This window comes from Ipomoea nil, unplaced genomic scaffold (genome assembly GCF_001879475.1).
Source record: "Ipomoea nil cultivar Tokyo-kokei standard unplaced genomic scaffold, Asagao_1.1 scaffold3069, whole genome shotgun sequence".
In the NCBI taxonomy this organism is placed as follows: Eukaryota; Viridiplantae; Streptophyta; class Magnoliopsida; order Solanales; family Convolvulaceae; genus Ipomoea; species Ipomoea nil.
The window spans coordinates 3,388,785-3,460,873 of NW_017619497.1; the positions used below are offsets into that span (position 1 = coordinate 3,388,785).

The 72,089-nt window shown below is 33.1% G+C and overlaps 4 protein-coding genes across 6 annotated transcripts; 3 read left to right on the plus strand and 1 right to left on the minus strand.

Moving 5' to 3' along the window:
* Window positions 1–13,246: 13,246 nt before the first annotated feature.
* LOC109164939 (probable WRKY transcription factor 43) lies at window positions 13,247–15,444 on the plus strand. The gene is made up of 2 exons (XM_019313499.1): window positions 13,247–13,713; window positions 15,120–15,444. The coding sequence occupies exons 1-2, from the start codon at window positions 13,307–13,309 to the stop codon at window positions 15,295–15,297; spliced, it is 585 nt and encodes a 194-aa protein (XP_019169044.1). The 5' UTR covers window positions 13,247–13,306; the 3' UTR covers window positions 15,298–15,444.
* A 7,072-nt stretch (window positions 15,445–22,516) lies between these two features.
* Window positions 22,517–28,174, plus strand: LOC109165432 (SART-1 family protein DOT2). 2 transcript variants are annotated; one of them, XM_019314184.1, is made up of 12 exons: window positions 22,517–23,445; window positions 23,942–24,083; window positions 24,238–24,292; window positions 24,801–24,914; window positions 25,032–25,128; window positions 25,224–25,284; window positions 25,393–25,452; window positions 25,545–26,160; window positions 26,604–26,959; window positions 27,058–27,278; window positions 27,424–27,508; window positions 27,646–28,174. In XM_019314184.1, exons 1-12 carry the CDS (start codon window positions 22,547–22,549, stop codon window positions 27,718–27,720), a joined length of 2,781 nt encoding a protein of 926 aa, XP_019169729.1. In that variant the 5' UTR covers window positions 22,517–22,546; the 3' UTR covers window positions 27,721–28,174. The 2 variants fall into 2 exon arrangements, with proteins under 2 accessions (XP_019169729.1, XP_019169730.1); XM_019314185.1 differs by having other exon boundaries at window positions 26,619–26,959.
* A 459-nt stretch (window positions 28,175–28,633) lies between these two features.
* Window positions 28,634–38,988, minus strand: LOC109165433 (E4 SUMO-protein ligase PIAL2-like). 2 transcript variants are annotated; one of them, XM_019314186.1, is made up of 17 exons: window positions 38,538–38,988; window positions 36,639–36,711; window positions 35,638–35,703; window positions 34,122–34,187; window positions 33,941–34,023; window positions 33,420–33,471; window positions 33,257–33,328; window positions 32,228–32,295; window positions 32,091–32,139; window positions 31,906–31,984; window positions 31,715–31,825; window positions 31,159–31,210; window positions 30,793–30,844; window positions 30,546–30,662; window positions 29,665–30,465; window positions 28,828–29,477; window positions 28,634–28,775 (listed from the first exon to the last, which is right to left on the minus strand). In XM_019314186.1, the coding sequence occupies exons 1-17, from the start codon at window positions 38,708–38,710 to the stop codon at window positions 28,772–28,774; spliced, it is 2,568 nt and encodes an 855-aa protein (XP_019169731.1). In that variant the 5' UTR covers window positions 38,711–38,988; the 3' UTR covers window positions 28,634–28,771. The 2 variants fall into 2 exon arrangements, with proteins under 2 accessions (XP_019169731.1, XP_019169732.1); XM_019314187.1 differs by having other exon boundaries at window positions 28,634–29,474; window positions 38,538–38,987.
* A 14,557-nt stretch (window positions 38,989–53,545) lies between these two features.
* On the plus strand, window positions 53,546–54,422 carry LOC109165434. Its single transcript, XM_019314188.1, has one exon. The coding sequence runs from the start codon at window positions 53,640–53,642 to the stop codon at window positions 54,336–54,338; it is 699 nt and encodes a 232-aa protein (XP_019169733.1). The 5' UTR covers window positions 53,546–53,639; the 3' UTR covers window positions 54,339–54,422.
* The last annotated feature ends 17,667 nt before the right edge of the window (window positions 54,423–72,089 follow it).

Genomic DNA, 72,089 nt, shown 5'->3' on the forward strand with positions numbered 1-72,089 from the left:
ACTGACTTTGAGACTTGCGTTGACTGCATTAAGGGTAAGCAGACAAACAAGTCAAAGAAAGGTGCCAATAGAAGTACAACGTTGTTGGAAATTATTCATACTGACATATGTTGTCCTGATATGACAATACCTGGTCAGAAATATTTCATCACCTTTATTGATGACTTCTCAAGATTTTCCTATGTGTATTTACTTCATCATAAACACGAAGCATTGGATGCCTTTAAATCATTTAAAGCTGAAGTTGAAAACCAATGTAACATGAAAATACACATAGTTAGGTCTGATAGGGGTGGTGAATACTATGGTAGATACAATGAGAATGGGCAAGCATCGGGTCTATTTGCTAAGTTTCTTCAAGAGCATGGGATTGTTGCCCAATACACCATGTCTGGTTCTCCGGACCAAAATGGTGTAGCTAAAAGAAGAAATCGGACCCTTCTGGATATGGTGCGGAGTATGCTTAGCAACTCTAAGCTTCCTAAGTCGTTGTGGGATGAAGCGCTTAAGACGGCAACGTATATATTAAACCGTGTTCTAACCAAGGTTGTCCCTAAGACACCGTTTGAGTTATTCAAAGGTTGGAAACCGAGTTTGCAACATATGCGTGTTTAGGGATGTCCGTCTGAGGTGAGGATATATAACCCACACGAGAAGAAACTTGACCCAAGGACGATTTGTGCTTTCTTTATTGGATATGCACAATCTTCTAAGGGTTATAGGTTCTATTGTCCATCTCATACTACTAGGATAGTGGAATCAAGGAATGCTGAATTTCTTGAAGGTGACTTGATTAGTGGGAGTGATCGGTTTAAGGACTTAGTTCCTTCTTTTGATCATATTGACTCTCACCCTTCTACGTCATCTGGTGGTACTTATCCGCAGTGCTCCTTTAGTTCTGCCTGTAGATATAGCGCCTACCGTTGAGGTTCCACAAACTGTTGAGGATCAACCTTTGGAAGAACCAGTTCAGGACTTACAGCAACCGTCTGAACTAGATTTCGAACCAATGGTTGAACCAACTCAGGATATACAGCAAGATTCTGAGCCGATGCAGACTGAACCGATTCAAGAACTGCCACCAGTTCCTGAAGAGGTAGTTGCCCCGCAGCCTATACAAGGTGATGAGGGTCAACTTTAAGACGGTCTACTCGGATAAGGCGATCAGCAGTTCCTAGTTATTATGTTTCGTATCTACAAGAATCTGACATAGGGGCCGAAAATGATCCTGAAACATTCTCTCGAGCCACAAATTGTGTACAGTCTGACTTATGGTTAGAAGCCATGAAGGATGAAATAAATTCCATGAAGGACAATGGAGTTTGGGATCTTGTTGAGTTGCCTAATGGGGCCAAGGCCGTTGGCTGTAAGTGGGTTTTTAAGACTAAAGAAACTCATTAGGCAACATTGAGAGATACAAGGCCCGGCTTGTTGCCAAGGGATTTACTCAAAAAGAAGGAATCGATTACAAGGAGACCTTTTCTCCTGTATCAAAGAAAGATTCACTTCGGATCATTCTGGCATTAGTTGCACATTTTAATCTTGAGTTGCAACAAATGGATGTGAAAACCGCTTTCCTAAATGGTGATCTAGAAGAGGAGGTTTTTATGAAACAACCTGAAGGTTTCTCTTCTAGGGGTGGTGAGCATTTAGTATGTAAGCTTAAGAAATCCATATGCGGTTTAAAACAAGCCTCCCGTCAATGGTACATCAAGTTCGATGGGGTAATTTCTTCATTTGGTTTTGTTGAAAATCCCTCAGATAACTGTATATACCAGAAGGTGAGTAGGAGTGAAATTTGCTTCCTTGTTTTATATGTGGATGACATCTTACTTGCCACCAATGATAAGGGGATGCTTCGTGATGTGAAACAATTTCTTTCTAAGAACTTTGATATGAAGGATATGGGTGATGCCTCTTATGTTATTGGCATTAAAATTCAGAGAGATAGGTCCCGGGGTATACTGAGCTTATCTCAAGAAACCTATATGAACAAAGTTTTAGAGAGATTTCATGTGCAAAATTGTTCATCTAATGTTGCTCCCATAGCTAAGGGTTAGACTTTTGGAGAGCTGTAAAGAGGGTTCTAAGGTATCTAAGATGAACCAAAGGTTACAAGCTTGGGTTTAGGCAGACGGACAATTTAGATGTTGTCGGTCATTCAGACGCGGACTTTGCTGGCTGTGTTGATTCTCGGAAATCAACATCAGGGTGCGTCTTTATTATGGCCAGTGGGGCTATCTCATGGAGAAGTGTTAAACAGTCCTTAATAGCTACTTCTACCATGGAAGCCGAGTTCGTTTCCAGTTTCGAGGCAACTTCATAGGGTGTTTGGCTAAAGAATTTTATCTCTGGGCTTAGAATTATGGATTCTATATCTAAGCCATTGAAAGTTTACTGTGACAACTCAGCTGCAGTCTTCCTAGCTAAGACCACAAAAGTGGGAGTCGAATTAAGTACATCGACATCAAGTTCTTAGCAATTAGGAATCGTGTCAAAAATAAAGTTGTATTCTTTGAACACATTCATACTGAGTTGGTGTCAGCAGATCCCTTGACTAAATGCATGCCTTCAGTTAAATTCAAGGATCTGGTTCAGAAAATGGGACTTTTTCCCACTATGGAATTTGTATATACATTCAGTTTAAAATTCTTTGACATTCAGACATTTTCTCAATTAAGTGTGTACACCTTCATTTGCTTCATATTGATGAGAAAATGTACTTCAGGGACTTGGAATAAACATAAGGTTTATTTCGTTGGGTTTTGTTTCCTAATTAAGTGCTCAATGGCAGTTTGCATTTGATCATAATGGATACTACTCGTGCTAATGAGAACATATCATTATGGTTGGTGTTTTTCTGTTATTGAGTGGTAGTGCTTGCACCAAGTGGGAGAATGTAACGTTTATCTGTTACTATTATTATAACATTAGGATAAGTTATGATAATATTCAGTATTTGATATGTGGTGCAACACTAATAACCTAATAGCTAGACTACCATTATGATTAGGAGTCTGGTTAGGGTTTAGGAGACCTAAAGACAATCAACCACAATGATGGCCAGTGGTTATATAAGGTCACTAGTCCTCTCACTGCTCACAATACATACCTCATACACCATCTAGAGAGAGCTGAGTAAAGTGAGAGACAAAATACTCGTTATCTCTGCAGCAGTCTGGATCGCTCATCCGTATCAAGAACTATGGCTGGAGGTTAGTCGATCCTATTATCACATATTATATGATGCATGTGATACTTTAGTCTAACATATTACGCCAATTGTTTGACCAATTTAGTTAGGAGTTGCCCGGATCCAAAAGCCTTTAATCTTATTCATGTAGTAGGGTGAATAATGTCATATTTTATTTCAATTTTGTTTGGGTGGAAAAATGTTTTTTTTTTAGTCGCTTAATTATATATGTAATTTTAGTTGTTTTAGTTATTGTCTTTTTATTATTACTCGTATAAAATACACCTCTTTTTTTTTTTTTTTTTTGAATGCGTATAAAATACACCTCTAATTTTACCAAAAAGAAAAAAAAAGTTGCGTTTTTCATCCTTTGAAGAACATGACTATATTATTCCGTACAATTTAGCTTATATTACATTTTTGATTAGTTGGTGTTTTTATTTTAGTACCTAACCGAACCAAATGGTTTTAATGGGCTAAACAAGAAAATTAGACGAAGCAAGCACAGAAGGAGCGTGCAACCGTGTGCACCTTGCAGGAATTGGATTCATAATTTCTATATTATAGATTCATTATAATGTCTATACTATAGATTCATAATTTCTATACTATATATTCATAATTTCTAAACTGTATAGTTATCAAATTATGAACATATTTTTTTGAAACTAAAGACGAATATATTACTTAAATAGAGTCAAACTCCAAAGCGAGAACAAGCGAAGGAAAAGGGATCGACATGCAATCCACACGATCAGACTTGAACAAGGCCTCCCTAGCAAGGAAGTGGGCGACCTTATTCGCAGATCGTTTAACAAAAGCAAAGCTAAGATTAGTAAAGTCCTTAGCTATTTTCCTAACATCATCAACAATAACATCAAAAGAAGTAAACAAACTGCAATTATGTAGCCCCGAGACCACCTTTAAAGCATCAGTCTCCACAACGACACAATCTTCATTGAGCTCCTTCAACCACTTCAATGCCTCCTTTACCCCCATTGCTTCTGCCTCATCAGATCTGAAAAGACCAGGCCAAGGAATTTGTCTAGCAGCAATAAAAGATCTTTCTGCATCACGTAACACTAGACCGAAACCCATTTTTCTTTGAGTGGAATCCAGAGCCGCATCCACATTTAACTTCTTCCATCCCAATGGAGGCTTCTTCCACTGGACAGTCTGGGCAGGAGACGAAAGATGTGAAGATAAAGCATGATTCGCTTCCTGCCATTCATAAAGAAAGATCTGAGCATCCCTAACAATAACATATGCAGAGATAACCACTTGATTCCAAACTTTATCATTTCTAGCCTCCCACAATTTCCAGCAGACAGAGATAAGAAGGCATAGCTGCTCCTTAGGCAATGTGTTAAATTGTACCTCCAACCATTCAAGAAAGCCTTGGAAGCCCCAGTAGTTAATTCCACCAACAATATCCCAGCACTGTCTAGCCATAGGACATGAGACAAATAAATGAAACGCAGATTCATCCGCAGCAGCACACAATTGGCATAAACTAGAGACATTAACATGCCTAGATCTCAACAAATCAGTAGTAGGAAGGGAGTTCGAACAACATTGCCAGAGAAAGGATTTGATTTTTGGAGGCAGCTTCATTTTCCAAACACCAGTCCAGAAGGGGATCTGTTGATTCATGAGGGAAATCTGCAACTTCCTGTAACAACTTTTAACAGAGTAATCCCCCCTATCATCCTCCATCCAGATCAATCTATCTTTATGATAAACTGCAGATATAGGGATGCTTCGAATTAGGTCCACATCCTCCTGTATAAACAAATCCTCCAGCACTTCTACATCCCAGTCAGTTTTATCCATATTGAGCAAATTCTCCACCTTAGCATCTCTAAGATAATCTGGCAAAGGAGTTTGAATATAAGGATGATTATTATTAGGCAACCAAGGATCACCCCAAACTCTAATAGAAGCACCATCCCCCACTCTCCATCTCACTCCATCTCGTAACACATTCTGGGCCTCAAGAATACTTCGCCATATAAAGGAAGGATTACACCCAATTCTAGCCTCAAAAAACGAGTTTGAAGGGTAATAACGGGCTTTATAAACTTTAGCAAACAAGGACTCGGGATATTGGAGAAGTCTCCAGGCTTGTTTACCCAAGAGAGCAATATTAAAATCACGAATCTTTCGGAACCCCATGCCCCCCCCCCCCCCCCCCCCCCCCCCCCCCCCCACTGCTTAGGAAGACATAAAGACTCCCACCGTTTCCACCTTATACCCCCACTCCTTTCTCCCTCACAACCCCACCAATAAGCATTCATAATTCTCTCTATCTCTCTACCCAGATCAACCGGCAAAAGGAACACACTCATTGCATACGAGGGGATGGCTTGAATCACATTTTTTAACAAAACCTCCTGACCGGCTCTAGAGAGAAATTTAGAAGTCCAACTTTTGATCCTGCCCACAACTTTCGTTTTTATAAAACCCAGAATCTCCTTCTTATTACGGCCAATGAGAGATGGGAGACCCAAATAATTACCATTCAGATTACCCTCCCGCATTCCCAAAACACCACAAACCACATCCCTGACATTTTCCGGAACATTTCTGCTAAACGAGATGGTGGATTTAGCCAGATTAACAGACTGACCCGAGGCTACAGAAAAAGACTCAATGATATCTTTAAGGACAACACTTTCCGCTTGAGAGGCTCTACAGAAGATATAACAATCATCCGCAAAAAAGAGATTAGAAATGACAGGAGCTCCCCTAGCCACAGAAACCCCATGTAACTGACCAACCCTCACTCGATTTTGAATAGCTTTATGAAACACCTCCAGGACCAAAATGAATAAATAAGGAGAAATTGGGTCCCCTTGACGAAGCCCTCTCCCCGGGATGACAGCCCCAATTTCTTTCCCTTCAACAAGAATACAATACTGAACAGAAGAAATAAATTCCCAAATGATCTGCACCACCTTCCCCGAGAACCCTAACTGAAGAAGAATAGCCCTTAAGAACTCCCACCTCACCTTATCGTAAGCTTTACTCATGTCCAATTTAATTCCAGCAAAACCTATGTTCCCCTGCCTCTTCCTTTTTAAGAAATGATTTAATTCGTAAGCAACCATTATATTATCCGTAATCAATCTTCCCGGCACAAAAGCGGTTTGAGACTCAGAGATAAGAGAACCGAGCAAAGGTTTAAGACGATTAGCAAGAATTTTCGACACAATTTTGTAGAGAATGTTACACAACGCTATCGGACACAGGTCCCCAACAGACTCAGGATTGGATTTTTTAGGAATAAGGACCATATGAGTGGTGTTCAGAAAGCGAGGCAGTTTCCCAGAAGTGAAACAATCATTGCAAAAGCGCAACAGATCAGTACAAATAATATCCCAAAAACTTTGAAAGAATCCCGGACTTAACCCATCCGGACCCGGAGACTTATCCGGTTTCATATCAAAAAGGGCCTCCTTAACTTCTAAAAGCTCAACCCGTTTACCCAAGGAAACATTCTGGACATCAGTTATCACTGGCTCTATCCCTTCCAAGACCTGATCCATCTCACCCCCCACAGGACTTAACAAAGAATTAAAATGATTAACAATCAGAGAGTCAAGATTAGTACCTCTCTCGATCCAGTTTCCTCCTGCATCCCTTAACCTCGAGATTCGATTATTCTGCCTCCTCCTTCGAACATAGTTATGAAAGTATGCTGAGTTCATATCCCCTTCGCGTAACCAGAACTGCTTCGCCCTTTGCCTCCAGTAGGCATTCTGATGCTGCAAAGCCCGAAGATATTGCACCTGGGCTTCCCTAAAAAGAGTGATACCAAGTGCATCCCGTCTGGCTTTAGTATTCTCCATTCGAGACCTCCAGTAAGCTAATCTCTTATCAAAATCTTTTGCAAAAGATTTCCCCCAATTCCAAATAGCCTTACTACACCTCTCCATTCTATCAATTAAGTGAGAACCAGAGGAACGGGACCAACTCTCAATCATGATTTCTCTGCTCGCGGAGTCTCTCAACCAAAGATTTTCGAACCGGAAACGTCTAGAATAATAGTGAGTTGTGCTCGGATGAATATCCAGAAACAGTGGCATATGGTCGCTTTTCGATGCAATCACAGACTCCGCTCTAGCCGAGGAGAAAAGGTCACTCCAAGAATCAGACACCAGAATTCTATCAAGCTTGGCCTCCACCCAATTCGGGGTACCCTTTCCACGTTCCCAGGTGAATTGGTACCCTTCAAAAACAAAATCTTTCAATCCGCTTAATTCCACCGCCTCCCGAAAGCCCTCGATTAGTCTTCTAGGCTGGGGATTACCCCCCCTCTTCTCATCAGCATGCAGGATATCATTGAAATCACCTAACACCACCCATGGCAACGAATTCCGTGTAGCTAAGTGTCGCAAAAGTCTCCAGTTCTCCGGCCTTCTACTTCTATCTGAATTACCATAAAAACCAGTTAGTCTCCACTTTGCTTCTCCGGAACTCAGACTAATCTCCGCATCAATATGATTAATAGAATAAGACTTTATATCCACCTCCATCCCTTCTTTCCATAAGATAGCAAGGCCTCCACTATGACCATCGTTATCTACAGAGAAAAGGCCCCAATAACCAAGTCTTCTCTTAATGGGCTGAAGTTTTGTAAGCCCAATGAACGTTTCAATTAAAATAACAACACTGGGTTTCTTAACATGGACTAGGTCCACAAGCACCTGAACTCTCTCTGGGTTCCCAAGCCCACGACAGTTCCAAGATAAACAACTCATTGTTGTGGGCGGGCCTGATCCACAGGTCCCGCCCCTAGCACATTTTTTGAACCGGATCCAGCAACATTTAAATCAAACTCCATTGGACTGGGCTGCTCAAATGGGCCTTCCTCCTCAATCCTTCTCCTTTTCTGATCCAAAATAGTTAGACCCTCACTATCGCTCTCCCCACCTGCCAGAGAATTTTCCACCTCAGCCACGACTCCACTCCTCTCCCCCACAGGCCGCCTCTCATACAACACGTGTTCCTCTCTGCCCCTCTCCGTACTCTGAGAATTTGTCCGATAGTGTGCTACAGCAGGTACAACGACAGACGCCCCAGGCCCCGTACACACCTCTCCACTCCGCCCCAGCGATGCGCCCGTACTCTGACCATGCTCCAGAACCAGCCAACGTCGACCGGCCACCGGAGAAGATCTCCGACCAGTTGCCCTCAACCAGGCACCAAAAGGCTTATCGCCTGAGATGCAAACACCCTCGAACAGCTTGGGACAGAATTTCTCTGTGTGACCTAGAATTCCACAGATGAAGCAGAAATTCGGAAGCCTTTCATACCGGAAAGAAATCCAATGCCACTCACCCCCAGGCCTACGAATCCTCATCTTACACGGCAGAGGCTTTGTTATGTCAATAGAAACACGAACCCGGATGAAAGTTCTCCACCATCCTTCAGTATTCTCTTCATCCAGACGAACAAAAATACCAATATGATTTCCAATAACTTTTGCCGATTTCTCAGAATAAAAACCATAAGGGAGGTCATGTAGTTGAACCCAAAACTCAGCTCTATCGAACACCATCGCCATTGGAGAGACATTGGGTTGCATTTTCTGTAGCACCAGAAGACTCTGGTCATACGCCCATGGGCCATCCTCAAGGATCCTCTGCATATCCAACACATGATAAAACTGAAACAAGAACATGTTATTACCCAGATCCTCCATCGCCATACCTTTAACCGGGCGCCACACCGCCGCCATAGTATCTCGAAAGAAGTTGAATTTAGCCAGCTTATCAGTGATTAGCTTTCCCACAACCATCAGAGAAATATCCACATTCCGACGAAGATCCGCTTCATCAGATTCCTCATCTGCAATTTCGAGCGCCGCATAAGCATCTAGAATCTCTTCAGTGGGATCCACAGTAGGATCCACAGGCAACTCAGTAGTATGAGCCATAGGGGGCCCTGCATCAGACATCTTGACCCCAGAAGATTCCCCTTGATGCTGATCCATAGCGAAAAGACAAGCAGAGAAACGAGACTCAAGAAAGAGGCACGAAAGCAAGAACAAACACAAACTCAGAGAAAAAGACGCTTGTCACGGAAACAAGAGAGAAAGACTAGCCAAGGAAGCTAGAGAGAGAAAAAAATGTAGAGATGTTATATACTATATGTTCATTACGTTCTTTTAATTATGAACATTTAATTCAATGATTATTGAATACATAGTTCAACAATTGAGAATTGAAAATTATGAACATAGAGTTTTGTAATTGTGAATATAGAGCTCAATAATTATGAATCTATAGTATAAATATTATGAATTTATAGTATAGAAATTATGAATCCAATTCTATGTGCACCATGCATGGTGCACGATTTCCCAGCATAATTTGCCAACATAGAAAGGAGATTGTAATAGGCCAATATGTGTACAGAACTACAGATATTTAGATGGCGATTTATATTGTGGGCCATAATTTATATTGTAATATGAATCACTAGTAAATAATCTGTATTTATTTTTTTTAACGTATCAAAAATTTATATTTTAATTAATATATTGAAAATGAATTTATATATTACACTAACAACAAACTTGTATGTTACCCTACGTACTAGTTTAATTAATGAGTGTATTTAGAGGTGAGAATGTAATGGACACAACAAATTCTACAAAAGATTGCGCCTTGGGCATTTTCCCAATAAATTTTATATTATATTATTTCGTCATTTTACGCCAAAATTCTCTACGCAATTAAATCCTGTCACCATTTCCGTCACAAAATCGCAACAGAGCATGTTCCATTGCAAAAGCCATAGCGAATTGATAACGGATTACGTTCCGTCGCGATTCGAAATTTTTCTTGTAGTGTTTGCTAGTATAAGTATTACATTTGTATATTGACCCGACATGTCTCACGGATAAGGATATGTGAGACAGTCTCACACAAGTGTGATCCCTTATTTAATAATATGATATGGTTTACCTTAAAACATGAGAGATAGTAGAAAAATTAAGGAGACAAAGAAAATACTGAAGAGAAAAATAATTTTATTATAGTTTTGATATCCAATAGAAGGTAAAAGATTATATACACTAAAGTACTGCCAGCTAGCTACTATGTACTATAATGACACTTTTGATATGTTACTAATCTAAATAGGTAGTCACAAGGTTGAATTTCAGTGATGGAGGCATTTATTGAAAAAGTATAGAACAAATACTACATACCTTGAAAAAAATACTAATGCAACTAAGGTATCGTCTATCATAAGTGTATCAAATTCTCTCGACCATCAAAATAATACTATAAGCTTAACATATCATAACTTCACCTTTATTTGATTGTCTATAATGAGGTATTATCATAAGCGTATCAAATTCTCTCGAGTCTCGACCATCAAAATAATACATAAGATAAACATATCATAATTTTTCCTTGATTTGATTGTCTATAATGAGGTATTATCATACTCAAGTAAGGATCACAAATTTCTAGAAGCTATTCCATGCAAGTTCAAAGCCGAGGTGGACAGTTCAACAACATGCAATAACTGATAATACTCAAATTCGTAGTCACAACAGTACAAAATTCAAAATGAATATGTCATATATTCATACTCACCAAACAATTAATTCATATACTTCTTGTTGGTGCTGTTGCATATTTTGGTTTGTTGCATGCAATAAAAAATAAAAAATAAAAAATAAAAATTACCCTATAAATAAAATTTACTCAGTATACATTATCAGGGAGTGAGTGCAAGCTAGTTGTTCTTGTCACTCTAAAATATTTTTTTCTTTAATTGTAAGTTGTAATTAGATTTCTAAAACATATATTCGATCCGAAAACAAGCTAAGACTTGACTGCGGAAGAATTCAGAAACTGGAGTAGTTATTATTACATATATACTTATTATTATTGTTTAACAACATATATCCCCTATATTCCTTTTATATTATTACACAAGAAATTCATAATCTTGCATGAAAAATATGGACCGGCTACCCTCTCAACCCCCTCCACCAATACATACTCCCTAATTTTTGAATTATAATATAAATTTAAGTGTTTGGATAAAAATAATGTAAGAAGGGAATTGAAGAAGATGTAAATTGTGTAATTTGATTGTAAAAGTAATATGAATGAGCACGTTTGGCCATTTCAAATAAGGCAGTTGAACAGATTTTATTAGGTAAAATGTAGTTGACCTTTATCATGGCTTATAAGTTATAACCTAGCTACCCTCTGCCCTCTTCTTTCTCCTTCTCTACACACATATTACATATACATTTAATTTTTTTTTCCTCAAAATAATTATTAATACATACACAATAAATTTTAATTATGATATCAATCAATTGATAAATATATATAATACTAATAATAATTATTATCTCTTCAAAGTAAATACAAACATGATTCTATCTATTATATAGACTAAAATATTTAAATACCTCACATTGAAAGAAAAAAGTATCATATTTTTAATATGGAAAATAAAAACATTTTAAGTCTCTCAAATATTATATTCGTGATTGGTTATTTTTGTTCCACATTGCCAAAAATTGCAACGAATACCTTTAACTTTGTAGGATTGTGATAGTTTTAGTCTTCTAGATAATAAAAATAGGAAAATGATATTTTTTTCTAATATTTATCCCGATGGTGTGGCTTAAGTTCATTGATGCTCATGACTTGAGTGACCACATCATTAATTAAAAATAAAGTTAATTGTCCAATTAAAAAATGTTATCTAATTAAGGAGGGGAAGATTGGATGGAAAATTTTAGAGGGGTGGATAGCATTATTCATAAAGATTACGATTAATCATTTAACCCAAGATCAAACAACAAAGTATTAAAATGTCTACACAAAAATATGTAAGTTTTAATGCCATCTTATATTACTTTTCATAGGAGATTCAAAACCACCCATCATGTAAAATTGGTAGTATATTTAATAATTTTCTTCTCCCATATTTAATAATTTAATTTTAATTTTATCGGTAATGACTAGTTACCACACGCGCTTGCGCAAATAGTCTAATGCCAAATGTGTATTTTTAAATTACTGTTTTAGAATTTATCAAAACATCATCCAGTATCTAGGCGTATATCCATGCAAGATTATCAATTTTTCATAAAAATAAATATTTCAAGAATCCATAAATATGACATGTGGCAGAAATGTTGGATTAACTGGCAGAAATGTTGGATTAAATGGTGCAATAACAGTTTAGAGGATAGTATCAAAAACTGATATCCATAAATATGACATGCGGCAAAAATATGAAGCACCCTCACTGGATAGTACCCAAGCATAATTTTTGCAACACAAAACCTTATTAATTTTACCAGTTTAGCGTGATCCATGCTTCCTCTTGCTACCACTTCAACTAGAAATTAAATGAATTCTTGATTATTTGACCAAAGTTCATGTTAAATTTTATATTGTATTTTTTAATACACTATAACCTATTCATAGTATAAGTTCAACAATTATGATTGGGATGTGGTTCTAACCTAAGATATTTCTTATGAAAATCGATGAATAAGTTAAGAATAATAATATAGTTAACGGAATATTCCATTACTAAAATTTACACGGATGAAATACATGAGTATTTAGAAAAAGTAAATGATATAATAAAAGATAAAATAGAAAAAATAATAAAAATACTAAAATCAAAATAATATAAAATATTCATTTCAACTAATAATTACACCAACATTTTTTAGTTCACCTTAGAGGCTTAATTTTATTGGTTCTTATTAAGTTTGTAGATGTAAAAATAAAACCAACTAATAATCAAGAATAGTTAAGGTCTTAAGGAGTCTTGTTTTTTACAAAAAACTTTCAACACTTATAGGTTGTGGGTCATCGGAATAAAATTACTACTTCGAAACAACAAATTAAAGCATATAATAATTTAATAATACATTTCTTTCTCGTCATGAGCATGCAAAAACCGTCCAACGCCCCTCACCTACCAACGTCGAGTTTCTCCTTTTAAGTACCCAAACACCAATTCGCAATCCAACATTTTCGCCGAACAGTACAACATCATCTCATCTATCTATCCTACGTTGTTGCTTCCGATCCATACGTCATTTATTAATTCATGGAAGGAGACGAGCCGCCGCCGCCGCCGCCGCAGTTGATATCCAACGCCAACGACCTGCCGCCGCAACTCTTCTCCTTTCCGTCCACTTCTTCCTTGCAAGCTCCGCCGCCTTATTCGTTGTTGAGCCCTTTACTGCCGCCGACGATGCAAAGCTCGGCTCAGCTCGGCCCGGAAATCGATTGGGTCGGGCTTCTTTCGGGCTGTATGGATCAAACTACGCAGGCGCAGGTGGTATTGAGTGAAAATGGGAATAAGAGTAAAGGGAAGTTAGTTCAGAATGGTAAGAAGAAAAACTTTCCGCCCAGAATTGAGTTTCATACGAGGAGCAGTGAGGATATTCTTGACGATGGATTTAAATGGAGAAAATATGGCCAAAAATCTGTCAAAAATAGCGCCCATCCAAGGTATTTTTATTTTTATTTTTTGCCTTCTTAAACTTTTTTTTTTAAACATTTTCTTATACAAAGTAATTTTTTAAATAATTGACTTTGTTTATGATTTTCAAATATATAATTTTTAGCTGTTAATACTAATTTAATCAATGTAATATTTTAAACTACTATATACTGGTGCTTTCATGCTAGTTTTGCATATATTTCCTTAATTTTTCTTATGTTTCGATCCAATTCATTACTCTTTGTCAATGTGTTTAAGTTGTTCTTATGAAGGAAAAAAATAATAACAAAAGGTACCCATAAGTAATAAAATTGGAAAACACTTCATAATAATAATAATAATAATAATAATAATAATAATAATAATAATAATAATAATAATAATAATAACAACAACAACAACAACAACAACAACAACAACAACAACAACAACAACAACAACAACAACAACAACAACAACAACAACAACAACAACAACAACAACAACAACAACAACAACAACAACAACAACAACAACAACAACAACAATAATCATGAGTGGTTACATGATCGAACCTCAAATAGTGGAGTATTGATTCTTTGTGCTAAAAATAATTGAGAAAGTTTAGAACATATACTGCATTGTAGGGAATCGTGAGTGTTTCAAGAAAAAAATAGCAATCTTGTTGGCCTAAATATTATGCATTGAAAATATAAAATTTATATAGAGTTTACATTGTCAAATAAAGTTGTACTTTAATTAATTTGAGTTCAACTTGTATGTAAACCATATTGTGTATACATCGAAAGTGAATTAAATGCTCCTAATGGGATGACCAAGTGAGTGAAGTATAATCATATCTAAAGGTCACGATTTTAATTTTTGTCAGCATCTACTTGGTTGACAACCCATCACATGAAGTCTTCATTGTGCAGTTTATTTCTCTTGTGTAATTTGCAAGCTATTATATAATATGGATGTTTATTCGATAATGCACAAGTAAGTTAATAAGGAAATACCAGGACTATGTGGTCTAATGGTATCCGGGTTGGACTTCCATTTGGAAGATTATATAAGTTCGAGTCTCAGTGGAGGCGCTATTGGTTCTTTGTGTTTCAGTAGGTTGAGAAAGTATACGAACAGATACTACAATGTAATAGAGCCAGTAACTTTCAAAAAAAAAGTTAATAAGGAAATAACACATCAAAAAATGGCAATTGTATAAATCTCTAGCATGGTCCTTTATATCGATACATTTAAAATAAAATCGATTATCATAAATTTTTAACCAAACCATGTAAACGCACACCCCTAGAGAAGGAGCCGAGATATATAACAACAATTTAAATATAGAGTTTCGCATTTTGTAATGCAATAATATAATATTGTATGAGATTATAAACAAAATTTTATATTGTTATTATTATTTGTTCAGGAGTTATTATCGGTGCACACACCACACATGCAATGTGAAGAAACAAATTCAGAGACTGTCAAAGGATAGAAGCATTGTGGTGACAACTTATGAAGGCATTCACAATCATCCTTGCGAGAAACTTATGGAGACTTTAAGTCCACTTCTCAAACAACTTCACTTCCTTCCCAGATTCTAATTTCTAATACAAAGTACTATACTACATACACACCTCCTCAATTATATTGCCTACTGCTAATTCGGTCTACTTTAATTATACATTATATTATTAATCAATCAATTCCTCAAGGGGAGAATTGAAGTGATTGATCTCTGCTAATATATACACATGCTATATATATATATATATATATATATATATATATATGACTTTTAAAATATTTCCTTAATTGTATCAGTTGTATGTATATTATGAAAGAAATACAAATGACATGTTAGATATATTATACTTTCCAAATATTTTGATTTTTTTTTTTAAAGGAGAAAATAATAAATATCAAAATAACCATTAAACTACTCATAAAAATGCAATGAGTAATATTAAAAAAAATGATATATACTCCCATTTCTTGATTGATGTGGCAGTTAACTTTTTAAATTTATTTTAATAATTTTAAATAAGATAAAAAAAATTAAAAATTTAAAAATAAACCCCCGGTCTCCTGCGCCTAAAGATGAAGAAACCTCTTTGTCGCTTCTTGGTCTACCCTTCATTGCTTTGTCTCCCGTCCAAAGACGAATGAGGTTTTTTTTTCCTTTAATTTTATTTTATTTAAAATTATTAAAATAAATTGTAAAAATAATTTTTAAAAGTTAACCACCCCGCACGAAACTATATGTCACTTTTGATTTAGTTGCAAGAATTTGACTTGTTTAGAGAGTCAATTGCATTTTTTTTAGTTAATTGGTTCAATTGCATTTTCGTATGTAATTCAATAGTTATTTTGACCCTTATTCCAAAAAGAAAATTATAAGTTATTAGCATGCATTTTATTAAGGTTTTTTCTTTTTATTTATTTATTATACATATAAGAGATTAATTTTATTTAAAAAACATAACAAAACAAAAAAAAAAACAAAACAAAACAACAACAACAACTATATAGTCTCAAAACCCTTGGGTTGACTTAGTTTTTTTTTTATAATAGTGAAAAAATCAAGATTTTTTCTTTTATGGTCTTCACTTGCAAATCTTGCATTCTTATCACTTTATTTACACTATGCGCTTAGTATCTCAGGAGTTTAATCTTAGCCTCCCTAAATCTAAAACCAAATAGTAAGTATAAGGTAGACAATGTATGTTTGAATTATTATTTTTAATTATCTATAAACTTTCATCATTATAAATAAAAGAAAAAATAATTAAATAAGTCATTGAGCTACATTATATTGAAAAATGTAATTGGACCCTAAAAAAAAAAAAGAGTAACTGACCCATAAAGAAAACTAAAATTATGCAATTGGATCATGCCTCCCGATAATTCATTGAGTTGTTAGTTTTCGGATGGTGTGTTGCCATAAGTGCCAATTTTAGAGTTAATTTAACAAAGGTCTTCCGAGTAGAGTGATTTTTCACAATTGGTCATCGTCTTTTAATTTGGACAATTTTGACACTTGACTATCAAAATCTTTCCAATGTTGGTCCTTCCGTCACAAGCTCGTTAAGTGGACGTCAAATGAAGGGGTAAAACTGTCCTTTCACTTGCTGAGTGTATACTTCATCGTCATTCCCCTCTGTATATGTTACATGTATCAAAATCCCCAAATCCTCTCTCTATACGCGATATGTATCAAAATCCTCAAATCTCATCCTTAAACCTAAAACCACAATCTTTGAATTAAACGAACTTAGATTCTGATCCAAGAACGAAGCGCGTTGATGGATTTGAGAGGAAAGCAAGCTAACATTGGTCGCAATACTGGTTCACCAGGTAACGCCAATGTGTTGCTTATGTATTGTGTAATATATGTAGTGTGCGTTGTTTTCAAGCCGTAGGAGAATGAAATGCTAGAAGTGGGGGCCAAATTTAGACTTTGTGTTGTGTTCTTTAGTATATGATGTGTGCGTTGTATATTGTGTTTCGTATACATACATGTGGGGACCATTTTCTATTTGAAAATGGTGTGTGGACCATTGTTTGTCTGGTTATGCATATGCTAGGGACCATTATTGTTTGTTTTTTAATGCATTTAGTGTAAAGTAGTCTAAAGTGACATTGGTATGCATATGTATTGTTGTTGTCTATACTATAAAGTAGTTCTTTGTAGTATAAAGTAGTCTAAAGTGTACTACAAATTCTCAATCATTGATTTGTAGAATTTTTACTCTTAATTTAAGACATGGAGGAAGGATAAGTCAAACTTTACATGCTAAATATATTGGTAGCACTGTTAGTTCATTTAATGATATGGTAGAAGATGAGTGGAGAATGATTTGTTTAAAGGAGAGCGTAGGGAAAATTGGGTATACCATGGATGACAGTTTGAGGTACTTCATAGTGATTGAAGTAAGGTTGCAAGAATTGGTGAGAGACTTTGATGTTTGGAACCTAGTTAACCAATCTTGTAGTCCTAAGGTAATAAAAAAATTGGATTGTAAAAAGAGGGGTTGGTAATGATGCAAATAAGTGTGATGGTAGTGGAACATGTCCTCTATTTTGTGGTCTAATGATATCATTCCCTAAGTGTACAAGCGTTCATACCGTTCTCTTCACACATTTATGAACAGTTGCAGTTGAATGTTGAAACCTTTCAGCTACTATACACTGTGTGCATGCTTGGCACTAAACATTAAGACACATAGCCAATTGTTCTCCTGTACTAACATTTCTTGTATCATGTAACACTTTCATGTGCTTCAACCTCTTACAAAGAAGAAAGAATACATGTGGCTTCACCCTTAATTGTTCATATCATCTTGTAGGGTGTCCAACTAATAATTCTACCATGTATTGGTTGCCTGTGAGTGCAGAGTTTCTATATGGCATCATGTCTACATTTTCCATTAATAAACATGCAGTAGTGAGGACAAATACGTGCCCAAATTTTTTCCTCATCTCCTCATTGAGTCATATGAACTACTTGAGTCATTCTCATAAGTAGTTGAGCTATAATAGACATTGTCATGAGTAGTTGAGCTATAAGAAATATCATAATTGTTGTTTGACATTACATGCCCAACACATTGTAAAAAGTTCAAACACGTATTAATATAAACACATGCTTAACATATTACGATTTAAAACACAATTAAAGTAGTCATAATACAATATGTCAACATACTAAAGTACAATTACTACAACACCTTGTAACTACTACTAGGAGTTGATCACACAAGTAGTCATAATCTAAAGAACATGTTCATCATACAAGTAACAATTAATACAATACTCATTAGAGGGAAATCAACCAAGCCAATCGCCTCTCTTCGGGCATTGCAATAAAACCATTTCGGTGAGCTTCAGACATGGCAAGTTTTTCAAAAGCATGATTATAAGCTTCCGGACTAAGAGTTGAGAATGTATTTAGAATTTGCACACTTCTCGTCATATTATCAACATGGGTCATTCCCGTACTCATTTCACTTGCAGATTCTTCTCGTTGCTACCTAAGTTTCTTTTCATTTCGCTCATCTCTCATGTCATGCAAATCTTCAGACATTATATATATTGTTGTATGACTACCAAACGCACCAGCAATTTGATCTCTCCAATTCTTGTTAACACTCATTTTACCACTACCTGTAATCTCATATGCACTCCGTTTGCCCTTAGAACTATTCCCACAACTTCTAGTAGGTTGTTCGTAGCAATGGTCATAAAGTTATCTTCATTTTGCCTTTCCTCATTGGAGTTCACTGGTTGTTGCGTTGAAGGGTTCACAATGCCTCCAGTAGCATAGTTGTTGCAAAAAAATAAGATAATGCATCTCATAATGTTTGCAACCTTGGTTGTATAGAGTTCTGTAGATCTTGTGTTTCTACGGAATAAAATAAACGTTCATTAGTGTCATCTTTATTATATTAGTGTAGTATATAATATTATATAAAACTAAAATTCATACCTTGAAGAAAATTTTCTCAAACTTCATCATCTACCATAGCCTTATTTGTTTCATCATTGAATGTTACCACAGTGTGGTTTAACACCTCTAATAAGCGCTTATATAAATCCTTGCATCTGTTATGCTTTATAGTTTCCACACAATTGACCAACAGTATAAACACATCTTGTTTTCTCTTTAAGTTCTTGATTCATTTCATTCCAGATAGAGTATTTAAAAACAGGTTGTCCAGTAGGGTGTCGTTTGATCTTATCATAAAAATATGAAGAAAATCGGCCAGGGTACTGTCCAACCACTTTGAATCTTCGTTATGCGTATTCCGTAAGTTACTCATCTACAATTTTCATTAATTTTTCAATTAATATTCACAAAAATCAAGCATGCAAATCATTGTAGAACCTCAAAAGGAGGTTCTGCAATTGGAACCTCAAACTGAGGTTCTAATAGAATCTCAAAATAAGATTATAATTTCACTGCATTTGATATTTTATGGATTTAATCTACAGATCAAGTACCGTAAAAATGAGATCGATGAGCAAGAAACAACCATCAATTATCATAGCAAAAGAGAAACGAGATAACATTATATTCATCAAATGTTATGTATTTAGTCAGACTAATTATTTGACCAAATTTATATTAAATTTTATATTATATATTTTTAATATATTTTAACATATTCGTAGTATATGTTTAACAATTATGCCAAATCTAATTAGGATGAGGTTTGAACTTAAGACATTTCTTATAAAAATTAATAAGTAAGTTAAGAATAATTAATAGTTAAAGGAATATTTCGTTAATAAAGTTTATACTAACGGAATTTAGGTTATTTAAGGGAAATAAATAATATAATTGAGGGTAAATAAAGAAAATCATTAAAAAATAATAAAATCAAAATAATACGAATCATTAATATTATTGGTTCTTATTAAAATTGTACATAGATGTAGATGTAGATTGTAAATGGTAGAGGTAGATTGTAGATACAAAAGGCCTAAACTAGTAATCGCATAAACCAAAGTTACCAAACCAGTAAACCCTCTGTCTCTCAATCGCTCAAAGAGTCGCGAACCCTAAATCGCAGCGCAACCACAGCCCTCCCTGTCTCTCAATCTCTCGCAAATCACGTGCTTGCTGCCCTCTCTCGAAGACTCGAACCGATGGCTCGTCCTTAATCGCAAACACTAAATCGCAGGTCGCCGCTCACCGCCTCACAGCCTCGCCGGAGTCACCATTCGCCACTCACCGCCTCACCCATCTCAGACTCTTTCCGATTCTCAGTTCTTCACTTCTTCCAAGTTCCAACTCTCAAGGGTAGGTCACTAACTTGCATACTAATTTTATAATTTCTATTTGAGTATTTGTTCACTTTGATAGTATGATTTATATATAAAAAAAAAAAAATCACACAGAATTTTATTTTTAAAAATTTGCAGACTTGCTCGGTCTTTCTCCAAACTCCAGAGTCCATAATTCAGGTCTCCAGGCTCCAAAATTTCAATAATCAAATGTTAAAGGTAATTTCTAATTTTTATAATTCTATTTGTTCACTTTAAATTTTATATTAAAGAAATGATATGAATTACTGCTTTTAAGTGTGTTAGTTTATTGTGTTGTATTGTGATTCTGTGTTAGTGTTACTGACTTACTGTGTTAATTCATAACTTCATACGAATATGTTAGTCATAACTCTGTGTTATTAACTCTGGTTAATTCATATAAATATGTTAGTTTATTGTAGAATATGTTTAAGTAATTTAGTTTATTGAATTAAGTACACACTAATTCACAATGTTAGTTTATTCACTGTTTCATTATTTGGCCTTTTAATTTTAGTATTAAATTATTTTTTTAATTATAGATTGGCAGTATGTGGAAGCATGGTTATTTCTTTTCCTAATGAACTATGGCAGATAAGCAGATTAGCAGTAAGCAGTATGGTTGTATGGGCCTACTGAGTATGGCTATGACTTGTGAATTTTGAAGACTATGAAGTTCACTCTAATAAGTTAGATAACCATTTATTAGTTTAAACCATTTATTGTGAAGACTATGGACTATAAAAATATGAAGTTCACTCTCGGTTTTTCGGTTACCGAAATAACCAACCAAAACCGAAATATGTGTATGTTCGGTCGGTTTCAGTCGGTTACGTAGGTTAAAAAAAACACCATTGGTTATTCGGTTATCGGTCGGTTATTAACCGTAACCGACCGATGCTCACCCCTATGCACGGATGCTTACTTCAATACTACAATTCTAAAATTCATACAAGTGCAACTATGCATATATTGTCATCTCGTACGCCTTTTTAGCCCTAGGTCATGTCTGTATTTTCTATTTGGGAATTGGGAGCTTTGAATTTTCCAGAGAGAAATTTGTTCCACTGTGATGTCATGTCATTCCCAATTTTAACACCGTATGTAGCCACTTTGTCATCCCGTCAAGATTTGGACTTCATTGCACTAAATTTAAGGGTTGAAATGAATAATTATAATATACTTTTCCCCCCTCAAGAATTGATTTCATCTTCTGATGTTCAAAAGTTCAAGTCTTTAACTAGTGTTTGTTGAAATTGCTTAGGGAGATTTTAAATTAGAGGCTTGTATTCTAAAATCTTCTTCTCTAGTTAATGTTATTGATTTTCAATGGAATTGGGCATGTGGTTTTTCAATTTGCCATGATACTTTCAGCATAGGTAGAAAACTGATTTAAATCAAGCTCTGGTTGGCCATTGGTTAGGAATAGCTGAGATAATTGTTTAGGTTATTTATGGGATAAATTGAAGGATGAACAGAAAAAAACGTTTATATTGATTATGTGACAGGTCTAGATATAAAAGTAACACGGATATATAGTTAGTAGTCAATAATTTTAAAATGACTGCATACTATATCAATTCTGTTATTTTAGTACTTCACTATAAATTAGATTAGAGAGCTAACTGTTTATTTGTGTGTGTGCACACATGTGTAATTCTGTGTATACACATGGACTCCATATTTGGGGAAGGAAGACGGATGCAACTGTTTCAGTGCTTGAAAATCTGAGCAGTTCAACTTGTTATTATGTATATGTATGTATGTAATAAATGAGCAATGAAACTAGTCTTCTATGTGTAATTTCATTCTTTCATGACTTTTCATTACTCCTTCATAGAATATTTAAATTAATTAGTCTTTGAGTCTTTCATGTTGCCATAATTTCTTTGATTTATCTCAAGGCTTTCCCATTTTCCTTACATGCCTGTTCTTTGATTTTTTGATGAACTTAATGGATAATGTCTTTCTCTTTTACAGATTAGCTATTATAGAGGGTACAAATAAATTGTAGCTGTGCTTGCTAGCCTATTACTATTTCCAATGGTTATGATGGATGTTGACTCGACTGACTTGAGGCCTGAAAGAAGTGGTGAAATGAGAGAACGAGATGATTCGCCTGGTAGGGAGAGGTGGGGTGAGGATGGACTTGATGCTTTGGAAGAAAATGATCTTGAGAAATCTAGGGATTCAAGCAAGCATCAGAGCAAGACTTCTGGGAGTTCTGGCCGAAAAGAAGAAAAAGAACATAGAAGTAAAAATCGAGAACGGTTAAGAGAGGGAGAGAAAGAGGATAAAGGTTTACAGAAGGACCGGGTGTCCAGTAGAGATAGAAGGAAGGAGGATAGAGATGATACAGAAAAGGACAAGACCAGAGACAGGGTTCGAGAGAAAGATACTGACAGGGACAAGTACAGAGACAAAGAGAGAGATAGAGGAAGAGAGAAAGATCGTAGATATCATGAAAAGGAAAAAGAGCGAGATAAGGACGACTTGGAGAGGGATGGTGGACGGGGTCGAGATAAGGAGAGAGCAAAAGACAAAAACAGGGATAAAGACAAGGACAAGGAGAGGACAAAAGATAGAGAAAGAGAAAAGGAGAAGGATAGAGAGAAACAGAGAGAAAGGGAAAGGGAATATGATAGGGTGAGAAGTAAAGATGCAAGTGATAAAGAAAAGGTGAAACAGAGAACTAGAGAGGAGTGGGATGTGGTTCGTGGTAAGGAGAAGTCAAGAGACACAGATGGAAGCTATCGGAATAGGAGCATGGATGTGGGAAATGATGACGTGTCAAGATTCAATGAAGAAGATGGTATTGATGGGGACTTATCTGAACAGGAAATGGGTCTAGCTGATGCCGAGGATACCAGGATTTCTCTTGTGAAGGGTGAATCTATTGGATCACAGCCTGCTGTTCCAGAGCTGGAGGAACGTATTTTGAAGTAAGTACTTAATTATTATTTTAGTTTCTGAATTGATTATGCATCTATCAGTATTTTAATGCCTGTCTCTGAAACAAAACTTTATAAAAACATATTTTACTGGATATTATATACTGTCATTCTGATGCATCTGATTTATGAAAGCATCTTTATATAGGGAAAATGCTGCTTTGGATCCTAGTAATTCCATATACTTTATGGATACATAAATTGGTCTTTGCTCTATTCCCAACTCTGAACTTATGGTTAAAATCCATTTGCCAAATTGTAATTGGTTTTTTGGCTTGGCTGTGATTTTTCAAGATTGTAGCTTCATGATGTTTGATCTCTATCTTGTTTAATGGAATGTGTTGTCTGATATTGACTGAAAAAACAAAAGAACTTTTTTGTTAAGTGGGATGAACTTTCAATTTCTTATTGGATGTGAAAAACTACATTTTGAAAATATTGGCGGGTATTTAGCTTTAATTCTCACATAATGCCTTGTGACCTCCAGGATGAAGGAAGAAAGGTTGAAGAAAAAATCAGAAGGTGCCTCTGAAGTTTTAACATGGGTTAACAAGAGCCGCCAGATTGAGGAAAAAAGGAAGGCTGAAAAGGAGAAAGCCTTGCAGCTCTCAAAGATTTTTGAAGAGCAGGTAGATTGTTTATGTTTTCAGATATTCTTTATCTGTTGCTTATCAGTTATCAAATATAAATTAACCCCACCCCTCAGACACCACATCCAAAAAAAACCAAAACAGATTCTTGTTAACAGCACAAGAATTAATCTTTGCATGATCAATTTTTCAGGATAGAATTGATCAAGAAGAAAGTGATGATGAGGAAGCAACGCGACGCACTACTGGTATTGCTCTCTCTCACTCTATCTTTCTTCATTGAAATATTTTTCTCATTTTTAGCAAATCCATAATTTATTATATGTTACGTTTAAATAGGGGGATGGGAAGGAAATTAGTTTGATGTGGTACTTCTGTCTTGGACTCTCAATAGAATAAGATTATTACCTGTTGCAAGCATTTGTTTGAAAAAGGGGCCATTTTGTCTCAGATGTGAGTAATGAACTGAAGTTCTTGACTTTCAATGAAGGCTGTATTTTGAATCTACATAAAAAGTTAATCTTTTTCTTTGGGTTGGTTGGTCTGAGCTGAAATGCAGTCACTCCTTTTTATGTCTTGGTAAATTTGGTGGTTGGGTTCTCAAAAGAGAACATAACTCAATATATAGTTTATTAAATGATTTAATATTGGCAGTATTCTTGCAATTTTCAGATTCAAATGTATGGGTCAATGAGAAATGTGAATGAACTTTATTTGATTGGATCAGTCTAATTTTTATTATACATCTTTCAATAGAAGAGCTGAGTGGGGCAAAAATTCTTCATGGGCTTGACAAAGTACTTGAAGGAGGTTCAGTTGTCTTAACTCTCAAGGATCAGAGCATACTTTCTGGTGATGATGTAAATCAAGGTACACATTCAAGTCTTATTTTATATTTCCCCCATTTTCTTGCATATTCTGTCGAGTCTTCATCTTTTTGGGATTTGTGGACTCAGATTCTAAGGTGAGGTATATTGTATATCTCAGAGGTTGATGTGCTTGAAAATATTGAAATTGGAGAGCAGAAGCGGAGGGACGATGCATACAAGGCTGCAAAGAAGAAAAAAGGGATTTATGATCAGAGGTAGGATTTAATGTAATCATTAATAACGTAATTAGTGATAGACCAAGGTGTTTATTATGTTAATGATTTATCTCTCTATTTTCTAATTTGTGCAGTGATGAGCTTGATTCTGAAAAGAAAATGCTTCCACAATATGATGACCCGATGGAAGAGGAGGTTAATTTATTTTTTTCTTTATTTTTTTAATTTTTTTTCTAGTTACTGCTACTGATTTGCAATATTTATTAGTACTGTCTTTTTTACTTGGCTTATTCTTAACTTCAGGGTGTGACCCTTGATGGAACTGGACGTTTTAGTGGTGGTGCAGAGAAGAAACTGGAAGAGGTAATTAATTTGTTCATTTATATTGTGAATGGCCCTAAGGATTGTTTCAAGGAATTTGTCTGTTAATCCAAGCTCTATTTTTGAATTGCCAGCTCCGGAGAAGAATTCAGGGGGTTGCCACAAAAAACCACACTGAAGATCTCAATTCCTCTAGTAGAATTTTGACAGACTATTATACTCAAGAAGAAATGCTTCAATTTAAGAAGCCCAAGAAAAAAAAATCTCTAAGAAAGAAAGAGAAGCTGGACATAGATGCCCTTGAAGCAGAGGCTATTTCTACTGGACTGGGTGCTGGGGATCTTGGTCCTCGGAATGATAAGACAAGGCAAGCCCTAAAGGAGGAAAAGGAGAGAGCTGAGGCTGAGATGCGAAGTAAGGCATACCAGACTGCATATACAAAGGCTCAGGAAGCATCTAAAGCACTTCGACCTGAGCAAGCTATTACCACCAAGGCAGAGGAAGATGATGCTGTATTTGATGATGATGATGAGGAGCTTCGAAAATCATTGGAAAGGGCAAGAAAATTAGCTCTGAAAAAACAAGAGGCTGGTAAATCTGTACCAGAGGCCATTGCATTGCTTGCCACTTCAAATGCAAACAATTCAACTGTAGATAATAACTCCAACCCTGCAATTGGAGACTCGCAAGAAAATAAGGTTGTCTTCACAGAAATGGAAGAGTTTGTCTGGGGTCTTCAGCTTGATGAAGGTAGGTGACATCAATATAGTAATGCTCAATAGCTTTAAATATTTGACATGGCACAGTGTTTTACTCATTAGTTTTATCCAATACATGACTGGGTGATCTCATCTCTCTTGCATAACTTGTGTACAACCAGATTATGAGGTTTAGGAAGATATGGAATGCTTACGTTCCCTGATGCTTCCTGCTTATATCCCCATCCCCTGTTCTTTTTTTTTTTTTTTTCTTTTTTTTTTTTCAGACACCATTCAGGATGAGAGAATTTTGCATCAATAACTTTTTCTTACTTTTAGGTGCAGCTTTCCATTCTCTCCATGGAAATCTTTTGTGTGTTTTTGGTCCTTTTTAGTATGTTGGATCTATATATTTATGTAGTTTTCTTCTTATAAAGTGTTGTAGTTTTTGTAGATGTATTTTTACTGTTATCTAATTTTACTTTACTGTTTTAGATTCGAAAAAACCAGATGCTGAAGATGTTTTCATGGAAGATGTGACACCGGTTTCTCCTGAAGCAGCAGCAATAACTGAGGATGGTGGCTGGACAGAGGTGAAAGAAACTGAGAATAATGAACCAGCCATAGAGGAGGATGAAGAGGCGGCTCCAGATGGCGCAATACATGAAGCTTCTGTTGGAAAGGGGTTATCTGGAGCTCTCAGGCTTCTGAAAGAACGAGGAACACTCAAGGAAACAATTGAATGGGGTGGTCGAAACATGGACAAGAAGAAAAGCAAGCTTGTTGGCATTACTGACCAGGAAGGACCCAAGGAAATACACATAGAGAGGACTGATGAGTATGGCCGAATTGTAAGTACTGTTGCTTGACAAATCCTTCTTTTCATATTTCTGCATCAGTATTTTGTAATACCTCCTATTCACCATACTCTATTTTTTGGCTTTACTAGTTGACTCCAAAAGAGGCCTTTCGGTTGCTTTCCCATAAATTTCATGGAAAGGGCCCTGGCAAAATGAAACAAGAGAAACGCATGCGGCAATACCAAGAAGAGCTAAAGGTGAAACAAATGAAAAATTCAGACACACCATCACAGTCTGTGGAGAGAATGAGGGAAGCTCAAGAAAAACTGAAGACTCCTTATCTTATTCTTAGTGGACATGTTAAACCAGGGTACGTCTCTCCTTAACTGATTTATTCTGTCTCCTTGATATCACTAACAGCATCTAGTAAATTTATCAGCATGCTCATAATTCTTTAAAGATGTATCTTACTTTCCTTTAAAAAAAAATCAATTTTGCATTTTTACTGTTGCCAGGCAAACTAGTGATCCCAGAAGTGGTTTTGCTACTGTTGAGAAGGACCTTCCTGGTGGTTTAACACCTATGCTCGGTGATAAAAAGGTCATTGTATTTTCAACTTATGTTTCTGTTGTCTAATGTCCTTTGCAGTTTCATATAATAATCTTTTCTAGTTTGTTATTCAGTCTGGATTTACTACTAGTGTTATCTCTGAGTTACAGTGTTATTTAATATCTCAGGTTGAACACTTCTTGGGCATAAAAAGGAAATATGAGCCAGGTGACTCTAACTCACAAAAGAAGCCTAGAACCTGATTTGAAGTTAATGCACTCTTATGCGTTGAAGGTTGAAGCAACTGGTGCTAGCACTACATTCTTGTTGAAAATCATCAATCATCAATCTTGTCCCACAAGTTCAACGGTTATAATTGACATTACAATCTTGTTGAGAGCATCAATGAACCAGATTCCCTATCACTTGAATTTATTTGGGATTGTTGATCACTTTCATTTGCTACACTTTGCATTAACAAAATATGTCTTTTGATGGTGATGAAGAGGGTATATCAATGAAACAATCAGTTGTGTAGAAACCAACTAGTTATGTTTTGTATTCCAAAAAACTAGTTATGTTTTGTACATCTGTAAACAATTTATCCTTTTGGTATGTATACTGAATGTATGCTGATATGAATAGAAACTACGGAGTAATATATAGACATCCCAACAAGTTTGAGTTCTTACATGTTGGATGTCAATTGTTATACCATGGTCTGAGTTTACACTGCACTATGGATCCTGGTCCATGTGTTTGTGTTTGACTTTTTGTGTCTTGCGTTATGAAATTTGTGTTTGACTTTTTGCGTCTTGCGTTATGAAATTCTGTAAGTATGAATTCTATACTTGGAACAAATTAGTAATTGTCTTATAAGAATTCAAATATTCTTAAGCTATAGAGGTGTAGTTGACTCAATTTGTTGTTATTAATGTTTCTGTTATTGACACCAAAGTGATGCATTTGATCCCTCGACAAACAAACCTATCAAAAGACAATGCTAAAAAGCTAAATTTTATAGGCTAACCTAAAACATGTCTCCAACCTAAATTATATAAACCTGTTAACAGTGATATTCCTAAGCAAATTCTTCGGCTGACCTCTAAAGAAGGTAAACAAACCATGAAAACGTAACACCACAGAGACGAATCTGAAGCATAACACTTGCATACATACAAAAGCTATATATGTACTGTCTGTCATTTCTGCGGAGTATTATATAGTTCAGATGTCAATGCATACATACAAAAGCTATATCACTGAAGAAAATTGTTAAAATGGCCATATTATATACAGACAGCTTCACGGCTTTCACCTACTGGGGTGAGACATTAGGCAGGATGGGATGGCTAATGGCTTGAGCTTACCCTGTTGATGAGGAGTTATTCACCGGTGCCGATCCAACAGCAACTCTGTTAGCAATGAGTACTTGTAACTGGGGCGAGAAATTAGGCGGGATGGCTTGAGCTTGTGCCTGTGCTTGTTGGGTTGGATGAATATTGTAGTGCCTCAGAGCATCATTATAAGCTTGTCCTGATAGGCCACCACGCATACGGACCATGGGGCGCCCGTCTTGATATGAAGGTAAATTCACTGCTACTGTGCCTGACATGTTTCCATGTTGATAACCCCCTGCCCCTGGTGGTACTCTGAATGAATTTGGGTTCACTAGAAGATGAGCAGCATTTTGAGGTATTTGAACAGGTCTGGCAGTTTGGGAACTTGGCTGGACTCCAACCATTGACTGAGCATGTTGACAGCTAACACCGCCTCTTGCCTGACCAACACCACTCCGTGAACTGCCTTGAACACGAGGAGTTTGCAAGAAACTTGAAGCAGATGGTCGAGTGAGACCTTGAGAATTACTTGTCACATAGGGTGCCCTCTGGTTCAGCATTCCCTGCTGCTGACTTGAGAAAACTGGTGAACCTCTGTAAGGACCGGGCATTTGACCTCGACCTTGAAAGCCAGTGAACTGTTGAGCTGGGTGAGCAGAAATGAAAGGATGCTCCAGCTGCTATCCATGCCACAAGAAAATGAATGAGCAAGAAGAGCAACCAACCACCGACAGAGAAATGAAGAATCTTAAACACATTGAATCATTATGATTATTGATTATTGAAGCAAGTAAAAAACAATAGAATGTTAAATAGTTCTCATTTGAAGAAAGAACCAGAAGAGAAGCAGGCAGTTAAGCTATTTACCCCTGTACTGGATAGTGTTGATGGGGGTAACTGTGACACCTGGAGCATATTTGGGTTAGACATGGAGAATTGCTCCTGCATTCCAAGGCTAAAAGGGACTGCATTCCTGTTAATCAGTGACTGGGCAGGAGAATCCTGAGAAGTTGCTGAAGGGCCATTGCAGATCGTGAAGTTCATCCCATTTCTTGGTCTATGTTGAGATGCAAGAGCTGGAGCAGCTTGAACTGCAACCGGCGTTCCACTTGTATGACTAACTATTGATGGGAAATCTGAATTCCCAAATTGGTAATGCTGTAAGGTACTGGGAGAAGAAACTCCACCCTGCATCACAGAGGCAGGAATAACAGCATCTGTTAGAACAGGTGATGGCATGGAAATCGGAGTGTGATTGGAAACACCAACGGTCTGCAGATTTGATGTAGAACTAGAAGTGCCCAATACATATGTGGAGAGATAAATTCCTCTCCAGAAATCATCCACTTCATGAGAAGTGTGATTAGAATTGCTCGGATTTTTTGTGCAAGGTTGACCTTGGTAGTTGCTCTGGATTGCCTTTTGGTCTACACTGTCTCCCCTACCCACTTCATCCATTTCATCATCTAATGTAGTAAGATCCAAAATATCTACAGGTGCATTTGAGATACCACTAGAACATGGCAGCACTGCTTCACCCTCCGCAGATTTAAGGCTTTTATCTGGTGTCTTTTCATCATTATGATCATCACTGTCCATTATTGCCTTCCATGAACTGTCTGAAGAGATGATCACATGAGTAGTATTTTCTCCGACGTCTTTCAAAACCTTTAAGATAAAATTTAGGTTACTCCAAAACAAGATAATTTCAAGCAACACACATCCCATAAATAAATAAAAATCCTTGCCTTGACAATATCTTGATCAATACGGATGTCAGTGAAGCAAACTGGCTGATTGCAATAAGGACAACGCCAGGATGGTCTTCTTGAATTTATGTCAACATAGTTCTCATAATCAAAACACTACGGCAGAAACATGTTCAATTAGATCCAATCATAGAAATGAAAATGATGAACTTTTAGCAGGTAGCATATGGCCTTTTAGTATGTTGGACATGATTAATTTAAACAATTCACAGCTATGGGCTCTCACCTGAAGATGTTTGCATGAGTGGCCTTTAACAGGAGTTTTAATATGCTTGAAACTGTAAAGTAAGAAGTTATCAGAAAAATATTTAGATGTCGCAGCTGGCATCTGGAAAGAGGAATCACATTCAATTGGGCGGGAGAAAAGGGATTGTTCAAAAATAAAAACTGATGAAGTAAATTATTTAATTCTTTTTAATGTCTATACAACACCCAACTGAAATCTAATTCTTTCCATTAGGCAACAAATAATAAATCTACATACTCAACAGATCCAGCACGTCAAAAGCTTATGGAATAAGTAGAAGCCAAAAGCTGTTTTGTCTATACCTCCACGTCAAAATTCAAAGAAGCAGCAGAGAAAACATCATACCTTATGGGACAGTTCAGGGATATTCTTGATGGTCCCTCAATTACATCCGATTCTATAGTAGAAAATGACAGCAGTCATCAGTACTAGTCTTACAGTTTCATAAGAGAAGTAAGCTAGGCAGCTATGAAGTTGCCTGACAAGTTCATAAAGCAAGTACTTAACTGTTCAATTATGTTCTCCACCTAAACTAAAAGCTTGAGCTATTAGAGGGGCAAACATAATTGCTCCGAAAGGATCTCAGCTACAATATCGGTTTAGGTAGAGCACATAATTGAGTAGACAATCTCAGGTATAATTTCTATGCTTCCAAAAGGACCAAAACAGATACTGAAATGTTATCAGGGCTTCTCATTTGCACCAAAACCATGCAGAACACATATCCCTAAGAAATGGGTACTTCACAAGGATCCTTCCAAATACACCTACTTCACAAGGATCCTCCAAAATACACCTACAACTTAATAAATATTGGGTGTACGGTGTACCCAAGACAACATGCCAGTATCTATCATGGATAATCAAGGTTGTGCAACTTAAAGTACTACCCGCTGCATACCTGGATCTTCCAAAGCAGGAGCTGGTTGCAGAAAATTTAGAAGGGTGGGCTGGGTGGCAGGATCAGGGATTGAGATCGTGCTCATACGGGCAACAAGAATAATGTAATTTCCTTCACAATGATGAACAATACAGTAAGTTTTATACCAATTACAATAACAAAAGCAGGATAGGACAATTCTCCAATCATACCATTAAACTGGCCCACAGCTTGAAGAAGATTTGTTCCATACTTTAATGATAGAACTGTTGGAACCTGAGGTCCAGAATCCTAGCAAAATACAAAAATTAAATATCATTTAGCATTAATGGCATTAGGTAATTTTTGGATATTAGATTTTCCAATAATACTTCTCAAAAGTACTACTGCAACAGACCATAAACATATTTGTTCGCTTTGGCAGTACATTCCCATTGTGGAGAAAGCTTCAAAAACAAAACAAATATACATTAGAGCAGTCAAATAACTTTGACAGATAGTTAAATAAAAAGGATATGGAAATGAATTCCATACTTCACTTCAGGGGGGCTTATGAGACATGATGATGTCTCCATATTATCTACTTGGGCAACAAATAATCTCTGCAGGCAAAAAGAAAATAAAGGTGGGAGTTATATACTTATATTCAAACCTCAGTGTGCAACTGTGCATGTTCCACCATTGGCAGCTATAATGTACTTTATGAAGGAAATCAGCATATAAAACAATACAACTATTGTGAGTCCTTCCCAACCCCTCAACTGTAGACATAGGCACTCTAGCCCAGCAATGAGATTAGACTAGTTAGAGCAATTGGGGTGAGATTGGAGTGGTTGGACCACTTCAGTCACACGACTCCCACCGGCCCTTACAACACCCCCACCCCAGTTTAAATTTCTGTGATTGGAGTGGCGAATCACTCCACCACTAACTGCAATTCATCCAAATCACCACTCCAATCAGTCTAACAGCGATCTATCCAAACGGTCTTCCAGAGAGTAATTGGAGAAATGGACTGCTCCAACTGCTTTCCAAAATGCACCCTTAAAAGATTGCATACAAGAATGATGAATAATGAAAACCACTTGTTACTTGCCTGTGTAGGACACTAGTCTGTCAGTCATTTTCAGATCACTTAAATTCATGATTACACTAAGATTAAGGAGTTCATGATAACAGTAGGTTGAGAAAGTATATTTGAACAGATACTACACGTAACAGGGTCAATAGTACTCCAAAAAAAAAGGAGTTCATGATTAAAGATTGATTAGAATGTCAGTACAGTCACAAAAAGAAAGATGAGATCTCAGAATGTCAATAAGTACTCAGATAACATAATACAGTGTGTGATCTTAAGATACAATATGAATAAAAAACAAATATGCAAACAGCACTAAAAGGGAAAAAGTCCAGACACTGAAGCATATCAGCTAAAAATAAGTTTGTATCTGACCATAGAATGAATGAAAAGTTATTTGCCCAAAGCAAGAACTACTTTTGCAAACTCACTTGAGAATATTAAAAATATAAGCATGAACCTCAATCAAAGTAGGAGGTGCTTACTATATTCTCTCCCGGAGAAAATTGAACATTCTTTGGTATGCAGAAGTCGTTCACAAAAACACCATATCCAGGCTATCAGAAAAGTAGAATTGCATTAGAACAAAACTGACTCAAATTAAACCCTAAACATGCGCACAACTAGGTGATTGGGATATATGAGTACCTTGACTTCCAGAAAGACAAATATCTGGCCCATTTTCAATGTGGGAAAAAATCTGCCAATACAGAGTTTCTTCAGTAAGAGCCAGTGGTGCTAGGCATTCATCATAGTTAGAAGACAAATATTATGCAAAAGGCATATCCCTCAATCACTACATCTGAAGGAAACTAAACTATTGTATTTCAGTTCAGTTGGGTCTAATTTTAATCTCAAGCAACAGAAATTTAATAATTCTTTCCAAAATCATTTCCACACCATAAGTTTTCAGAATACCATAGAAGAATATTTACCAAATAGACCATTCTAATAAGTAATATTTAAAGAAAAGGAAATACATTAACGTTGCCAAAGCAAAGTGTGGTCATCCAAATATTATAGTATGGTCTACAACTTTGGGATGAGCAGTAACTGATACATATTGATAAAATTCAACAAAATTATTGGAATTATTTGTATTGATGTGCTTAGACATAGAATTATATATTCAGCCTACAAGGCAAGAAAATATGTGTAAACATTCCTACCTCGTCATAATTGTTTGGATAATGGATTGAGAACCACTAGGTTCACTTGAAAAATCTGTTCCAGTGCAGAAGTAACGAGAGATCTGAATATGGAAATAATAATTAAATATTAAATATATATTAAAAAATAAAAGAGTGAAGTAAGAACCAGTACAATATAAATCAAAGAATAGTTACTAACCTCATTTGCAAGATAGTGAAGATCTTCAGAATCTTTTTCAGAAAACCACCCACTCTGACAAGCACTCTACAAATTGTAACCAAGTCAAAGTTGTAAAAGAGCCTCAATCACATGTATAAATTCTAGAATAAGAGTTAGGACCTAGGGCAAGTAATGCTGGCAAGACATAATCAATACACTTATATCTTCTGTGTCACTGAGAAATAGCAAACAAAGAATGCCTAAATGACAGGTTTAGAGTTTCAATTTCCTACTTCATTTACAAGTTCACATAGAAAATAATCCCATATCTAGCTTGCGCAAGTATGATACAGAGTATTATCACAAATTAGACGAACAACCTGTACTGTTTAGCCATAAAATCAGGCTGTTATTTCGCTTGGTTTGTCATCCTGGAGGAAACTTCTATTCGATGCCTGGAGTGAACTGTTAGTTCATGCAAGGAGAATCCAAGTTCTTCCTGAAGCGGGCCTATGTCCAATGCATTTCTATGTATGTGTTTAAGCTATCCTTTGTACACCAACTAAATGTAGTCAATTAGCCTATTGATTGTTAGGTTATGGTCTTACTCCTAGAAACAACCTTGAAAGCAAAAAAAAAAAAAAAAAAAAAAAAAAAAAAAGGTTGCGTACATCTTGCTTCCCTAAACCTGCATATGAAGTGGGAAACTAGTGCACCAAGTCCAACCAACTTAAGTCAATGATTCAACAATATATGGTATAAAGTATCAAGTAGTTTGTTTGGGTGAAACGAGGATGGCTTTGGTGTAACTTATGTGAAATATCAACATCACTAATCAAGTATCAAGTAGTTTGTTTGGGTGAAACAAAGGAGCTGCTAAGCATGAGTAGCAATATCATTTGCTCCAAGTAGGATTTAAGCCATGCATTCTTACATAAAAGGTCCATTGTTTCTAGTTACCTCATTTTAGCAAGTAAAATGGTAAAAAGACTTAATTACTGTTGAATTAGCATTACAGCAAAGGACCAAACAACATGCAGGACACCAGGCTTCTATCTCCATCTTTAAGCAAACAATACAAGGCAATACTTGGCAAACTCACAGTTTGGTTTGTGAATATGATACTGCCCACTAAACTCATGCTCTGCACACATTTAACTTTAAAGATAACATCTTCAAGATTACTATCTAGTTTACTAAATACCTAGACTGCCACAACTTGTTCATAGCTTTCCATCAACATAGCGGGCTAACATTTGTCTATTATATTAAAGTGAAAAGAGTCTAAAGTGTATGCAAAGCATAATTTCTAAACAAAAGTTGTTGACCATAAAGTTGATCCAATGAAGTATCAAGGGAAAACACTTGCACTTTGGTTATGACAGATAAAATATGGAGCATCAGTTATTGAACCTGTTCAGACGAAAGTTGTTGACCATAAAGTTGATCCAATGAAGTATCGAGGGAAAACACTTGCACTTTGGTTATGACAGATAAAATATGGAGCATCAGTTATTGAATCTGTTCAGACAAATTGACTGGCATTTAGAATTACCTTTACAGAAATCATTAGAACCATATTAGCAGCTTGCAGAGAAGGTTCATAGTTATGTCGGCACACCTATAATAATATATTTGTTCAGTGAAAAGCAAATCAGTTAGACAGTTACAGTAATGTTCCAGATGCACAATGAAGGTAGTATAGCAAGGCAATACACATTCCAGGGAATTTGAATCCAGAGGAAGTCATTTTGGCGTGTTTGTGTGTGCTAGAAAATGCTAATTAAAATCCAGAGAAAGTAACTTTGATGTATTTGGTATACATGTTACTTTCTTGAGAATCTATCACTCCATTAATTTCCTAATTTGCCCTTATGTATAACAAGGCATTTAACAATGAAACTTTGGTTTTAATTATATTATTATATTATTATATTTTCTTGTATTAACAAAGAAGTTGTCTTATTGTAATAAAAACATTTTATTATACTTTGATGTTTTGAACTTAAGCTAATTAGCTAAATCAAATGTATTTTCATTGAACCTAACTAAACTAATTAAATTAAATGTGGAAAATCTTCCAAATGGAAAGAGATTTCACAAATATATATATATATATATATATATATATATATATATATATATATATATATATATATATATATATATATATATATATAGAGAGAGAGAGAGAGAGAGAGAGAGAGAGAAGATTCTAAGATTCTTTCCTCTCTCTCCTTTTTCACCTTGATAACTTAAAATGGCAAATTCCAGACAAGAATAAAAGTTATTGCAAGATGATAAAAGTAGGCAAGGCATGACAGTGGCCAAGCCAATAGCTCCCTGTTGACCATTAGGTCATCCTGGGTTCAAGCCCTTGAAAAAATCTATATAAAAACAGATGTAACATTCTGTAGATTTTCCTTCCTCTAACAGTGGATGATGCAGGACCACTGCTCACTAGGTTAGATCTTCTTCTTTTTCGCAGTATGATGCAAGTATGCAGAAATGTAAAACAAAGACAACTTTGATTTTCATTGCGTGTTACAAATGCACCTGTTTGACAAGTGAAGGCAACTCTGAAGCTTTAGTTGGTACATCCCGATTAGCAATGGCAAAATCAATGTCACTGCAATTAGCAGACCATCCGATTTAGTCAGTAATATTTAATATGATGATGGAGACAAATGAAGAAACTACTCTAGCATGCCCAAGAAGGCAAATAAACTAAATTGTGAATGAATAGCCAATAAGTAGCAATTAGAAGAGCCCATGCAGACAAGAACATACTTGGAACATTGGACAACCTTGTGCATAATCATAGCCTTAAACTCACTCCAATGATAGTCTTACTAGATAAGAGAGTAATAAAGTCTAAACACATTATCCTAAACATAATCACTTTAAATATAAAATATTAACAAAGCTAAACGAAAATGTATTGGAAGATTTGGAGGCCATATGACTTGTTTTCGGGAGTTTTATGCAGATCAAACATAGTGTTAGTTTGAACACATGCAGTTATATTTCTGGTATGCATGCTGGTTCAAAGACGTATCTTAACAGAAGAACCTATGTAACAACAGATTTCGCACAGAGACAAACTAAAACTCCAAAAGAGATGCAAAGTGGATTGGAATTTTAAAGATATAGTGGCTTTGAAATGGAATAATCTTGTTTCAGGGAATTAAACGCAAAAATCCATTCCTTTGTTTTTACTTTTTAATACAGTAATACTCCTTCCATCCTTGTATATGTATGTATGTATGTTTAAAAACTACATTTATAGTTCTATTGAACACAAAAGGTCAAATTTGAAAATTATAAGAACTTGTTAAAGAAAAAAAAAATGAATTGGCCAATGAATAGTAAATTGGAGTATTGGACAAATTAAATGGGATAGAGGAAGTAAATTTATAAAAAAAATAAATAAAAATAAATAAATAAATAAATAAAAACATGTTCAATCTGTCAACTTAAGAATTGAGCCTTATACTGTAAGTTAAAGAGTACCCTAATCAAATTAAAGTCTCTGGACTCTGGCTATGTACATATCCATGTAAGCATTATTTCATCAAAGCATTCACTACCCAGTCTAGGTCATAGATAGACTGCATTTCAAATGGATGCATATAATTTTAGCAAGTTTTTTATGCATGTCTGAGGGAGGATAAGAATAAAATGAACTGCCAGGGTGTCTACTAACTACTAAGGGGTGTGACAAGATAAGATGGAGAGTGTGACTACCTGAGATCAGACTCTATGAACCATAGTAAAAAAAAAAAAAAAAAAAACATAAAATCGAACAACTCCAAACTTAGCCCTTGACTTTGTTACTTCGACAATCAAATAGAAGATGAAATTGCACCAATTCTTTTTAAAAAATCATGATGCTGTGGTAAGCTCAGTTTGAACAGATATTCAAGAACAAAAAGTAGATAAAATCCACACTTATCAGTTCATGTCTCACCAAACAGCACGGACAACTTAAAACTGGTCTGCTCTTGTTACTCTACAAGTGTGCCAAAGAAACCATCAGGGAATAAAACACATACTCCTTGTATGATTTACAAGGATGATGACAAAGGCAACAAGGTGGCCTCTGAACTACAAGTCCGAATTTATATTTTATTAAGTGAAAAGTGGGATTAAAAAAATAGAGGAGAATCTTTCACTTCACCAATCACCACTAATAATCCTTTGCATACAATAAATGAACAAACAAACAAAATAAGAAAGAAGAAGCAAACGTTTGAACAGTGTATTACTGAGGAGCTGAAAACTACGGAGTTAAAATCACAAAAGTGGGTACCAAAATAAGCACACGTTCAACAATATAAATAATTCACAAACAGAAATGCCGATTTCTTTAACAAAAACAATATAAATAATAAAAAACGAGTACATGCAAATGCGTTTGGCGAAAATAAGATGCGAGAAAAAACACAAAAGTACCTGGCAAGGAGGAAGGATAACTGGCAGAACTCTTGGGCGTTGATTCTGGGCTGAGCGCACACATAGGTAGCTAATCGATGAGCGACAGTGACGATGCGGGAGCAGTCCGCGGCACCGTCTTGGCGTCGGCTCCCGCCGCCGTAACCGGCCAAGACAGCCGGCTTTCCCGCCATTCACTTGCCCCTTTTTCTAGCCCTTGTTAGCACGCACCAGAGGTTTTTGTTTCTTCTTCGCAGTAAAATGTAGGAGAAGTCCGCTGGAAAAGCAAAGGTTTAAGAACATTTGAAGCTTTTTCCCTTTTTGAATGAACTGTAGAATCGCGGTGAGATCGGTTTACCCGGAGCCAGCCAGTCTACGCCATTCCCATTTCCCATTGCATAGCCATTAGCCAGTTAGACACCTCTTTTTGGTACAATAACCCGGGAGGGGAGTAATTGCCCGGGTACCCGCCCAAAAATCTTGAATCTCCTTTTATATAAGGAATGGAATGAAATGGGTAATATGTTTTAGGTAGAAGAGGTGGACAATTCGAGTTTCGATCAGTTTGGTTTTGATTGCTAGATGTTTAATTCTTCAGTCCTATACTACAATATACTCAACAAATAGATATGATAATGAATATCAAATCTGATAATAGGTATAAATGTCTCCAATCAAACGTCACATAAATTTTATTAAATTATTTTCATTTTGATTCTATGACTATTCTGCTATCTTCACATTTGGTCATGTTAAAACCTCCTCATCTCTTCGCATCTTATTTAACCTTGGGTTACACCAAAAATCTCTTCCCATATTCTTATGAATCTATATCTATCTATCTATCTATATAATAACAGAAGTGTCTGGACAAATTTTTCCACCAAAACTTAAGATTATTTTAGTAATATTAAACATTTGGACAAAAATGTTATTTAGAATTAGTATTTAAAAACTTTAAATAATTAATTACACTTTCTTTTTGAAAAATCTTCCGAATTATGTTTATCACATTTTACACTTATAAATACAATGGAAACAAATTGTATATTGCAATCTTGATCTTCTCCATCTACAGATTGCAGAGTCTACAATCTTGATCTTCCACACCTACGGATACTCGTGTAATTCAGTAAAACATTACGTGAAAGCCCAACGACAAACTTTCAAAATCCCAAAGCATAAAAAACAAAGACTACGTACACCGTAATAGGCAAGAAACAAATTGCATATTGACGTTTTTCAATTATCTATGTTTCTATGTATGTATGTAATGATCAATGCACAACCCGTATACTTTAGAAACTCATTTCAAATTTCCTTTTGAAAGTCCAACCCGTATATATGATATGATGTATGCATGTAATTATTAAGCTAAACATAATTGCATATTATGTTTCTATGTTTCTAATTACGAATTAAAGAATTAAATTCATATATATTAGTATACCCTTTCATTATTATGCACCCGTATATATGATATGATATGTTGTTATGTATGTAATTGTTATGGTAAATATATATAATTGTATAGAATGTTTCTATGTTTCTAATTACAAAATTAATGAATTAATTTAATATATATTTCATAATTAATTCATGCATTACAAGAACTAGCAAGTATTTTTACCCGTGCGATGTACGGAATAAATTTGTTGTAATTATTTAAATTAGAACATCAAATATTATATAGTGTAATTAAAGATATGGTTTGGATCGTTTATATATTTTGATGTTATCATTGCTTAAATTTATGTAAATAATTGCTCAAATTAATAGCTAATGTCTAGATGTACGCATACAATGCTATATTTTGAAGATTTTATTTATCATTGTTTAGTATTTTCATAAATTAGACAAATGTGCTCGTTCTCTAACAACTATGAATGAATTGCTATCCTAATTCATTTGTAGGGAACATATATTTTTTGTCTATATATATATATATATATATATATATATATATATATATATATATATATATATATATATATATATATATATCAATTTTTCCTTTTTCTAAAAAAACATAATATCACCGATTATATTTACACATTACTGAAATCTCTTTGTGGACCACATTGGTAGTGGCAACACAATCTTGTCTATCATCGTCTAGAGCTAACACCTTCAGTTCATCAAGACAAGTTACTCGGGTGAAAATATATAACGGTAGAATATCATTCAATTAATGATCCTTTTATATTTTCAGTCAATTAGTAATATCATATTCATTTTCAGCCAATTATTCTTTTTTTTTTCAGTCAATTAGAATATCATATGCAGTAATATTTTTGCCTAATTTTCATTCCATTTTTAATTGATGATGTAGATATTATTATTGAAATATTTCCGTTCTATTTTTTAATTTATCTTTACTATTGTTTAAAATATGCATTTACTATTGATGATGTAGAATATTATTATTGAAATATTTTGACAAATTTTTAATTTTCGTTCCATTTATAATTAAAATGCAATGATCTGATCATTTCTTTGTTTATTTTAATCAATTATGGATCATTCTTTATTTGCAGTCAATTATTAATATTCGTTTTCTTTTATATTTTTAGTCAATTAGTAATATTAGATTCACTTTCAATCAATTATTATTTTTTTATTTTCAGACAATTAGTCAATTAGAATATAGATGCAGTGATATTTTTACCTAATTTCCGTTCCATTTTTATTTGATGATATAAAATATTATTATTGAAATATTTCCGTTTTATTTTTAATTTTCGTTCCATTTTTAATTTACCTTTACTATTTTTTAAAATATACATTTACTATTGATAATGTAGAATATTATTATTGAAATAGTTCATTTTCATTTTTAATTTTTCATTACTTGATGATGTAGAGTATTATTATTGAAATATTTTCGTTCCATTGTCTGAAATTGTGAATGATTTATGATATAATTGTGATTTGATTTAGTCTACTGTGTAATATTATTGTGAAAATTTAAAATATAATAATTTGACCATTTCCTTTTCCATTTTAGTCAATTATAATTTTTTTTTTTTAATTTTCAAGCAATTATTAATATTCATTTACTTTTCCAATTAACCTAATTTCCATTCATTTTTTCATTTTTAATTTCCAGTCAATTATTAACATTTTATTTTCCAATTTACATAATTCTCGTTCCATTTTTAATTAATGATCTAGAATATTATTGTGACATATTTCAATTCTTTTTAATCGAGAAAAAGTAATTTCTTCCAAACAAATTTTGAAATACAAATATCAAATGAACTAATAATTGTGAGACAAAAGTGAAACTTTACCCATATTTGTTCCAAACCTATTTAAAACACTATTGCTTGCAGAGTACACGACCTGTTTAGTAAAATAGTGTAACAAAAAAACAAAAAAAAAAACAAAAAAAAAAAAAAAAGGAGATATAACACTTCCACTAGATCAAATAATTTTATTCATAATACACAAATAAAAAGTTCAAAGATAAGGACATAACCATTAACCACCACCCCCCCCCCACCCAACCCCCAACCCCCAACCCCCACTCTCCTAAATAAAAGAAGACAACGTGTGTTACAAAATCATTCACATCATCCCTTCATAATGAAATCATACATGACACATCGTTTCAGTTACAAAATAATAAATCAAAATGCATTTAGTTATCAGACAATTGTCATTATCAATTTGACAAAGTAAAGGATATGATGAGTTGATCTATTAAATACGTTCATAAAAAAAAAAATTAACAAAAAAAATTTCAATACTAAATATTCTCCGTAGTAAAAATGCAAATTTCCTTGTGAATCTATATTCGTCTATGCCTCATTTTTAAGGTAATGTTGTTACCCCTCATCTCTTCCCATTTTCTTATGTATGTGTTTAATAAAATGAGTCCTATCTTTCTCTTTGTCAAATTGGCAACCCCCACCCTGAAAAACACACACGATGGCAATGGACCATACTAACCACGAATTTAATTTTCATCAACCTTATAAGTTATTTTAAACTTAAAAAATAAGCAAAATTATATAAATATACCAGTTCTAGAAGATATTACAGGTACAAATACAAGATTCAAACATATAAAATAAATATGATAGCCCACTATTAGTTTTCATTTCCAAATTATTACATGTGAATACTAGGTTTGGAGCAAGTCCATTATTTGTTTCTCTTTCTGAACCATTACTCACTTTTCATAGTATAAATAAAAAGTACAAATAACTTTTTAAAAAATGAATGTGCTTGCGAGATCTGGATAATATAAATTCGAAAAGCTTAACACATCAGAAACAAAAAGTGAATACGAGAAATTTTAACAACTTAATTAAGTTTAGATCGATTATGCTAATTGATCTCCATAGCAATTTACACAACTAACTACTTATGAGGAGCTTGATCTAATGGAGCGAATGCAAGAGCCAAATGATAAAGTTGAAGAGATTAGGAAAGGGAGTTAAGGAGCAATGCTAGATTTATTTATTTAATTTTGTTTTCCATGTGATTCTATCTTTAGGGTTTTTGAATATTTTATTTTTTGGAATACTAGCTACTAACTCTGGTAGAATATAGTATTTGTTCGTATATACTTTCTCAACTTATTGAAGCCTAAAGAGTCAATACCGCTCCTACTGAGACTTGAACTCATGATCTCTCATTTGAAAGAGTCATTCCATGTCACTTGATTACAAGGTGATTAGCGGGTTTTTGAATAATTAATCTAACTAGGACTGTCCATTCAAGCTGGCTGGACTAACCCACAAAGCTCACAAGTTGGTATCTTCAAGCCCTAAGCAACTACATGTAGGTTGACAAGTCTTGTAGGCTGACTTGTTAATTTTTTTTTTTTTTTTTTTTTAAACTTTTGAAAGGAAGAACTCCTCAAATAGAGAGAGAGAAAGAGAATTTTTAAGGTATATCATTAAAAAAAAAAAAGAATTAATAACATATGCAATCTTTTGAGTGTAATAATTTTGCCACATTTAATCTTAAACTTTCAAATTGACTATTTGTGGTCCTTCAATTTTCAAATTGTTACCATTTGTGGTCTAAGTTTACCACCCATGGTCTTTCAACTTTCGAAATTTAACAAGCCAAGATCCTCCTAAATTGACCATGGCTGGTTAAAATTTGATAATTGAAGGACCATGAGTGGTTAACTTGGACCGCGAATGGTAAAAATTTGAAAGTCGAAAAACTAAGAGTGATCAATTTGAAAGTTTAGGACTAAACGTGGCAAAACCATTATACTTGGAGGACCCATATGACACTAACTCTTAAAAAAAAAAAAAAAAAAAAAAAAAAAAAAAAAAAAAAAAAAACTTAATACTCAACACCTCTATGTATACATAGGATATGTGAAATTAATAGCATTCATAGCACTTAATTTTATAACCTTCACATTTAGGTGAAATTAATACCGGCGGTTACATAACTAAATTTGTAGTTACAAAATTAAATCTCAATTAAATTAGAGTTAAATTATGTAACTCTTGAAACTGATAGAGTTTTAATTTTTCCAATTAAATTCAATAGACATCGCCAATCAACATAGATGCTCTAAAAATAGAGTTCTCTATCAGGCAAAGAGACGAGATCCGAAGAAGTTACACACCAATATATAATATATCATATTAATTCTCGATCTCAATTAGAAGAATTCAAATTCACCTTGACTCAACTCAAATTAAAAATAAATACACTCAAAATATTACCTCAAAATGACCGCTTTAATGTCATTTTTAGCTATTTTTTTTCCAACACAATCAACATTATATTATCTAAGTTTTCATTTCATTATTTGAGTCCAATTAACATATGAATATAGAAATTAGTACAAATAACTTTTTTAAAAAATATGCATACGCATACCAGATTTAGATAATATGATCGAATTTGAAGAGTATAACACAAAACACAAACAATAGGTGTTTTCGAGGAGCTTTAATTGTTTAATCTCAATTCTAGCTAGTTGATTTCCTTAGCAATCTCCACAACTAACCACTTTTGGTGAGCTTCATAAAAAAAAAAAAAAAAAAAATGGAGTGAATGCGGGAGCTAAAATTAAAGGTAACGGTGAGGGAGATTAAGAAAAGGGATAGATGGAGTTGGGAAGTGACACTAGATTGATTTTTTTTATTTTCCCTTGTGATTGGGTGTACCTCATTTTCGACAAATTATACTATGGATCATGGTCCATATCTCAATTTAAATCATTGATAAATATTCATTTTTAAGTAGTATATTTAAAAATGAATTTTTGATATACTAAAAATGAACATTATGTTAGTGATTCATAATATAATTACTGTTTTTTTTAATGAATTTTTAAATAATAACTTCATCCTAAGGGTGTCAACACAAGTTAGTCCAACCCACAAGCCAACAAGTTGATATTTTCAAGTCCTAAAATGTCCCATGTGACCAACATTCAATATCTGCAATCTTTATATCGTGGACCAGGGTCCATAGTACTGTGGACTATGGTTCAATACACATAATTTGACTTCATAATGTGTAAAATTCATGTTCATAATACACATAAACATAATTTATGTTCATAAATTTTGTACATTATGAAGTCAAATTATGAGTACTGGATCAAGGTCCACAGTGCACTGTGGATCCTGGTCCATGATATAAAATTATAAAGGAATAAGGGTCAAATAGGCCATCGAACTACACACGAAAATGCAATTAGGCCACTGAACTAAAAAAACATGCAATTGGGTCCTTGAATAGTGCAAAATGATGCAATTGAACCCAAAAGTAACTTACTTACCTGGAGTGGGGGTTATTTTATTAAAATAATATTTTTTTTATTTTATTAAATAATTGTAAATAACAAAATTTAAATTAAAAAAAAAAAAAAATCATCATCTCCAGGTCACCGGAGACGAAGGGCTCCCTTCGTCTCCAGGCTGCCGGAGACGCTTCGTCTCTGGCGGCCTGGAGACGAGGCGTTTTTTTTTTTTTTTTTTTTTTTTTTTTTTAATTTTGTTATTTACAATTATTTAATAAAATAAAAAATTATTATTTTAATAAAATAAAAAATTATTATTTTAATAAAATAACCTCCACTCCAGGTAAGCAGGTCACTTTTGGGTTCAATTGTTTCATTTTGCGTTGTTCAGGAACCTAATTGCATGTTTTTTGAGTTGAGTGGTCCGATTGCATTTTTGTGTGTAGTTCGATGGCTAATTTGACCGTTATTCCAATTATAAATTGTCCAATATCCGTATATATGAGAATATTGAAATTTACATTCACATACCAAATTTAGAAAATATTACATGCACAAATACAAAATTTAACCATATAAAAGAAAATATTACATGCACAAATACAATCTTTGATAAAATTCAAAGAGTTAATTATCGAAATAGTCTCTTGACTATAGAAAAATTATCAATTTGGTTCTTGATTTTTTATTTTTATTTTTGCCTAATTAAGTCCCTCAACTTTAAAAATCTTAACAAATTTGGTCATCTCGTCAGGCATCCGTTTACTCGGGACCAAATTAGTAATTTTGTTATAGTCAACGAATCATTTTGATCATCACATGCACTATTTCTTTTCTTATTAAATCGAAGAGTTAACTACCAAAATGACTATAATAAAATTACCTATTTGATCCTAAGTAAACGGAAATTTAACGGCTAACAAACATATGGTCCAATTTGTTAAAATTTATAAAGGTGAGAGCTTTAATTAGAAAAAAAAATAAACAGTCAAGAACAAAATTAATAATTTCACTATACTCAAGAGATCATTTTGGTAATTAATCCAAATTCAAACCTTACTTCAATCTCAATGCTTCCTGCCGTGTTCAAGTGGAGAGGTGTAAGACCATTTGCCGTGTTCAAAACGAGTTTGACGTTTAGCGTTGAGAGCTTGTGTCATTGGGCAATAAGAGCATCCTTATTTCTTTATCCCGGTTGCAGTTTTTGAAAGGTTTTTAAAGTGTGATTAGGAAAGAAAAAAAAATGTTGATGAAAAAAGAAAAAGTAAAAATTGAATAAATTCTGACTTTAATAATAATAATAATAATAATAATAATAATAATAATAATAATACAATAATAATATTTTTTAAAAAAGAAATTGAAGTTGCCTCATGCATGGGTGCCTGCGACCCTGCATAAAGTGGGCTAGGGTTGAAGAATTTTATTCCGCAAAAATTACAACCCACGGTGAGGCGCGCGTAATAAGGTGTGTCAGTCCGCATTGACACCCTTAATATTATGTGTTTTCAGTTAATAAATTATGTATCTGTAATAAGGTCTAAAATGCAAGGTAGACACTGTTCTATTGTATAAATTATGACAAATTATACTGTGGACCATGATTTCCTGTGACAATGAAAATCACAGACCCGACACGGTCTACAAATACGAGATAACACAATAGCCCAAAATAAATAACAACGGAATGGACACAAGATTTACGTGGAAAACCCCAAAACCAGGCAAATTATGCTGTGCATCTGTATGCACCATGCATGGTGCATACGGATGCAAAAACGACGTCGTTTTAATAAAACGCGCGTCTCCCTTAAAAAAAAATCAGGTTCGATTCCCAGCAACAACATATGAACTAAAATTCCGTAATCGATGAACTATAATTCCATAATCGATGAACTATAATTCCATAATCTAATCTATGAACTAAAAATTCCAGAATGAATGAACTAAAATTCCATAATCTATAAACTAAAATTTCAGAATCGATGAACTACAATTCCATAATCGATGAACTATAATTCCATAATCAATGAACTATAATTCCATAATCTATGAACTAAAATTCCATGATGAATGAACAATATAATGTTGTTGCTGGGAATCGAACCTGAATTTTTTTTTAAAGGGAAGACGCGCGTTTTTTAATAAAACGACGTCGTTTTGGCATCCGTATGCACCATGCATGGTGCATACGGATGCACAGCATAACGATTGCCAAAACCACGGGGAAAAACCACGGGACCACCACAACCAAAGTTTCCACTATCACAAATATTGGGTACAAAGTTGCTGGCTACCACCCGAGCCAAACACCCTACAAATCATCAAATACAACAACTCCAAACCAAATACATTCTATCACGTTCCCAGACCTAAAAAGGAATAATATCTCGTACGTACTCAAAATATTCAACTATCACGTACAAGATTAAGGCCTTGTTTGGTAAAATGGCTGTTAGCTGATAGTTATTTGTTGTTAGCTGATTGTGTTAATTAAAAGGTATAAATAGTTGATAACATTAGATGATTGTGGAAAAGTGTTTGGTAAATTAGCTGTTAGCTGATAGCTGTTTGATATATTTCTTTTCTCAAAAAGCTAATTGAAAAAGTTGTTTGGAATAGCTTTTTGAATTTTAACCTTTTGAAGTTGCAAAAAGCTAATTAATCAACCATTTCTATTGATATTTTAACTAAATCAAACAATTAATAGTGGTCAAATAAGCCAAAATTGGCCTATAAGCCAATTTTTTACCAAATAGGGTTAAAATGAATATAAGTAGTACGAGATTACCCAAAACGATGTCTGGAACAAGCAACCGACCTCTACAAATATTTGATGAAGAAAGTACTCCAAAGATCTTCGGCAAACTTCACGGCAAAACCAACAAGCATGCGACAAAGTATTAAACCCGCCGAACACGCTGTTGCCGAACTACCAAAGGAGACAAAGAGACAAGTAAAAGAAATCTTTGTTTTATTTCACTGTCTGGCCTCACGTCTACCTTTCGTCTTTGCCGAATCAACATATGTGTGTGTGTCTAGTGGTCATCTTGCATGCAAAATCCCTAAGCATATTTGTAGGGAATGAAGAACATGAAAGGTCACAAGATGTCAAAGGACTCCTAGTTTTCAACTCTTCATAACCCCTAATAATAATAATAATAATAATAATAATAATAATTAGGGCTCAAGATGAGTGGAGGTCCAAACAAAATATGGCAAATTATACCCTGGACCCGTGTCCACAATGAATTGTGGACACAGGCCCAAAAATGACGTCGTTTTTAAAAAAAAAAAAAAAAACGCGTCATTTAGTTAAAAAAAAAAAAATCGCGCGTGTTTTGCCGTTAACGGCGTTTTTTTTTTTTTTTTTTTTTTTTTTGATTATGAATGTACAGTTATGCCGTTATGAATGTACAGTTATGCAATTATGAAATTATGAACACATAGCTCTAACATTATGAACTTACAATTATGAACATATAGTGATAAAATTATGACCATGGAGCTTTAAAATTGTGAATATAGAGCTTCGAAGATTATGAATGTACAGTTATGGAGTTATGGAGTTATGAATCTATAGTTATGAGATTATGAATCTACAGTTATGGAATTATGAATGTACAGTTATTGATTGAATTATGAACAAAGAGCTCTGACATTATGAACTTACAATTATGAACATATAGTGATAAAATTATGAACATAGAGCTATAAAATTGTGAACATAGAGCTTCGAAAATTATGAATGTACAATTATAGAGTTATGAATGTACAATTATAGAGTTATGAACGTACAATTATGGAGTTATGAATGTTACAGTTATTAACATATAGTAATAAAATTATGAACATATACTCCTATAACGAAGCGGTCTGATTTTTTTTTTTTTTTTTAAAAGAGGAGATAACAGTGCCTAACGGCACTGTTACCCGTGTCCAGCATGCATGCTGGACACGGGTCCATAGCATAACGATTGACAAAATATTTAGTGGATACAAAAAGGCTTGGTCCAAACATGAGCTATTTTTCACATAGGAGGGAAGCCCAACCCAACAGATTTATATGCAAGGTGAACTAATGATAATGTTCGGTTTTAGTATATTGAGTATTCATTTTTAGTGTATTAAATACTCATTTTTAAGTAGTATAGCTAAAAATGATCATTCAGTATATTAAAAAAATCTCAAAAAAAAAAATCAATATTAAAAATGAATTTCAATAAAATAAACTTGTGGTAAATCTTACCGTGTGTATCATGGCCCTTCTTACGTAGTCTAACCATCATAGAACGTCGCTGCTTTATTTTGACTAACTAACGCCTCCTGGCTGGCTGCTAAGAAATGTGAGATGACATTTCATTGTTGCATAAATAAATAAATTATTATGGGAAACCCACCAAATGTCCATTTTGGTGGGACGAAAATCACAAGTGAATATTGATATCTTCCAAACGTATTGTTTATTCCTTAGGGTAATGTTTGAAAATAGAAAAATGATTTCTGTAAATCATTTTTTAAAAAATATAAGTCAAAAGAAAATAATTCATTTTTTTTAGAAAATGACTTCCCATATTTGTTGAGAAGTCATTTTACAATTTTCACACCATCACTATCACCACCATACCATCACCATCTCACTACCACCATCACCACCACCACCACCACCGCCACCATCATCACCCCTGGCATCACCACCACTACAACCACCACCACCACACGACCACCATCATACCACCACCATCGTAGCCACCTCTACCACCACTTATTATTATTATTATTATTATTATTATTATTATTATTATATTCTAAACAAAACAATTAAAATATTTAATTATATAATTCTACCCATTTTCAAGAAAATGAACCAAACACATCAATACATATTTTTGGAATGCAACCAAACACGAGAAATGAAAAGATTTTCTAGAAAATGACTAATTTTTCAAAAAATATTTTTCAGAAGTCATTTTTCTGGTTTTCAAATAAGAGTTCACCCAAATCTTTATTACCTAAGAAGTTGTTTATGTAGCGCTTTTCCCTCATTATAATTATTAATTTTTTATTGGTGCATTATTTAACTATGCATTAAATATGATAACAATAGGTAATTAAAGATATTCACGCAACTCAAAGAAATATACTCTATTTCTCACGTTGATTCGTAGTAACAACACAGAGCTTTTTGTGACTCACTCCTAAGACAAAGAGACTATCCAATCTTCATCAAACGGAAGTTATGGCTGGAGATTAATTAGTATATGGTTAGATTAATTTTTGTTTTTTTTTTTGTTTTTAATAATTACTGAGTTGATTTTTTTAAAGTTGTAGTGAAAATGTAGAACATATACTATCTTGTAATAAAGTCAATAATATTCAAAAAAAAAAATTAAAAATAACCAATGAATATAAAGAGTTTCATTATAATATGAATAAGTAAATATTATGGGTAAATTTAGGGAGACAAATATATATATATATATATATATATATATATATATATATATATATATTAAATACAAATTTTACTTCTGCCGTTCTACATTCATCATCTTATCAATACTAAACTCAGTTTTGTAATTTTGTATGTTTGTTCTAGAATTAGCAAGTTGGACATTTTCTTAATATAAAATTTGTTACTGAAATAACGAAATTGTAAGGCAAAACATGTGGAATTTGAACTAAGATACAAATATTATTGAAATCATTGTCTGTGTCAATATGACGAATTTGACTTAGTATATTCTTTGACATAACTTACATAGAATCTCATAATAGTATGATCAAAATCATATGCCATCTGAACTTTTTTTTCCCCCCTGAAACGATGAACATATAATACAATTCAAGAGTTAATTCAAGGAATGACATATTGACTGTTGACATTTATTTTCTACTTTTAATTGCACTATATAAATAATTTTTTACTATTGACATTTATCAATTGTTATCATCGAATTTCAATTTCACCATAAATGGTATATTGACTATTGATTTTTATATATATATTTTCTAAATTTGGTTCTCTACTTTTTTTTTGTGAGAAAAAAATTGGTTCTTTAATTAAATATCAATTTAGTAAAAATTAAATTTAAAGATAATAATGTAAAATTTTAGTTCTTCACATTTCCACTAATTATGATCCCAAAGTATTAAATTTATGAACTCAATTTGCATATCTCAAGAACAAGTCAATTTTTACATTATTACCCTTAACTTAATTCCAGCAATAGTCCTCTGACTATAGTGATTTTCCAAAATTAGTCCCCGACTTTTAATTTGGACACTTTAGGTCCCTTGACTTTCAATTTATTTCCAATTGAGGTCCTTTCGTTAGAATACGGTTCATTAGACTTTAAATGAAGGGGTAAACTCGTCCTTTCACATGCCTATGTATTATTCTTCGTATTTCTCCCTTCGTAGTTCGCTGTTATACCTTGTAAACATCTCAATAATAGAGGAACGCACACACGAGTAGTCAGCAAATGGGGAACGACGATGAACATTTTAGGGTTTCGACTAAGATTATCTTCATAGATATTGCGTATACAATGGAGAAATACTAAGAATAATACATAGGCAGGTGAAATGATGAGTTTACCCCTTCATTTAAAATTCAATTAACCGTATTCTGACGAAAGGACCTCAATTGGAAAGAAATTGAAAGTCAAGGGACCTAAAGTGTCCAAATTAAAAGTCAAGGACTAATTTTGGAAAATCAATATAGTCGGAGGACCATTGTTGGAATTAACTCGTTTACTAAATGGATATTTAATTGAATGACCAAATTTGGTATGAAATCAACAGTCAAGTGACTATTTATGGTCAACTTGAAAATTGATAATGCAAATTGGTAAATGTCAATAGTTAATGAACCATTTATGATTGAGTTAATACCCAAAATCGTCCTCGACTATAGTGATTTTTCTCAATTTCGTCCTAAACGACTTTGGTGACCTAATATCGTCCTAGACTTTTGTGTTTCGCTCAATTTAGTCCTAGACTTTTGTGATTTTGCTCAATTTAGTCCCTCATTTGTTATTCTGTCTATTTGGTGTTAAATAAATAGACAATTCAGTAATTTTAATATTAGCATCTCTTTACTCATAGGCATGTGAACTGCGAAATCCCTTTTTTTTTTTTTACGAATTACTCCCAGAATTACTCCTAAAACTGCGAATATAAAATTTGATTTGCAAGTCCGGGAGTAATTCTGGGTGTAATTTGTACAAGAAAGAGGAATTTCGCACTTCACAAGTTGAAAGTAAAGAGAGATCAATATTGACATTACTGAATTGTCCCTTAATTTAACACCAATTTGACGGAATAACAAATGGAGGACTAAATTGGGCGAAACACAAAAGTCTGGGACGATATTAGGTCACCAAAGTCGTTTAGGACGAAATTGAGAAAAACCACTATAGTCGAGGACGATTTTGGGTATTAACTCATTTATGATCTAATTAAAATTCGATAATAAAAATTGGTAAGTGTCAATAATAGTCAATGCATCATTCATCGAATTAACTCTTTAATTCAATTATAATATAAATTTTAAAAATTAAATTTGTATAATACAATTTATAATATTTTTTTACCAATGAAATATATATCTTTTATTTATATGAATACATGTCTTAGATCATAATGCAAAGAATTAAACCATATTGAATCAAACCGATTAATTAATATTAATTTTATAAACGCATATGTTTTCTTAACAAGCACCTAACAGGCAAATTATATCGTGCACCAAAGTGTATAATGCATTGTACTCCCTAATCAAAACAACGTAGTTTTGTATATGTTTTTTTTATAGAAATTCCGTTTATCGTTTTTATCGTTAACTTCTAAAAATAATCTCCTGTTTCGAATATACATAATTGTATAGTAGAATACACATAAACTCATAACATAATACACATAATCTAATATAAACTCTTAACAGAATACACATAAAATCTTAACATAAAAAACGAGGTTATTTTAGACAGGGCACGATATAATGATTGCACCTAACATCACTTTGTGTTTTCCTGTTATTTAAAGCTATTTATTTACCTCATGACGATGAGAATTGACGATAGATATATAGAAGAAGCTTCCAATTTCCAATTAAGGCTGTATACTTATTGTTTCTGCTTCTAGTACAAGTAAACAAAGTCTCGTCACATGTCAAACATTCAACGCCAAAGCCGTGGCACGCGGTTAATGAGAGTCCATCTTCTTCACATGCATAATAATCAAACATTTAATTACTACTTCAATAATAATCTTTAATAATCCTTAAAACATATATATATAAGCCCAAACATTCATGTCTGCACATCGTACCTATACTATCTAGCTCCTATTACATTATTATCACCGAATTAAAGTTGCGTTATTAGTTGATGATGGCCACAACCACTCCACAATCGCCGGCTCACGAGCAAGTCCAGCCACTGGCACCGGCCGTTTCCGGGCACAGCCACCGTGCGGACGACGTCGAGAGCGGCGGCCGGCCGGTGGACAGCAAGGCTGGACGGAGACGCAAGTGCATCAAGTGTTGCGGGTGTTGCAGCGTGGTGACTTTGATCATAATTCTGGTGATTCTGATATTAGCTTTCACGGTTTTCCGCGTAAAGGATCCTACGGTGAGGATGGACTCGATCCAGATCGAGGGTCTAAGCTCTCTCACGACAAGAAACCTCAACCCCAACGTTAACCTGACCCTGTTCGCCGGCGTGTCGGTGAAAAACCCGAACGCCGCGTCGTTCAGGTTCGACGAGGCCACGATGAGCTTGTTGTACGACGGGAGAGTGGTGGGTGAAGCCCAGGTTCCGCCGGGGAACGCCCGGGCAAGGCGGACGTTAAAGATAAACTCGACGGTCATCGTTATGGTCCAGAATTTAATAGGCGTGCCGCGGCTGACCAGTGATTTGATCGCCGGCGAACTGCCCGTCGGTATGACTACTAGGATTCACGGGAGAGCAAAGGTTTTGGGGATCATAAAGAAGAGCGCTACGGTGAGATTGAACTGTACGATGTCGTTCGACCTGTCGAGCCAAGGTATTGAGAATCTTGATTGCGACAGAAAGGTGTCCCTGTAGGATAGAGAACCGGTCATGGCAGACAATATTGATTTGTGTTTTTTTATTTATTATTTTGAAATTATTATTGTAATGATTTTAGCATATTGGGATGATATAATATTATTTTTAAATTAGTAATTATTTTATATGGAAAAGATATTTGGCATTGACAGACAGTGACATAAGGTACGTGATAATTATATTGCGAATTGGGCATGGTTTTTGGCCAAACTGTGTCCAAATTGGCTATGGCTTCTGGCTAATTATTGGACAATCCAGCCATAGGTTGGTTAGAACCATGGCCGCCTAGCCTGCCCTGGCTATTAAAACTATTGTTGATCCCAAATTCCTCATATAGAGTTTGTAATTCTTTGTGGTTGAGAGGTGTTTGGTTCAATTTTTATTAGGATTTTGACTTTTATTTTATGTGTTTGTGCCGGGTGAGTTAAGTAAAAATTACATTACTAATTTTGGAATTTGATCATTAGAGTTTAGAATATAATACAAAATTTAAAAAATAATAAGTTAAATACTTGATATATATTTTCACTATAATTATTGAAAAATAATCATGGTGTTAGCAATTACATGCCAAAGTTGAGCTTACTTGCATAAAAAGTAATGTGTTTGACAACATAGAGACATATACTAACGAACTAAACACTAATAAGTATATCCAAAAGAGAAAATATAAAGAACTTTAAACATATATTTGAAACATAAATGCTAACAAATCATCTCAGATGATTATGCATTTGATGTTGTAGGTGGTGCACTCGATGTTGTAGGTGGTGCATTTGATGTTGTAGGTGCAGCAGTATCTTGGCCAGCTTTTAAATCTGCGTTATTATTTCTTTTTTTTGTTACTGCACTTACAATTGAAACATAAGTATCCAATAATAATCGTCCCAATTATAACCATAAATAGGATCAACACAATATATAATTTGATCCATGGGGTTATATGGAAAGAATCAGATGGAGTTGAAGATTGAGTTGGGAAAGAATCAAATGGGGTTGAAGATTGAGTTGGGAAAGAATCAAATGGGGTTGAAGATTGAGTTGGGGCAATTTCATATGGAAAAATCATTGACACAACGTTTTGTTGGGACGTTGTTTAAAGGAATGACTACAGTAATTGAGAGATTAGAGAATTTGGATTTTTTTTTGGACTTGAAAGGACTATATATAAGCTTGAGAGTTTACAAATGTAAGATAGTAAACTATCCAAAAAAAAAAAAAAAAAAAAAAGTTGCCTAATAATAGGAATATTAAGTTTTGGTATTACTTTCCCTTCTAAATTCCTAATATTATTATTCTTTCAAAAGGTTGAACCCCAATTCTAAAGGCCCCCCACACTCCTCCTAATATTATTATTATTACTATAGTTTTACACGCGCACTACGCGAATGGTTTAATACTCAATGATTATATTTAAATATAAGTATTTTAAAATATATCAATGCAAGATTATATAGGAGAAATTCATACATAGGTAATTGAATGTCGAATTTGTTTATTTAAATATGTAACTCAAAGTATATGAATGCAATATAATATAGGAGATTCATTATAATTGTTACTGAAATAAATGTTTGCAACTTTGTAAAATCGATAGGCTAAACACTTAGTCTAAAAACGATAGTCTAAATAAATACTACTTATAAATACTACTTTTAGTTTGAATTTTTCTAAGTATTCTTAATTCTCTTTTGAGTAGCATTGTCATTGTCTTCATCTTCACTATTTGTCATTTTTTTTTTTTGTTGGCAGTGTGTTATTTGCAATTGGGTTATTGTTGGTAGCATAAATGAAAACGTCATACAATGAGATTATGGTGTAGGAAGCTGTAGATTTTCCTTATTGGGTATATGACTGAGATCTTAGTTGTACTATGAATTCTTGATCTTGAAAGTCTTTGTTGATATTTTGTAGTGGTAATTTTTCTCCTACATATTTCATGTGGAAGTATTAAATAAAATATTAATATTTATTATATTTGTATAAGGTTCATGGGCGTGAGTATTATTATTATTGATGTTATTATTTGTATAACCTATAGTTAGTTAATATGTGGTGATAGAATTAGTTTGAGATTGTATCCTAATATATAGGAGTGTTTAGAGGTATACTGAGATATACACTCTTGTATTCTCATCTTCTGTAACTGTTTTTTAAAAAAAAAAAAAAAAATTGTTTACTTGATAGTAACAACAATAACTCTGCAGGTAGTTAGAATACTGATGCTGCAACGTGTCCAATTTATCAATAATTTTCATATCCATTTTGCACATTTTATTTTTTAAGTTCATATTTTTAGAATTAATATGAATGAGTTGTAATACTTGATTTTGCGTGTGTGCGTGTGTTTTTAATTTTTTTTTTTATTGAATTGATACTAACCTTGGTGTTAAATTACTTTGTGCATAAACTTTTTTTTTTTTTTAAATAGTGACTACATTTGATATACCAAGTAATTTTGTTGTAAAGATTGATGCTGATTTTGCCATAATCTAAGCAGGTTGAGTCTAGTAGATGAAATGAATTGTAAATTTATATTAGTTCTAATATATTTAATGAATGCAAAATAAGTATTTTACATAGAGCATCAATGAATGAATTAACGGTGGCTATTCTGAAATTTTTTCATTTTATAGGTTTGCCAAATTGATTGCAGTATGGTTGTAGTTTCGACATCTTTTCAATGCATCAAATGTGTTATGATGTTCTATTGCCCTACATTGATAGTTTAATAATGAGTTTTAAATGTAGCTACGTAAGATAATGATATAATTAACATTTACATATTATTATCAACATCAAAACATATTAGTCATTTAGGTGGTCCGTTCGGAGTTCATTTGGTTCAATCATTATTGTGAATGAGTTATTGTGAAATGTGAATATAGAAATCCATAGTTTAAGGAATAAGATTAGATAAAGTAGTAAAAATTTGAACATTTTAAATATGATGTAATCCAAAGATATTACGAGTTAGTTTCCCGCTTCAATTTGTTGGGTTATTTTAATATTCTTGGTCAACAATTCCCCCAAGTAATTTATATGATTGGCTTCAAACTATTTTTTAAATTTATTTTCATGGTCTTATTAAAATACTTGGTAAATAAATATATAATATTATTTTGTATTATAACTTTGATATTTAATTACAAGATAGTGTAAAAAGAAGATAATGGACAATGGTTTTCAAAAAAAGATAATGGACAATGTAGTGAATATAATCCATTGATGAATTTGAATGTAAAGAATTTTTGCATGGGAGAAAATAAAAATAATATAACTAATAAATTATTTCTCTTATTTAATTTATTAATAATGAATATTTTTTTTTTTTGAATAAAGGCCTTATAGACACATAATTTTAAATTAAAGAAATGCATATGTATTATTTTTTGTTGTGGCAACTAATTTATTTGATTTAATAAGAATAAAATAGATTAAGAAAGTTAATTATGCCAACTTTGATTGGGATGATGTTTGAACCTAAGACATTTCTTATTGAAATTAATGAGTAAGTTAACGGAGAATATAATTTTTAACAAAGAAGTTAACAGTGTGTGGGTGTTTAAGGGAATAAAATCATATAATTAAGGGAGAAGTGTCAAATAGGCTAATCTACTATTACCAAGTGCTCAATTTCTACCACGAACTAAATTAAAGGCTCATTAGCCACACTTACCTGCTAAATTTGTTCAATTGACTTTTTTTGCAGGTTGCTAACAGGTTACTAATCTAATTATTAAAAAAATAATTAAAAATTAAAAAAAATGGAATTTCACAAGCCTAATGACTTTTATTATTATTTTTAGTTTTTTTTAGTTTTTTTTTTTTTTTTGGTTTTATCCTAAGTTAATATTATTTAACTAGCTTAGTCCATTAAGCCTAATGACTTTTTAGCCACAATTAATTGTTTTCCCCTCTGTAGTCAACAACGATTACGAACGAAAAAAGAGAGATAAGGAGCGTTCTTCGGCCATGGCAGCGACTTGCATTGGCTATGAAATTTCGTGTTTTTTTTTTTAATTTTAAAATTATTTTAAAATTAGTTTTTTAATAATAATTGGATTGGTAACCTGTTAGCAACTTGCAAAAAAGTCAAGTGAACAAATTTAGCAGGTAAGTGTGGTTAATTAGCCTTTAGTTTAGTTCGTGGTGGGAATTGAGCACTTGGTAGTAGTAGATGGGCCTATTTGACACATCTCCCTATAATTAAGGATAAATTTATAAATCTCAAGAAAAAGTTAAAATTTTTACAATCTGAACTATATATTTTATTTAATAATTTGACGGATATGTTTTATACCCATTATAGGTCTAACTTTATCGACTCTTATATATAACGATATAAAGAATAATAATAATAATAATAATAATAATAATAATAATAATAATAATAATAATAATAATAATAATAATAATATTATTATTATTATTATTATTATTATTATTATTATTATTATTATTATTATTTAAGTAATTTAACTGAGTGCTTCTTCGAAAAGAAGAAAAAATAGAGATGGCGGCATTGATGATCCGTTACGTGAGAGGCTATATGTGCACCATTTTGATAATTGAAGGGCAATATTTACACCACTCATAATTTTAGGAGTGACATTGATAATTGGCATATTATAAAGGGGCATTTTTACAAATTTCCCTATAAAATATTGTCTGGTATGATTTTACCCCGTGAATTAGATGTTAGAATTGGAGCCCATCCCATCCTTAATCCATGTATGTCACATTACACTAAATTGGATAACATTGTTACGTACGAATAGAGTGGAGTCAAAAGACATGATTTTTTTATTTTATTTTTTTTTGGGGGGGGGGGGGGCAGGAAGAGGACAAAGCTATCCCCAACAATATCAACATCAAAATTTAAAAAAGAAAAGAAGTTAAATACTTGATATATATTCTCACTATAATTACTGAAAAATAATCATGGTGCTAGTAATTATGTGCCAAAATTGAGCTTACTTGCATAAAAAGTAATGTGTTTGACAACATAGACATATACTAACGAACTAAACACTAATAAGTATATCCGAAAGGAAAAATATAGAAAACCTTAAACTTATATATTTTGTAACCTAAATGCTAACAAATCATCATCTCAGATGACTATGCATTTGATGTTGTAGGTGTTGCATTTGATGTCGTTGGTGCTGCATTTGATGCTATAGGTGCAACAGTATCTTGACCAGCTTCTAAATCTCCGTTGTTTCTTTTGCTACCGCGCTTATAATTGAGACATAAGCATGCAATAAGAATGATTCCAATTATAACCATAATTATGATCAACACACGATGTAATTTGATCCATGGGATTATATGTGAAGAATCAGATGGGGTTGAAGATTGAGTTGGGGTAATTTCATATGGAAAAATCGTTGGAACAACGTTTTGTTGGGACATTGTTTAAAGGAATGAGCACAGTAATTGAGAGATTAGATAGAGAACTTGGATTCTTTTTGGACTTGAAAGGACTATATATAAGCTAGAGAGTTTACAAATGTAAGATAGTAAACTACCTAAAAAATAAAGTTGTCTAATAATAGGAATACTAAGTTTTGGTATTACTTTCCCTTCTAAACTCCTAATTTTATTTATTATTATTATTATTATTATTATTATTATTATTATTATTATTTAATTGAGTGCTTCTTCAAAATTCTCAAAATCATTAAAATGTAAAGGAGTTTCCAGTTTTCCATATACCAATTGTCTTTCCGCATCACAATTAGAACACTCTTTCCTAATTAAAGAGAATTCTATATATAATTTTATGTTTAATATAATAAATTTTACAAATTATAAGACTGTATTACGGATCCTCATTCATAAGTAACTCTTTTTTTGTCAGACAATGAGGTGTCCTGAGCATGCCAGTACCATATTCTCCATATGAGAGGGGTTCGAACTCCTGACCCTGGCCATATTGATTTTTCCAGATGAGAGAGGGTTCAAACTCCCGACCTTTCTTAAGGGATGAGAGTGCACAGCCACTCACGCCAACCAAGTTGATTATCATAAGTAACTTTTTAACTCTTAATATTACATTTAAGTTAATACCCAAAATGGTCCTTAACTATAGTGGTTTTTCTCAATTTCGTCATAAACGACTTTGGTGACCTAATGTAGTCTCAGACTTTTGTGGTTTTTGCTCAATTTAATCTTCCGTTTGTTATTCTCTCAAATTGGTAACAAACGGATGACTAAATTGAGCAAAAACACAAAAGTCTTGGACTACATTAGGTCACCAAAGTCAATTCGAACGAAATTGAAAAAAACCATTATAGTCAAGGACAATTTTGCGTATTAACTCTATTACATTTTCATTTAAAAATATTACATTTTTTAATTTATTAAAAGTATCTTCTTTTTTTTTTTTATCATAAATATTAAACTTTTTTAAACAATTAAATTATTTATCAATGATTAATATTACATTTACCATCAAAAGTATTATATTTTTTTAATGAGTAACAAACAATTTATTCATGATTAGTATTACATTTTTCAACCTAAGTGCTAAATTCCATCATAACCTCATACGTCTCGAGATGGACTAAGAGCATTGTTTATGTCAAAATTTCACAATGGAATAATATATTAATATTAAATACCATGAATATAAACACACTATTTCGACACCTAGTTACGGACATATATATTTAATAATATTATAAATTATTAATACAATAATAACCTAAACCATTCCAAATAATGTAACAAATAATTAAAATATTAAGTCTTGTTTTAAATAATTAAAAGAAAATTAATTAAAAAAAATTAAAAATGTAACCTAGCTTTTATATATATATATATATATATATATATATATATATATATATATATATATATATATATATAAAAGCAAAAAAAAAAAATAATTTTTAAGGTTCATTATTTATAATCTTTGATACTTAACTTTGAATGATATGTATATAGCTTAGCTAATTAATTGACCAAAATTAATGTTAAATTTTATATTGTACTTTTTTAATATACTCTAACATATTCGTAGTATATATTTAACAATTATGTCAATTCTAATTGGGATGTGATTTGAACCTAAGATATTTCTTTCTGAAAATCAATGAGTATGTTAAGAATAATAAATAGTTAATTGAATATTCCGTTACTAAAGTTTACACTGACAGAATGTGGGGATATTCAAGAAAAAAAAAAATAATAATAATAATAATAATAATAATAATATTATTATTATTATTATTATTATTATTATTATTATTATTATTTAAGTAATTTAACTGAGTGCTTCTTCGAAAAGAAGAAAAATGGAGATGGCGGCATTGATGCCTATTTTCAAAATCATTAAAACTAGTAAGTGTAACGCGCGAGCCATGTGCTATTATTAATTTAATAAATGAGCAAATTATATTTTTAGTGTTATGATTATAGGGGCTTGTTAATTTCACTCCATGACTTTTAAAATTAACAATTTAGTTCTTTAACTATGTTTTTTAGCATATTTGGTACTTTCGGCAAAATCACCGGTGAAAATTGGCCAAAAAAATTTAAATCTTTTAAAATTTTTTATTCATGAGGGCAAGATAGTTTTTTTACGGAGCTGTTTATTCTTCTTCGCGTTCATAAGCTCCTATACTAGCTCCTATTACATTATTAGTTGCAGGCACATGCTTTGCGCGAAACGCTATGCCCAACGATAAATTGATGTTTTCTAATTTTTAAATGGTATGATATATAAAAAATTTTAATAATCAACATGATATAATTATAATTCCAAAATGATAATGACAAATTAAACCATAATAGTACATTATTATAACAAAATATCATATCCATTGTATTAGGCACCGATCAATTATTTAGGTCTAGAATAGAACAATCAATTTTGATTGATCTAAAAGAGAACAATCAATTTCATCTAAAGCTGGCTTGGCGGAGAAATGGAAGAACTCATCTTTCCCGTAAACCTTGTCTTCAAATAGCTTCTCCTCGAACACTCTTGCTTTAATTTAGTCTTGTTGTTGCATTATTACAACATTATCCAACTCTAAATTTGGATCTTTTAGCAACATTTTTTATTAATTTTCTAGCTCCTTTAATTTACAACCTTTCCCACCTCAACTTCCCCTTCGATGCTTCCCAATTTTTACATAATAATCTATTAACATTCTTAGAATATTTTGCTATTGATAGTGAGGCATTTGAATATCTGATTGTGTTCATATATAAATATATTAAATTTAATACACTTTCCATTTGTCTGACCCAGAACACATTGACATAGAAAATTTGATGATTCAATTGCCATGCAGTCAGTGGTATTTTCTAGGAAAAATGATTCAACTCAAAGAATATACACAATTAATAAGTTGAATAATAAACTTTTTTTTTTTTTTTTTTTTTTTTGCAAAAGCACAAACCATCTTAAGAAGGAACATGCATGAGAAGGGCTTTTAAATACCTAGCCGCCTTAATTAGTATGGTGTTGATCGAGAATTTTGGAACTTCCCTCTATGAAAGATTGACCTTTTCGTCCCCAATAAATATAAGTGATTTTGAATGTAAAGGTTGATGAGTCGCAAGTCACAAAAAATACTGTTAGAAACACATAAAATCAATTTCTGATTATGATATTTAGAAAAAATAATAATATTTTCCAGTTACCGGAGTTTCAAGGGCGGAGCCAGGATTTGTTAGTGCGGAGAGCCCACCATTGCAATGTATTTTATTTTCCTTAGAACTAAATGCATAGTGTTCTAAGAGACAATTTAACTATAATATTTAGACCTTTTTTGTTGTGGTGAGGTTGGATGAATTCATCTCCAATAATTCAATAAAGACCACGACTACGTGGTCTAATGGTATCCGAGTTGGACTTCCATTTGGAAGATTATTATGAGTTCGGGCCTCAATGGAGGCGTTATTGGTTCTTTGTGTTTCAGTAGGTTGAGAAAGTATATGAACAGATACTACATTGTAATAGAGCCAGTAACATACAAATTTTGGGGGCCAATATGTTATTGAAGGTTGTGGCATTCGGTTTTTAAATTATCTATAGTTAAAAATATACTTTATTCTATACCATATACTACAAAGTGACTAAAACAACAAATCCAGAGCTTTGAAAACAGACTCACAATCTTGCCTTTCTCTTCATCAGTTTTTACTGGAACTTGGAATTTGGAAATGCTTTGGGTTCTGGTTTCATTCGCTTTGGTCTCCGGCAAATTCTTGGTTGGCATCGAAGCAATAGACCGGTCGTGGCAGATCATCATCATCCTTGCCGTTGTTTTGATCGGAGTCGTTTCATTCTCCGCCTTCGTCCTTCAATCCAGTGTCAGCTTCCGACTCTGCCTCGATGTTTCGGTCACCAACTATACCGTGAAGCTGTCTCAAGAGCTAAAAACCGAGGCTTTGCTTAGCCTTGTAATTACAGAAAGAAAAATGGGAAAAGAAGAAGAAATGTATGGTTCTGGTTTTGGAGAAAGAAAACAAATTAAAAAAAAAAATGAAGGGGAAGATGATAGCAGCCACGTGGGGTTGTCTTCGAAAGAAGACAAAAAGAGAAAAGTAGGCTATATGGCAAACTTGTAATTTAGTTATAAATTGAGGGCAATTAAAAAAAATTTAATCAAAATGTTATATCAAAAAATCTAAGCCACATGATTTCAGATCAATGGCTGATAGGGGTGTCATTTTTTAAGAGTAATTGGCAAACTCACAAATATTAGTATAGGGGATTATCACCGAATTAAAGTTGAGTTATTAGTTGATGATGGCTACAACCACTCCACAATCGCCGGCGCACGAGCAAGTCCAGCCATTAGCACCGGCTGTTTCCGGGCACAGCCACCGTGCGGACGACGTCGAAAGCGGCGGCCGGACGGAGACGCAAGTGCATCAAGTGTTGCGGGTGTTGCAGCGTGGTGACTTTGATCATACTTCTGGTGATTCTGATTTTAGCTTTCACGGATTTCCGCGTAAAGGATCCTAAGGTGAGGATGGACTCGATCCAGATCGAGGGTCTAAGCTCTCTCACGACAAGGAACCTTAACCCCAACGTTCTGTTCGCCGGCGTGTCGGTGAAAAACCCGAACGCCGCGTAGTTCAGGTTCGACGAGGCCACGATGAGCTTGTTGTACGACGGGAGAGTGGTGGGTGAAGCCCAGGTTCCACCGGGGAACGCCCGGGCAAGGCGGACGTTGAAAATAAACGCGACGGTCATCGTTATGGTCCAGAATTTAATGGGCGTGCCGCGGCTGGCCAGTGATTTGATCGCCGGCGAACTACCCGTCGGTATCGTTATGGTCCAGAATTTAATGGGCGTGCCGCGGCTGGCCAGTGATTTGATCGCCGGCGAACTGCCCGTCGGTATGACTACTACGATTCACGGGAGAGCAAAGGTTTTGGGGATCATAGAAGAGCGCTACTGTGATCATTATTAGAGTTTAGAATAATAAAAAAATTAAAAATAATAATAAGTTAAATACTTGGTATATATTCTCACTATAATTACTGAAAAATAATCATGGTGCTTGTAATTATGTGCTAAAATTGAACTTACTTGCATAAAAAGTAATGTGCTTGACAACATAGAGACATATACTAACGAACTAAACACTAATAAGTATATATCCAAAAGGGAATATATAGAAAATCTTAAACATATATATTTTGTAACATAAATGCTAACAAATCATGCATCTCAGATGATTATGCATTTGATGCTGTAGGTGCAACAGTATCTTGGGCAGCTTCTAAAACTGCATTGTTTCTTTTGCTACAACGCTTATAATAGCCATATAAGGATATAATAAGCATAATAATTATGATCAACTTAAGACATATACTGATCCATAGGATTATATAATTTGTATGGGAAGAATCAGATGGGGTTGAAAATTGAGTTGGGGCAATTTCATAGGAAAAATTTGTTGGAACAACGTTTTGTTGGGACATTGTTTAAAGGTATGACTACAGTAATTGAGAGATTAGAGAACTTGGATTATATTCTTTTTTTTTTTTTTTTTTTTTGGACTTGAATAGACTATATATAAGCTAGATAGTTTACAAATGTAAGATAGTAAATTACCTAAAAAGAATTGCCTAATAATAAGAATACTAAGTTTTGGTATTACTTTCCCTTCTAAACGCATAATAATAATAATAATAATAATAATAATAATAATAATAATAATAATAATAATAATCATAATAATAATAATAATTATTATTATTATTATTATTATTATTATTATTATTATTTAACTGAGTGCTTCTTCAAAAAGAAGAAAATATGGACATGGCGGCATTGATGCCTATTCTCAAAATATAAAAACATAATAAGTTTTAATCCAGGTTATATCTCTGGTTTATATCCATTTTTTCTGTTAATATTTTTTGTATCTTATGCTTTAAAAATTGTATTACATAATTTTTTGGACAAAAATATCTCTGCCGTTATAACTTTTGTTATCTTTCCACATTATTATTACCATGTACATGTATTGAGAATCTTGATTGCGTATTGAGAATGATTTGTTCTCACGTTCTCACCTAAGCAAATGTTCTCATTGGAAATCTACTATATATATATATATATATATATATATATATATATATATATATATATATATATATATATATATATATATATATATATATATATATATAAAGCAAGAAAATGATATTTAAGGTTCCTTATTTGTAATCTTTGATGCTCAACTTTGAATGGTTTTTTTTTTTTGAAAGAAAAGACAAATATATTAATTAAGAGTCTAAGGCAATAGCCGAAACAACAGACGAAAACGGAAAATGAAAGCAAACCGAACAGTCAGACTTAAACAAGGCTTCCCTAGCTAGAAAATGGGCAACCTTATTCGCAGACCGCTTAGCAAACAAAAAGCTAATACGCATAAACTCTTTAGCTAGTTCTCTAACATCATTAATGATGAGATCAAAAGAAGAGTAGAGCTGCTGAATCTTGATGCTTTCTATTACGTTCAAACAGTCAGACTCAATCTGTATGGAATCAACTTGGAGCTCCTTAATCAACGTTGAATGATATGTATATAGTTTGGTTAATTTATTGACCAAAGTTCATGTTAAATTTTATAGTATATTTTTTTAATATACTCTAACATATTCATAATATATATCCAACAATTATGCCAACCTTAATTGAGATGTGGTTTGAACCTAAGATCAGACCTTTCTTTATGAAAATCAATGAGTAAGTTAAGAATAATAAATAGTTAATTGAATATTTCGTTGAAGTTTACACTGACAAAATGTAGGGATATTCAAGGGAATAATCATAATAATAAAGAGTAAAATAGGAAAAATCGTAAGAAAATACTAAAACAAAAATAATATGAACAATTCATTTAAATAAATAATTAGACCAACATTTTTTTGTTCCCATTAGAGTTGCAACTTTATTAACTCTTATTATTATTTAGTAAAAAATAATAATATAATAAATATAAACATTTTGATCTTTATACTACTTATTTTCTTTCAAATCTCATAAATATCAAACATGGAATTGAAATTCTCAATAATTATATTCTTACAAACAAGTTACTGTTTTTTTTTTTTTTAGTACTATTGATTATATTATAATGTAGTATTGACCTCCTATTTGATAGAGTCACTTCGTGCAACTAAACCACAAAGTCATTGGCAAATCAATGTGGTTTAAAACTTTAAATTTTCACTTTATTTCCTTTCCTATTAAATTGCAATTCCTTTCCCCTTAATTTTCTTCATAAAAGCAAATTAAATGCCCTTGTCTTTACATTATATTCCCAAAACATTATTTGCTTAAGGTGTCAAATTAGTTGTATTATAAAATATTGTCTGGTATGATTTTACCCCGTAAATTAGATGTTAGAATTGGAGCCCATCCCATCCTTAATCCATTCTTCCAAAAGGCTGAACCAAACCCTAAGGGCCCCCACACTCCGGCCTGACAGAGCATTTAGGAGGATTTAAATTATGGTAACACTGTTTGTCACGTTACACTAAATTGGATAACATAGTTACGTACGAATAGAGTGGAGTCAAAAGACATGATTTTTTTTTTAAAAAAAAACTTTTGGGGCCATGGAGGAATTGTTGCAACCGCACAGGAAGAGGACAAAGCTATCCCCAACAATATCAACATCAAAATTAAAAATAATAATAATAAGTTAAATACTTGGTATATATTCTCGCTATAATTACTGAAAAATAATCATGGTGCTAGTAATTATGTGCCAAAATTGAACTTACTTGCATAAAAAGTAATGTGTTTGACAATATAGACATATACTAACGAACTAAACACTAATAAGTATATCTGAAAGGAAAAATATAGAAAACCTTAAACATATATATTTTGTAACCTAAATGCTAACAAATCATCATCTCAGATGATTATGCATTCGATGTTGTAGGTGTTGCATTTGATGTCGTTGGTGCTGCATTAGATGCTATAGGTGCAACAGTATCTTGGCCAGCTTCTAAATCTCCGTTGTTTCTTTTGCTACCGCGCTTATAATTGAGACATAAGCATGCAATAAGAATGATTCCAATTATAACCATAACTATGATCAACACATGATGTAATTTGGTCCATGGGATTATATGTAAAGAATCAGATGGGGTTGAAGATTGAGTTGGAGTAATTTCATATTATAAGCTAGAGAGTTTATAAATGTAAGATAGTAAACTACCTAAAAAAAAAAAGTTGTCTAATAATTGGAATACTAAGTTTTGGTATTACTTTCCCTTCTAAACTCCTAATTTTATTTATTTATTTATTATTATTATTATTATTATTATTATTATTATTATTATTATTATTATTTAACTGAGTGTTTCTTCAAAAAGAAGAAAAATGGACATGGCGGCATTGATGCCTATTCTCAAAATCATTAAAATGTAAAGGAGTTTCCATCATTCATAAGTAACTCCATTTTTGTCAGACAATGAAGTGTCACTTAAATTCCCATTCGCACCAAGTCGGCCCAATGCTGGCCAGATGATTGTTCCATACGCGAGGGGTTCGAACTCCTGACCCTGGCCATATTGATTTTTCAAGACGAGAGAGGGTTCAAACTCCCGACCTTTCTTAAGGGATGAGAGTGCATAGCCACTCACGCCAACCAAGTTGATTATCATAAGTAACTTTTTAACTCTTAATATTACATTTAAGTTAATACCCAAAATGGTCCTTGACTATATTGGTTTTTCTCAATTTCGTCATAAACGACTTTGGTGACCTAATGTAGTCCCAGACTTTTGTGTTTTTGCTCAATTTAGTCCTCCGTTTGTTATTATTTCAAATTAGTGTTAAATAAAGGAACAATTCAGTAATCTCAATATTGACCTATCTTTACTCTAAGCATGCAATTATGCAAAGTGTGAAATCTCTTTTTCTTTTACGAATTACTCCTAGATCTGCGAATCAAATTTTATATTCATAGGTTTGGGAGTAATTCGTAAAAGAAAAATAGATTTCGCACTTCACAAGTCTAGGAGTAAAGAAATGTCAATATTAAAATTACTGAATTGTCCCTCTATTTAACACTAAATGGACAGAATAACAGACAGATGACTAAATTAAGCAAAACCACAAAAGTCTTGGACTACATTAGGACGAAATTGAAAAAAATCATTATAGTTAAGGACAATTTTGGGTATTAACTATATTACATTTTCATTTAAAAATATTACATTTTTTAATTTATCAAAAGTATCTTCTTTTTTTTTATCATAAATATTAAACTTTTTTTAAACAATTAAATTATTTATCAATGATTAGTATTACATTTACCAGTAAAAGTATTATACTTTTTTTAATAAGTAACAAATAATTTATTCATGATTAGTATTACATTTTTCAACATAAGTATTAAATTGCATCATAACCTCATACGTCTCGAGATGGACTAAGAGCATTGTTTGTGTCAAAATTTCACAATGGAATAATATATTAATATTAAATACCATGAATATAAACACACAATTTCGACACCTGGTTACGGACATATATATTTAATAGATATTATAAATTATTAATACAATAATAACTTAAACCATTCCAAATAATTAAAATATTAAGTTTTGTTTTAAATAATTAAAAGAAGATTAATTAAAAAAAATTAAAAATGTAACCTAGATCGATTATATATATATATATATATATATATATATATATATATATATATATATATATATATATATAAAAGCAAGAAAATGATTTTTAAGGTTCATTATTTATAATCTTTGATACTTAACTTTGAATGATATGTATATAGCTTGGCTAATTAATTGACCAAAGTTAATGTTAAATTTTATATTGTATTTTTTTAATATACTCTAAGATATTCGTAGTATATATTTAACAATTATGCCAATTCTAATTGGGATGTGATTTGAACCTAAAATCTTTCTTTCTGAAAATCAATGAGTATGTTAAGAATAATAAATAGTTAATTGAATATTCCGTTACTAAAGTTTACACCAACAGAATGTAGGGATATTCAAGGAAACAACAACAACAACAACAACAACAACAACAATAATAATAATAATAATAATAATAATAATAATAATAATAATAATAATAATAATAATAATAATAATAATAATAATAATAATAGTAAAGAAGGGTAAAATAGGAAAATCGTGAGAAAATAGGTCAAAGTACCTGCTAGGTCCTTGTACTGTAGCGTTTTGTTCATTTTAGTCCTTGTACCTTAATTTTGTTCAATTCAATCCCTGTACTTTAAAATTTAGAACAATTAAGGACAAAACATAACACTGTTTATTTTTTCTGTTAAGTTTGCTCACGTGGCGTTCGATTTGTCATGTCAAATTTTGTGATATGGTATTGCCATGTCAACTTTTGTGGTGTGGCATAAAACAATATTATTTCTGGACAAAATCTAACATGACAAATCGAACGTCATGTGGGAAAACTTAACGGAAAAAATAAACGGTGTTAAATTTTGTCCTTAATTGTTCTAAATTTTAAAGTATAAGGATTGAATTGAACAAAATTAAGGTACAAGGACTAAAATGAACAAAATGCTATAGTACAGGGACCTAGCAGGTACTTTAACCGACAAAATACTAAAACAAAAATAATATGAACAATGTTCCCATTAAGTCACAAACAAGTCAATGTGGTTTTTTTTCTTTTGAATACTACTAACTCTATTAGATTGTAGTAGATGTTCAAATATACTTTCAAAGATTCAACAACGCCACCACTAAGACTCGATCTCATGACCTCCCACATGAAAGAGGTCACCACATGTCATCTGAGCACAAGGTGTTTAGCTTAAATTTTCACTTTATTTCCTTTCCTATTAAATTGTCCTTCCTTTCCCTTAATTTCCTCCGTAAAAGCAAAATGTGTGTTAGAGTTTGTACTTGTCTTTAGATTATATTCCCAAAAAACATTTGCTTAAGGTGTCAACTTAGTTGTATTATAAAATATTGTCTCGTATGATTTTACCCCGTGAATTAGATGTTAGAATTGGAGCACATCCTATCCTTAATCCATGTATTCACTGTTTCTCACATTACACTAAATTGGATAACATTGTTACGTACGAATAGAATGGAGTCAAAAGACATGATCTTTTTTTCTTTTAATTTTTGGGGCCATTGAGGAATTGTTGCAACCGCACAGGAACAGGACTACAAGCTAGCTATCCCCAACAGTATCAACATCAAAACTAAAAAAAATAATAATAAGTTGAATACTTGGTATATATTCTCACATAATTACTGAAAAATAATCATGGTGCTAGTAATTATGTGCCAAAATTGAGCTTACTTGCATTAAAAGTAATGTGTTTGACAACATAGACATATACTAACGAACTAAATACTAATAAGTATATCCAAACGGAAAAATATAGAAAACTTTAAACATATATATTTTGTAACCTAAATGCTAATAAATCATCATCTCAGATGATTATGCATTTGATGTTGTAGGTGTTGCATTTGATGTCGTTGGTGCTGCATTTGATGCTATAGGTGCAACAGTATCTTGGCCAGCTTCTAAATCTCCGTTGTTTCTTTTGCTACCGCGGTTATAATTGAGATATAAGCATGCAATAAGAATGATTCCAATTATAACCATAACTATGATCAACACACGATGTAATTTGATCCATGGGATTATATGTAACGAATCAGATGGGGTTGAAGATTGAGTTGGAGTAATTTCATATGGAAAAATAGTTGGAACAACGTTTTGTTGGGACATTGTTTAAAGGAATGAGTACAGTAATTGAGAGATTGTATAGAGAACTTGGATTCTTTTTTGGACTTAAAAGGACTATATATAAGCTAGAGAGTTTACAAATGTAAAATAGTAAACTACCTAAAAAAAAGTTGTCTAATAATAGGAATACTAAGTTTTGGTATTACTTTCCCTTCTAAACTCCTAATTTTATTTATTTATTATTATTATTTAACTGAGTGCTTCTTCAAAAAGAAGAAAAATGGACATGGCGGCATTGATGCCTATTCTCAAAATCATTAAAATGTAAAGGAGTTTCCAGTTTTCCATATACCAATTGTCTTTCCGCATCACAATTAGAACACTCTTTCCTAATTAAAGAGAATTCTATATATAATTTTATGTTTAGTATAATAAATTTTACAAATTCTCTTATGAGACTGTCTTACGGTCATAAGTATATATATATTACAATTTTTATCATAAGTAACTCCTTTTTTGTC

What these genes read in the sequence shown, in the direction of transcription:
- LOC109165432 (XM_019314184.1), top strand. Translation starts at nt 22,547, where the DNA reads ATGGTTATGATGGATGTTGACTCGACTGACTTGAGGCCTGAAAGAAGT. An exon ending in AGCAACGCGACGCACTACTG is followed by an intron (nt 24,293 to 24,800) that starts GTATTGCTCTCT and finishes ATCTTTCAATAG; the next exon opens with AAGAGCTGAGTGGGGCAAAA. An exon ending in TGGTGATGATGTAAATCAAG is followed by an intron (nt 24,915 to 25,031) that starts GTACACATTCAA and finishes TGTATATCTCAG; the next exon opens with AGGTTGATGTGCTTGAAAAT.
- LOC109165434 (XM_019314188.1), top strand. Translation starts at nt 53,640, where the DNA reads ATGATGGCCACAACCACTCCACAATCGCCGGCTCACGAGCAAGTCCAG.
- LOC109164939 (XM_019313499.1), top strand. Translation starts at nt 13,307, where the DNA reads ATGGAAGGAGACGAGCCGCCGCCGCCGCCGCCGCAGTTGATATCCAAC. An exon ending in AAAAATAGCGCCCATCCAAG is followed by an intron (nt 13,714 to 15,119) that starts GTATTTTTATTT and finishes TTATTTGTTCAG; the next exon opens with GAGTTATTATCGGTGCACAC.
- LOC109165433 (XM_019314186.1), bottom strand. Translation starts at nt 38,710, where the DNA reads ATGGCGGGAAAGCCGGCTGTCTTGGCCGGTTACGGCGGCGGGAGCCGA. An exon ending in TTATCCTTCCTCCTTGCCAG is followed by an intron (nt 36,712 to 38,537) that starts GTACTTTTGTGT and finishes TGCTAATTGCAG; the next exon opens with TGACATTGATTTTGCCATTG. An exon ending in ACTCATGCAAACATCTTCAG is followed by an intron (nt 30,663 to 30,792) that starts GTGAGAGCCCAT and finishes TTTCTGCCGTAG; the next exon opens with TGTTTTGATTATGAGAACTA.